Source organism: Ptychodera flava, chromosome 7, assembly GCF_041260155.1.
Source record: "Ptychodera flava strain L36383 chromosome 7, AS_Pfla_20210202, whole genome shotgun sequence".
In the NCBI taxonomy this organism is placed as follows: Eukaryota; Metazoa; Hemichordata; class Enteropneusta; family Ptychoderidae; genus Ptychodera; species Ptychodera flava.
In genome coordinates, this window is record NC_091934.1 from 24563461 (window position 1) to 24635549 (window position 72089).

The window sequence follows — 72089 nt, forward strand, 5'->3', positions numbered from 1 at the left end:
AAGGAATAAGTCACACACTTCAGATTTCGATAGCTTTGAATAAGGAATAAGTACTAAGGAACAAGTCATCGTTGATGACACAGTCCCCACTTGTTAATGGGTACTGGATTACAGGTCCTCAGAGAGATAGAGTCCTCTTCATTAGGTCGTTGATACATGTCTGAGTTATGGTTCAGGACATGAAAAAACCGTAACAAAATGGCCACAAGGCGGCCATATTGTATCGTACCACAAAACAAATCATGTGCATAGCTATGACATTGGTAAATGTCCTTGTACCAACTTTGAATATAATTGGTTGAGATATGCCTGAGTTATGGCTTTGTACATGAAAAAATCATAACGAAATGGCCGCACAGCAGCCATGTTTGATCGTGTCACAAAACAAATTAACGTGCATATGTTTGACATTGGTCAATCTCCTTGTACCAACTTTGAATAAATTCGCTTGATACATGTCTGAGTAACGGTTCCGGACATGAAAAAATCGTAACAAAATTGCCGCACGGCGGCCATATTGGATCGTATCACAAAACAAATTAACGTGCATATGTTTGACATTGGTCAATGTCCTTGTACCAACTTTGAATAAAATCGGTTGAGATATGCCTGAGTTATGGCTCTGTACATACAAAAAAATAGTAACAAAATGGCCACACAGCAGCCATATTGGATCGTGTCACAAAACAAATTAACTTGCATATGTTTGACATTGGTCAACGTCCTTGTACCAAGTTTGAATAAAATCGGTTGAGATATGCCTGAGTAATGGCTCTGTACATGAAAAAATTGAAACAAAATGGCCGTACGGCAGCCATATTGGATTGTATCACAAAACAAATTGACGTGCATATCTATGTCATTGGTCAATGTCCTTGTACCAACTTTGAATAAAATCGGTTGAAAAATGCCTGAGTAATGGCTCTGTACATGAAAAAATCGTAATAAAATGGCCGCACGGCAGCCATATTGGATTGTATCACAAAACAAATCGAGGTGCATCTGTATGACATATGAAGTAATCCTTGTACAAAGTTTGAATGAAATCGCTTTTGGCATCTCTTAGATATCTGCGTGAACGGACAGACCGACGCACGCACGCATTGACGGACGGACGGACGCACGCACGCACGGACATGACCAAACCTTTAAGTCCACCCGGACGGTGTCTGTTGGGACTAATAACTAACATACTTCACATTTTGAATAAGGAATAAGGAAAAAGGAATAAGTAACAAACTTCACGTTCGAATAAGGAATAAGGAAAAAGGAATAAGTAACAAACTTCGAATAAGGAATAAGGAAAAAGGAATAAGTAAAGAATAAGGAAAAAGGAATAAGTAACAAACTTCGAATAAGGAATAAGGAAAAAGGAATAAGTAACAAACTTCACGTTCGAATAAGGAATAAGGAAAAAGGAATAAGTAACAAACTTCACGTTCGAATAAGGAATAAGGAAAAAGGAATAAGTAACAAACTTCACGTTCGAATAAGGAATAAGGAAAAAGGAATAAGTAACAAACTTCACGGACCCTTCAAAACTGCCGATCACACTTGGTGGGTAATTTGTGACACAGCGTGACCCGTACTTTATTAATGATGTAATCTGGTCGATGATTGGCTGAATGCCGGAATACATTATCATAATGAGTCTCCAATTTTGGAGCTGACCCGGACTGAACATGGTTTACATGATCAATAGCTCTCTCCATGTATTGAACAATATATAATTCCACGAGCTATGTCGTTGTCGATGACATGTGAGATGCTGTCTCGTATGACAGGTTATTATCCGATATCGCCAATACTTTTTTGTGTCACATTAATGTAATTTGTGACGATGTCAGGCACGAGAAAAAGTTAAGGACAAATGACACTGATAAGACATAGGCGAACACAGGCAGCCGCAGTACTTTGTAATAACCGATTACCATATGTACACATACTGATAATTTTGAAATGATAGGAAAACCTTAAATATGAGGATATTACTTTCTTTGGGCCATGGTTCACATGAAAAAACTTCATTTATAAACTATGCAATGTTTCAACAGAAGTCTACATAACACGTAACGATAACTTCACGTGTCATTGCATGTCAAACGGAAAGACAACAGCACTCAATGGAATTGCACGGGAAAACTTGTTAAGGTACAATATGTATTTGGAATCGTTATCAATCCAAACTCCCCTCTACTTCAAAGCTCCATATTGAGTAGAGATTGGCCGCCATTTTGTTGGTCTACATTTTGAGTTGCTATGTCAACCAGTGGTCGCACTCATAGAATGGCATGGTAGCCATACGTGTTCCACAAAATTTCAAAACACATCTTCGATTTTCCCACAGAACAGGACACTTATTTGATAAATATAGGAGAAAATTAGATCACCCTTCTAAAATCTACAAAAACCGAGAAGAGGGGAAAATAATTTTAAAATACAGTAACAGCCATATCAAAGATGTGTACAGCAATGAGATTGCTTAAACACATCTGTATGCTGTTTTTGTCTGTATATACCACATCCATCCATATATAATTCCACGAGCTATGTCGTTGTCGATGACATGTGAGATGCTGTCTCGTATGACAGGTTATTATCCGATATCGCCAATACTTTTTTGTGTCACATTAATGTAATTTGTGACGATGTCAGGCACGAGAAAAAAGTTAAGGACAAATGACACTGATATGACACAGGCGAACAAAGGCAGCCGCAGTACTTTGTAATAACCGATTTACCATATGTACACATACTGATAATTTTGAAAATGATAGGAAACCTTAAATATGAGGTATTACTTTCTTTGGGCCATGGTTCACATGAAAAAACTTCATTTATAAACTATGCAATGTTTCAACAGAAGTCTACATAACACGTAACGATAACTTCACGTGTCATTGCACGTCAAACGGAAAGACAACAGCACTCAATGAATTTCACGGGAAAACTTTTATGGTACAATGTTTATTCAGAATCATTATCATTCCAAACTCCCCTCTATTTGAAAACTCCTTATTGAGTAGAGATCGGCCGCCATTTTGTTTGTCTACATTTTGAGTTGCTATACCAACCAGTAGTCGCACTAATAGAATGGCATGATAGCCATACGTGTTCTACAAAATTTCAAGACACATCTTCGATTTTCCCACAGAAAAGAACACTTATTGATAAATATAGGATAAAGTTAGATCACCCTTCAAATCTACAAATCCAGAAGAGGGAAAAAATTTTAAAATACAAGTAGTAAAGTAATAGTGTACCTTTGGGATTATCTTGTTTTTCCTACAAAACATCTTGTTTTTTCTACCAAACATCTTGTTTTTTTAAACACAGGGAACTCCCTCTTACGCACATGCGCGGGAGTTCCCGTCACTCAGCGCTAGCTATGAATTTGTTCAAGTGACCCTGACCTATATACGAACTCACGCGCAGCAGTGCATTAACCTGAACTCAGAAGGAAATTCCCTGCTGAGTCAGGTCCTGGACTTGCGCAATACACTAGCTATGACTCACTGGGTATTAGAACGGACCACTAGTGGACATGTAGAAACTTGTTCTGTCTGACCTAAACACACAACATGTATAGACACGTTCCGAAGGTGTACGGGAAATTCCGTGTGAGTCATCACCATCAAACTAGCCTATATAAAGGGACTTTTACCCGTGTTGTCAGTCAGTCGCGGAGTCCAGCTGATGTGAATTTTTTCCTACTGCATGACTGAGGTCTGAATTTCCGGTAGGTTTTTTGAACTCGGAGTTCCTATCGGTGCGAACTTGTTCACCCGATAGATAAAATTTTAGTAATTTCCTCCGAACTTAAAATATGTCGGAAGACCATTACTTCAAACAAAATGAGTCGTTTCAGATGAATGGTACTGATATCTAAAGTGTTCACTCTTTTATCTCTACGTACAAATGTAGTTCCTAAGTCGTTCTCTACTCTATTCCCACCAACAAAACATTCAATACTCATTTCATTGCGATCTTTATCAATACTTATAATAATATCACAAGTTGTTCTGTTATCTGTTTTCATAGCATAATATCCAACCAAATCGTCAAACTCGTCTCCCGTAGCTAACTTTACACATCTAATGAGAACTGTACCATGTTGAAGTATTTTCATATTGTCTGTCATCTGTTGATTACTGTCTGTAAAGTGAAATCAGCTGCCTCATCACCGACACTTTTAAGACCCAGTTTCTTTAAAGTTGTGTCCCAAAATAATCTAACTGGAACTCCGCTAGCTGTATACGAGCAATAATTCTCCCCCTCGTTTATCCACCTTCTTAGTGTATTATCTGAAGACATTATTGTATTAAGAGGACTAATTTTAAGGTGAATCGGTATACCAAGAAGTGCAATGTATGGATTCGTAGGAGTAAGCCAACTACGAAAATCTAACAACTTGTACTTGTTAACATTGCTATCGAAATAAATAACATTTGGAGTTCCTGGCAGTTCAGCAACAACACCACTAATTTCACTATCCAATATATCTAAGATGTTACGCGGTACATTATAAGGCATGAATTTCTGACTAGCCGAATTCCATGTCAGTGCAAAAGGAGTAGGATCATTCGAAGCCTTTGTGGCGTCAATTACGGTTTCATCAATGTCTGTAAGTTCAGAAAATTCTACAGCATGCTCGTGGGGTGGCGCCGCGGCATGGGCTAAAACGAAATATTTTTCGCGGTCCTTGTAACGAAGGACATAATCCTTATTATGATTAGCAGCTATCTTAGTATTATTGTTCACTTTAACATCACTTAAATCTTCAAGCTCAAGATTTTGTACACGAATTGCACCTAGACCGGAGTTACTTGGACCAGACATGATTAACCTATATACAGTGAAAAATAAAATAATACCTTGTAATAATATACAACATACAACGATGATCATTAAGATTGTAAGCAAAACAGGCTAAACATATCACAGTTTACTAAAGATAAGGCTGCTAGAGTGGGACTGTACAATTCATGGCATAACATAACGGGGACGAATAATGTATTAAAATACCAAGAAGGTGACCAACCGAAGAAGACTAAATCAATACGTCCAGGTAACTACAATATCGATACGTTAAACAAAGCAATCGGGTTGAAGCAGAAAATCAAATTTGAAAAACATCTGCCGACAGGCCACGTTCTTCTAACTTTGGCTAAAGATATTAAAGTCTATTTCAATGCCACAGGTAGCTTCGCCAACGTCGTCGGCTTTTCAGATAAACCTGAGGACAACCCCGTGATAAAAAGTACTATGAGTCCAGGTCGAGCAGATTTCTTAACAGTCACTGAATATATAGTTCATTCAGATGTTGTTGATTTTACTGGAAGTTATGTTGGCTTGGGCTCTGACGAATACATACAGGGAGTAATATCAGACTCTTTACAAACACTTCCCATTCAGGATACAAAAGAAATAGGTGAAAAGGTCACCTATAATTTTAAAACGGCTCAATTTCCATGCCATTGAGAAAAGGTCAGACTATATGAGTTCAATGCGTATTTGGATAACAGATCAGGATGGAAACATGATCAATTTCAATAACTGGCCAACTAGCTTTTGTATTGAATTGCTGTAGCCCTACCGGTGTAACATAAACCATCCCACGACCAATCCTCCAGCAATATAGATCATCTCATATTTTTTTTGCTCTTGACTTGGCTGATAATAATCTGAGAATTGAACTGCTTTGCTTTGCACCGCTTCTGCTTCTTCTAGGATTTCTGCATCTGTATCTCTTAATTCTGCCGCAGCATGTGCATCCTTTGCTTGATTTTCTCTTTCCCAGTCAGCCTGGAGTAATCTTTTTTCTGACCAGACGTTGCGATCATGTTCAAATTTTTCTAATGCTTTATCATGTCGGACTTTCTCTTCAATAAGAGCCTCACCATTCCCAGAAAGCTTTTGTCCGATAATATTTCCTCCTGTGAATGCCGTTGCATTTAATACAGCACCGAGAACTGTCATTCCTATGCTGAGGCCATAGCTAACTGTATATTATTACAAAGTATAAGGTTCTGCAGGAATAATATTTTTCTGTTCAAGGAGATCTTTGGTCGCAACCGCGGCAGCAGTCGCACCGCCTAATTTTGCCAATCGAGTCAAATTTGGTCGACTTGGATCGCCAACCTCCATTTTCAGAAATTTGCTGGAGATCATAAGATATCCCATCGCAAGTCCTGCGATTACAATACCATCGTACATTGTGTTTACAACTGTTTTAGTATCCATGATTGCTGACTAGTATATAAAATAGAAAAATAAAAAAAATATGGGAGTTGGAGAACAGGTTTAGTAGGACACTGTCGCAGGAATCGACCATCCTCTTCGGAAGTTATATGTTTGTCATTGGAAACATTAGTCATAATAAAATTATGTATTACTCCATCTCATGCAATGTAGAGGAGCTGGGTCCCCCTCCCCCTCTCCTGTCGGAACGGTTCCGGAGGGAGCTGCTACGTGCTCTGTTTTTTTCGCTTTCTGGGGAGGATCTTTCCGAATAGGACAATTATGCCGAGCACGCCCCCAATATAGCCCTAATGCAGTCAATGAAACTCCCACAATTCCTAAAACAAGATAACATTTATTATACCAGGTATCACACTGTTGTGGCGGTACCCTATCGGAACGGTCTCGAAAGGGACTCGCTACCGCATCGCTCCCCCCCTCCCTCTCCATTGCTTGGCGTTTCTTCTCCTTGTTTTGCCTGTTCCATTCCGCTACTCGCTTGCCCGCAGCAACTCTCCCTGGATGCTTCGTCGGTAACGTCACTTTCTCTATGTTGCGCTGTGGCGTAGGAGGTGTCGGTGGGAAGGTCGTCGTTTCCGTTTGCGGTGTGGGGGTCGTCGTCGTTTCCGTTTGCTGAGTCGGAATCGTTTGCGAAGTTGAATCCATTTATTTCAGGTACTATATTAAACCCGATTTTTTTAAAATTTAAATGTTTACCCGTAATTAAACCGGTGGAAATTAGAGCAATCACGGGCCCCCATGTGTAGGCTATCCGTCCTGATAATCGTTTTATTTCACTGTTTAGAATAAAATCCTTTTTAAGATCAGTGGCATAGTTATCTCGGTCATCGATTGGAACTACCTGACTTATTGCGCGGGCTCCTAGATCTATGAAACTTTGAGTGATGGTATCACTTATAAGAGAACTGTATTTCGCTTCATAGACTTTAAAGACTCGTGTTATGGATTCATCGTTCCACCTTTCCACTTCTCTAACTGTAAACTCCTTACCAAAAAATAACTTACTTTGACCACTTGCGATGACACAGAGTATTTTTTCACGTTTCGTCTCTATTATGGATCGAGCGTCCGATGCTGCGGTTGGCCCTTCGGAATGCGCTGTCGTATTTGCCGCTGCCGATGACTTTATTAAATTCTCCATTGTTTGCAGTATGTTATCTATTCTTAGTAAAAAATAAAAAATTCGTTTAAACCTGAATCCGAAATAAAGTATTAACATAGTCTGGAATGTTAGTACGATTCCGACAGGGATTCCGGGAAAATTCTCCTCCATTTAAATCTATATGTATATAGAAACACAAATAATGAGTACAGACCTATTCCCAGTTGCTTTTCAATTGAATAAGACGAGCGTACCGACAGTACAGCATGCTGATATTCCTACCAAACCGAATGGAGGAATAAAACCTATTCTCATGGACTTAGAAATATATGTAACGCCGACAGAAAAATTTACTTTTCATCCAAGGGATGTGTTCAAAGATAACGTAATCACTCATCGATCAGCGAAAGAAAGTAATGTCTGGCTGGGCAGCCCGCATATGAAATATTGGGACCAGCAACTGAATTTCGCTGTATGGTGCAGCACTACTGGTTGTGGTATATCATTCGCCCATCTCGTCGATAAGAAATTTCCTCCGCAAATACGATCATTCTGCCGTTTCCATGTATACTTTACAATACGTAGGATCCTTCACGAAATGGGCGTTGCACTTCCAGACGATACCCCCACCTTCAAAGCTGGCGACAATCCGTACAATCTCGTCCAATATGAACTTCTATGTACTGAATTTGGAAATATAAGTCCAACGAAGTCCGACTTTCGATATCGAAAAGGTCAGAACTCAGGTCTTGGTTATGGATATGAATATTACACTAATCGTGGGCCTGTTCGACAGCCAAAAGCGATATACAACGGTCATGACTTTTTCCTCTCCGCCGACGGAGGCGTTTTCTATACACATACAATTTTTGGAAAGAAAAAACATGTACTGTCCGACAAAGACCGACCACACTATTATTTCTTCCGAAATGATGGATCGGAGGGACAATATAATAGTTTCATTCCTCTGAAGGGAGACTCGGGTCTAACAAAGGCTGGCCTAGCCCGCCTCAATGAAAGCCTTGAAGCCTACGTATATTGCATACTCGGCGCACAAGCAAATATTCGCAGTACCATAGTGGGTGATACTGGCAGTGCAGAGCAAGTAAGAAAAGAATTCGGCGTTCTCCTCGAAGATGAAATTCGTAATACTGACAAAGTAATCAGTTATAGGCGATATCAAGACACAATAATGAATACTGGTGTCAAACTTGATATGGCAGTCTCACCCAATTTACTTCTCTTACCGTCTGAGATGGTCATTCTTTCGGGCCCGGCGATCTCAGGTTATAATAATGAATTGCAATACGCAACTGAATCTATGTCCTTCGGGGTGAATGGTGATATAAACACGGAAGTTCGAGAAAGTGCTATACATGAGATGGAAGGGTGGGGTCCGGATCCTGTGAAGTGGCAGGACGAGCCCGGAGAGTCACCTCACAATGACACGACTCGGGGACCCCCTCCCCTATCGGAACGGGCAGCATCTGCAACACTCACCGCAGACCCTATTCACGAATTCGGCAAAATTGGTTTGTTATCTTTAGCCATATTCATTACATTCATGTACAGTATATAGATCCGATCCGATGGCAATGTTCGCAACCCCACCATTCAACATGATTGTAACTGGACCAAAAATTCTGGCAAAACTGAATATGTAATGGATCTCCTCACCGGTCCGTACTTAAGGAAATTTGAATATGTAGTTTTCATTTGTCCGACATTCATGAACAATGAAACGTACAATAAAAGATTCATTTTCACAGATGACAACGTATTTGTGTTTCCGGTCGGACTCGATGCTGTGGTTGATACACTAGCCTACGTACGGAACGAATGGGCCGGTACAAACACTTTAATAGTACTTGACGACTGTGCCGCATCCAAAGATATAAAGAAGCGCAGTGACAATTAGTCAAAATTGCTTTCAGCTCAAGACACGACAGATTATCTGTCTGGGTTCTGACTCAACAATATACTAGTATTAGTAAACCATTCAGGGAAAAACATACAGATGTTAGTACTATTTTTCACACCGAGCGAGACAGACAACAAGACTATTATAAAAGAATATGGAATGAGGATGTCAAAACAGAAGGCAGATTCACTAATCAGTCGATTGCAAAATACACAATTCAGTAAACTAGTATTTCGTTTACAGCATCCGTACGGCATAAAATTTTTCGTATAATATAGCAATTATGGAAGCTGAAGGAAATCCCGAAGGTACTCTTAGAGAATTATATTACAACCCGAAAACTGGTTTTGGAGGTGTACAAAAATTATATGACGCAGCACATGCCAGCGGACTCCACGTTACTAAGAAAGAGGTGCAGGAGTGGTTAAAAACTCAGCTAACTTATAATCTACATAAACCGGTACCTCGTACTCGTGGCGCGTTCCGAAGGGGCCGGCGCGTTTTCGTAACATCGATAGACTCACAGTGGCAGGCTGACCTCGTGGAATTCCCTCCCCCGTTCGCAAAAGAGAACCGTAACATTCGATACATGCTAACAGTAATCGATGTACTCAGTAAATACGCATGGGCCAGGCCGATACAGTCAAAAACAGCTGATGATACGTTGCAGGCACTACAAGACGTGATTAAGAAATCCGGGAGAAGGCCCGACAAACTTCAGACAGATGAGGGGCGGGAATTTACTAATCGAAAAATGCAGGGGTGGTTGGAGGAGTCAGGCATTCATTGGTTTCACACCTACAGTGACAAAAAAGCTAGCGTTGTTGAACGTTTTAATCGGACTCTTAAGACGATGATGTGGAAATACTTTACATATAAACAGACACGTTCCTGGCTCCCCATTCTACCAGAACTTCTTGAGAATTACAATAACACCGTACACGGAAGTATCAAAATGAAACCCGTCGATGTAACAGAGGAGAACGATTGGCAGGCATTTTATACACTATTCGGTCCTGAGTTGGCAGCCGGGGGAGTTAACCCTGAATTCAAGCCGGGAGAACGGGTTCGAATTACAAAATACAAGACCACTTTCAAGAAAGGATATTTACCAAATTGGACAGAGGAGATTTTCGTGGTTTCAAAAGTTGTGTACGCAGCTGGCTTGGGAACGCCGCCAGTTTACAAAATAAAAGATCTGAATGGAGAGGAAATACTTGGCACTTTCTACTCCGATGAACTTCAGAGCGCTGCTGGCGCCGACGAGGTGTACAGAGTAGAACGAATTTTGAAGACGAAAAAAATTAGAGGAAAGAAATATTATCTGATAAAATGGCGCGGCTATCCAGAAAGTTTCAATAGTTGGGAGCCGGAGGAAAATGTTATTAGTACTACGTAAGTTCCTGTGCTGGTACTTGTCAAGTACTTACGTAAGTACTACGTAAGTACTAACGTAAGTATTTACGAAAGTTATTCAGTAAGTACCATGGACGAAGTCTTAATTTCTTGAAAGCCAAAAGTGTCAGTTTACCACCTCGCTTCCACCCCCCACCTGGCCAAGTATTTATCATGTACTGTCGTAAGTAATGTTCACTTACTGCATCTTGTCTGGCCGTATGTGGATGAGGTGGTACAGGGAGGGATCTGGAGCGTTCCGAAGGGGCACATATTAAGTTTGCAAGATCTTCAAAGCGACTTCTCATGTTGCCATTAGCCGTTCTTTTGAGTCCCCCTTTTTCAGCTTTATCTATAAGTTCTGGTTGAAGTATAATGTACACAACTGACATGAGCCATAGACAAGTAACTTCAAAGTCCACCCTTTTCATCATATCAAGTGCCTGTAAGTCAAACGGAGCATTATAAGCACACACTGTTTCACAAGCGTTAAGAAGTTTGTGTAGGTTCTTGAGTGAGACTCGAGGTTGTTCTAGTTGTTCTTGATTAGGTGGATAATAAGCTTTTTCAAGTTCCTCCTTGCTGAAACCGTCTATTAAAAATCCTTGGCTGCCGCCGCTCCATGCAATTCCAAAGTCAAAAGCTCGTGGATATTCTACTGGTCCGACTGTCTCGGTATCAATTGTTGGATTAAGTATATTCTTGAGAAGGAGGGGGGTAAGAGATTGATGAATTACCAAACATGGAAGCCTGTAGTCGTGGCAAATTTCTAAGAAAGTCTGTTTGAACTTGTTGTGAATCTCTTCTAGTTCTTTTAAGGCGGTTATTTCGTACGACCTGGCTCGAGTCAACACATTCCGCCTGCAATAATCCCAAGGCATATCTTTGAATATGATAATGAAACTATGTAAATGGTTAAATGTTATAGAAACAATCTTTTTTTCTTCCGCTGCCACGGAAACGCCCCGGATTCTAGAAAAAGTCAGATGTTGAATTATGGAAGAGTCACAAATAATGTAGCGTTCTGAAGGGAGGCCCTCCCACTCCCCCTCCCCCTCACCAGCCTGATATTGTAAACTAAGAGTATGTTCTATAAACTGTTTCTGAAAATCGGCAATCGAAACGTGGCGCCCATTATAAAAGTCGACAATGTTGCTGGAAAAACTAGTGTCAAATTCTGGTACGTGAGACGGATCCAAATTTAATGCATCGTAACTCTTACCGCTTCCAGTTGGTCCATTTATGAATATGTATGGCATTTTAGGATACTATATCATAGAAAAATTTTTTTTTAATTTTTTTTTATTAAGATATATACGATAATACAATGACAATCCTTTCTATTTCAACTGCAATAAAAATACTTGAAACCGGAGAAGGCGTTCGAATCAGTGACGGCAAACTCATATTTGAAGAATCTTTGGTAGATCCTTTCATATACGTAGACAGTGAGCTAGAAGTGGTTTTCCCCATCGGACCTAAGTACGGTTCTAAAGATCCTGCTACATGCGATGAAATGTGTGTCCGTTGGCAACCGAGTCTTCAAAAGTTTACTGATTTAATAATATTCCGTACCCTAGGTGAAAGTTTCGATGCAAGCACTGCTAAAAGTTATGCTGCAAGCCTGGCCGCTCACTCCAAGAATACTACTGGATTTTACAATCCATCTAAAGTGTATCAGAAACGAGGGAGCGAGGCACAGATAAAGTATTTTAAATTTCGGTTTAAAAGAGGGGACGATTTCGCTACATGTATTGATATGGTTCAAGAAATTGACTGTGCTTTTAAAACAGTGAGCCCATTGCCAGTCCGAGAAAATCCTGCTATTGTACCTCGTAATATCCGGAAAGGTAGTAAGATAGAATTCTTAGCATTTAAACCGCGCTTAAGTAAGCGTGCTCTTTCTTTCACTGTTGAGAGGTTATTTTGTGCTGCGCCTAATAAACCAGAAATTCAAGATGCGGAGAACTAGTCGACTTAGAAAGATTAGGTGAGATATATAAACAAATAAATGCTGACAAAAATATTATAGTGGATTTTGATGACCTATCATAGAATAATTATTTTTCATTTTAAAAATTTTTAGGATAGTATATATCATAAAGATTATTATGGCCCGTCGATTACATACAGCATTCAAGGGAGCAGTTTTACGAAAAGAATTTCCTGAAGTCAAGCGAGTCAAGGATATCGGGGAGCTGGTGGATTTGAAGGTATGGTCAAAGAAAGAAAGATGTACTCTGTTTATACCGAAATGGAAGTCAAATTATCGGATCCGAAAACTGGTAATACACAAAATCGTACATTGCCTGTTAAATTAAAAGATACATACACAAAAGATGTAAGAGGGGCGGATGTGAAACAACAATTAATAGATCGCTACGATCGTATGCTTGATACAATTGAAGCTGTTGAGGGTTCTGGCCTCGTTCTCGAGGAGATACTTAATTTTGAAGTAATTCTAGTAGAAGTTTTACTCGGGGCTGGCGCAGTCCAACTTCCCGGATGGTTAAAAAATAAGCATTGTGTTAGCGAACTTATTCTACCGGTGGGGGCCGAGAATTGTTTTCAGTATGCCGTCGTAGCAAGTATAAAGTTGAGCGATCCCGAGTTTCGCAAAAAGAAATGTGGTCAGGTAAGGAGAAAATGGAATACGTACGCCACATTTATGGCTGACTACTGTTGGGAAAGCATTCCCTTTCCCACGCCCGCCGATCTGACTGTATTCAGGCGCTTCGAGCAGCAAAATCCGAGCACGAAACTTCAAGTGTTTCAGATCCACGAGTCCGATCCCGCCCCGTCCGACATAACTGTGTTATATAGCGGAGCCGAGGGACCTGGCGGAGCGGATCGGGTAGCAAATATATTACTGATAGTTGGTGAAGAGGGCGGGGGTCACTTCGTGCCAATTACTTCGTTAAATCGCCTTCTTAATTCTCATACTAATCGAAAGAATGAGCGCAGACAGAAGTGTATTTGTATGGTTTGTAAAAGAGGTTTTAAGTCAACAGAAGAATTAGAAAAACATCAGGTATACTGTGGAACAGACGCCGCCCAGCCAGTTTTTCCTAAGGAAGTATGTCAATTCGAAGGACATCGGAAGAAGGTCCCCGCCCCCTACGTCGTCTATGCAGATACTGAGGCAATTATTGAGAAGGGGACCGGTCGACATATTCCAATTTGTCTTTCGTATGTTATGGTGGAACGGGGGTGGGCCCCTTCGGAACGGCGGCCAAAAGTTTATGGTAAAAGAACATTCACAGGTCTCTCCTGTGTTACAGAATTTCTAAAGGATATGAAAGAACGGGCCGAGTATTATTCGAAATCGTATTATTGGAAAATAATACCGATGAAAGATCCTTCTAATTACGACAATCCAGTCTGTATTGCATGTGGAGAGCCGGCAGGATACCGAGTAGTGAAGGAGGGGCGACTTTTTATTGCGAGGGATGTCGACCGTCGAGAACCATTCCTATCTACTTTCACAACCTCAAGGGATACGATGGTTCTTTTATTTTGAAAGAATTACATGAAATAGATGATGGTCCCGGACCAGAGCCTAAAATCATAGCTAAGACGAGCAATGGTGGAATTATGGGTCTCTCGAAAACATTTATTTTTAGTGCCTCAATTGTTGTTGATGGGAAGAGGGAGATAAAGAAACGTTTCTTTTCTATAAAGTTTATGGATAGTGCTCAGTTGATGATGGGGTCGCTCGCGAAGTTGGCAAAAACTGTGCCGGAGGATGGGTGGACGGTACCACTTTCGTACCCGGACATTCAAAGGGCGAAAGGTTTCTTCCCCTACGAATATTTAGACTCGGTTGACAGACTGGGAGAGGAGGAGCTCCCGGAGAGGGGGGAATTTTATAGCGAATTGACGGAAGAGGGGATTTCAGAGTCCGATTACGAACATGCTTTGCGAGTATGGGACGAAGTTGAATGTAAGACGATTCGTGATTATATGGAATTCTATTGTGAGACGGACGTTCTCCTTCTTGCAAATATATTCGAAAATTTCCGTGACACATGTTTAGAAGCATATAAGTTAGATCCGGCCCATTACATGTCGGCGCCCGGCTTGACATGGGATGCTATGTTACTTTACACAGGTAATAAATTTGGGCTCATTCAAGATGCTGAGCAGATGAATTTCGTACAACGGGGGATTCGAGGCGGTATCAGCCAGTGTAATATTCATTACTTACAGACAAATCATCCTGCTTACGTCGCCGAAGGGGCTGGTGAAGCTGGCGGGAATTACGATCCAGAGAAGCCGGTGACCGAAATAAAATATCTCGATGCAAACAATCTCTACGGCTGGGCAATGAGTCAGGCAATGCCTACGGGCGGACTTCATTGGATGACGATGGAAGAGTGGGAGGAATGGGAAGGCGGGGCCCGAGGCGGAGCCGGCGGAGCGGGTTCCGGAGGGTGGGGACCTGGTTCCACCTTTCCACCAAGTTTTCTAGAAGTAGACTTAGAATATCCGGTCGAATTACATGAAGAACACAGCGATTTGCCATTAGCGCCACATCACTATGAATTTCCGAGGCAGGGCACTCGACTGATTACAAGTGTGTTGGACAGAGAGAGATACGTCTTACACTACAAGTTGCTGGAATTCTATCTTCGGATGGGAATGAGATTGAAAAAGATTTATCGGGTGCTTGCTTTCGATGAGGCTCCATGTCTCGCGAAATATATCGACTTTAACACTAAAATGAGGGCAAACGGGAAGACAGATTTTGAAAAGAATTTCTATAAGCTGATGAATAATGCAATGTTCGGTAAGACAATAGAGGATGTTCGAAAGTACAGAGACTTTAAATTTGTTTCGGACTGGAACGGTACGGATAGTGGCCGTAAAAAGATTCAGAAGTATAATCCAAAGACGAAACATATAACTTTCATAACTTCCGAAGAGGATGGCGATTCCTGCGACAGTGCCCTACTGGAACTGAAAACGGATGAGCATAGATATGTAAAACCAGTTTTCATCGGCGCCGCAGTACTGGAACTTTCTAAGCTGCTTATGTATGAGACGCATTACAATTACTTTCGGGCCCAGTTCCCTGGAATACGATTAGCCTACATGGATACTGACAGTTTTGTTTACAGTGTACCTCTTCCTTCCAAAGACGTAACTTTCAATGATATAGTCCGAGAAGATGTGGAAAAGAATGGTAAGGAGTCGATCTACGATACTAGTGGGATGCCCGCCAACTTTCCGAAGATTAATAAAAAAGTGATAGGTAAATTTAAAGATGAGTTGAATGGTGTACCTATTCTTGATTTTGTCGGCATACGCTCGAAAGTGTATGCTTTTCGAACTCCAACTTCCGAGACGAAAAAAAATAAAGGGGTGAAAGATGTTTGTGTTAGAAAACATTTGAAATTTGAAGACTATTATGATCTGTTTAAAACTGGGAATAAGCCCGCTCTGGCACAATTTGTACAGTTTGTACGGAAAAAGGCTGGAGAAATCCGTAGTGAAAAGCGTAGTAAAATCATGATGGCGCCAAATGATATCAAGCGTGTGCAGTTATACGATCTGGACACGGGCGAATGGCTGGCAGAAACATGGCCGATAGGACTGACCTACGGTTACGGTTAAAATTGTAAAGAATCTAATTTACTATTCTTAACGTTGACCTGGGCATCACTGATAACATAAACGTGGGCAAATATATTATCATTGTGAGCGTCATCGCCACCCCACGAGGCATCTTTCTTCAGGATCTCAAGCTGTATTCCGTCCTTTGTGTTCATTACTCTAAGACCATTTCCATGAAATTCAATATCTTTAAAACTACGCAGATCGATAAACAAACAAAATTTATTCTTCAAATAATCGACTTCATCTATATCAATTTCACACCAATCTTTATCTTCAGCAAAATACCGTCGTGTTTCTTTCCAAAATTGTCTTGGTATCATCTTCTGAGCGTACACTTTATTTGCAATGCCTTCGATTGATACAGACACAGATTCAATGGATGGGTTAAAGAAAAGTTCACTGTTCAGTTCTGTCTGATTCTGATTTTTAGTGAAGAGTAATAAGATACCTCTAATGCTACGTCGTGGCACATTTATATTTTCATTGATAACCGTGTCCGATTCTTTGAATGGGATTGTTCTAAAATAATGTATATGCTCGTAGAGAAAACTTTTCCCACTGTTGTAATAACCAGCAGTATCTCTCGCGAGTACGGAATCAGAAATTGTTTCGTATTCCATTTGAATGTTTTTTAATTTATAATTGGCTGTAACAACCTGATTACTGACAAGTAATTGGGAGGCAGGTGCAAGCGTAATTTCCCATTCGATATGACTCCCTAACTCTTTTGGATATGCAACTCCATGACCTGTTATGAGGGGATGAGACAGACGAATAGCATATTTTGTTTTATATGTGTCGAAAAGTAACTTATCGCCCACGACGGCGGCATCTGCATCGGTCGCACCACTTCTCAATTTTCTTAGATTTTCATTCTGAATTCCATAAAGTGTCATGTTCGTTCTCTCCTTTTTATGTTTGAAGAGATCACGATAACATTCAATAAGGTTATATTTATTCAAATTGAAAAGTGCCTGACCCTCAAATTTGAGTTCCATACGCTCCACCAAATTTTTTGCAACATTTTGTACTACTCGGTTATATTCATCTCCCGTTACTTCGAGATCAAAAACCAGGTCGAAAGTATCTGGAACTAGTACTACTCCGCTTTCTAACTTCGGACATCGTATGATAAGTGTCTGGCCTGGATCTGCCTCACTTGGATTATGGGCAATCACATGATGAGTTCTTTCTGACTTCGTTCCATTCGGTATTCGGTTGGTGAAATTCGGTAATAATGATCTATCGTACCCCATTTTCGTGTAATGTATATAGTAGTTAAGAAAAAAAAAAAATTAATCACATCTTTACGTAAATATTTCCATCTGCCTGAAAGATAAATCGATTGCCTGTGTCGCGAATCAATCGAAGAACCCAATATTCTTGGAGATGTTGGACTTCCATTTCATCATTGTCAATCTCCTGAAAGACGTTTATGAATTCTAGTCGCTTAAAGAAGTTAGTCTTTTGACATTCTTTAATGAAAGCTAAAATGTTATGATAAAGATTATCATCTTTGAGTCGGACACCTGGATTTGCTCGAAGGATATGTCGATTTACCCGCCGAAGTTTGCACCATTCCAATTCGACAGAGAAACCAAACAGGTCTTTATTTTTAGAAAGAAACTTTGCAATATTCTTTTCACCAAACATGCGCGGCCATATATTAGTACATAATTTTATTTATAATGACTAATGTTAATCCAGTTAAAAATATCCATAGCTGTTCTCCAACAAATCCAACAACCGATCCCGCTGTTTTTAAAAGAAAACTGACAAGGGAGCCGATTAAACCTGGTATTGCAGCAGCACTTTTTGCGGCCAATGTTTTTAACCATTCGCCAAATTGCTTTACAATTTCTTTCGCTTTTGTATATACTTTGGGCGGACCTGAACCAGACCCGCCAGTTCCTGCTCCCGCTCCTCCTCCTCCTCCTCCTCTAGTCACAGCCAAGGCAATCGTTGATATTGTCATTCCAAGGGCAGTAAGTAATGCCGCTATTGTAATACCATTTCGTTTAAATAATTCTGTCAGCTTCAGCCTGAGTGACAATTCTGGATCAGAAATTACATCACGAAGAGACCTAGTCGTAGCCAGACTTTCACGTGCCCCACTGATCTTACCATGTTCATATTCAATTCGATCAACAATTTTAGCTTCTCTTGTTATGAGTTCAGCTAGTAGTTTCTCGGCTTTTTCTTTTCCTTGGGTGTGATCTTCAGGAATTTCCTTTAACTGTTTTTCAACTTCTCTTTTCTCTAGCCTTATTTTAACTTTTTCATTGTTAAGGTCGCTAATACGCATATTCGCAATCTTTAATTCATCATTAATAGCTCTATATTCTGGGTTTAGATTGTTCCATTGTTCGATTTTATTTTCAAAAGCTTGTATTTTATCTGCATTACCAGAAGCATCTTGTCGTAAGAATGTCAGTTCATCTTTGTATACACCCATGTCTTCTGGCGTCATCTTCTCAGCCGGTATTTTATCATTTTTCACATCTTCAGAATACAATGTACGACTCACATATTCGGGCTCTGCGCTAGAGCGACCTCCTAATACATCTCTCATAAATTCATGTCCTCCTTTTTCTCTCATTAATGTGGTGAGCTTATAAAATCCACCTCCTCTATCTTTAGACAGCTTGAGGTTTTTATAATACAGCTTTCCATCCTTAATCTCAGATTCCATAGCCAATACATTTAGTGCATCCGAATCAGTAATTTTATTCTCCTTTAAGAATTTATTAACCATTCTTAATTTTTCATTTGCTCTAAGTTCATTCAAGCGATCAACCTTCGGGCTAGCCAGGAAAGGATCGGCTTCTGCAAGAGCATTATCATCGTCTATAAAGAATGTTTCAGCAGTAGCGTCATCATCATCATTTAAATTTGCATCATCGAAATCCTGGAGTGGTATATCTTCTCCTCCTTCTGCCATATTGTATTTCTATATTACTACAATTATTTTTTATCATCCCTTACATATACAGTAAAAAAAATGCACATCTCAGTTGTTGAAAGCGTTGAACAATTGGCCGACTATATTGAAAGAACTAGCGCTGCATATCGTCGCAGTTATAAATTAATGGGTCGAATTGATATGGCTCTTAATGTGACTAAGGGAATTCTTGTAAGTTCAGCTGTAATAGCGGCAATTCCAACAGTTCCAGTTCTTTTAGCTTTAACTCCTATACCAGGTGTTATTATTGATGTAATACAAGGAAAAACTGGAGTATCAAAAAGAAGAGAGAAGTATAAACATTATTACGTTCAATATAAACAGCTGCTTACACAAATACAAGAAAAAGGTGCAACAACAGAAAACGGGTCAGAACTTATTCAGGACATATTTCATCAGGCGCTAGAAATTCAAAAACAAGAAGGATTTAGTCCACCTCTGGAAAGATACCTAAGACATTATGGATTAAATGGATATGAAATTTAGTTAACTTCGTGTTCAACATCAGCTAGACTCCGCGACTGACAACACGGGTAAAAGTCCCTTTATATAGGCTAGTTTGATGGTGATGACTCACACGGAATTTCCCTCACGTACACCTTCGGAACGTGTCTATACATGTTGTGTGTTTAGGTCAGACAGAACAAGTTTCTACATGTCCACTAGTGGTCCGTTCTAATACCCAGTGAGTCCCCAGCTAGTGTATTGCGCAAGTCCAGGACCTGACTCAGAAGGGAATTTCCCTTCTGAGTTCAGGACAATGCACTGCTGCGCGTGAGTTCGTATATAGGTCAGGGTCACTTGAACAAATTCATAGCTAGCGATGAGTGACCGGGAACTCCCGCGCATGTGCGTAAGAGGGAGTTCCCTGTGTTAAAAAAACAAGATGTTTTGTAGAAAAAACAAGATGTTTTGTAGGAAAAAACAAGATAATCCCAAAGGTACACTATTACTTTACTACTCTTTAATACATTAACAGCCATATCAAAGTTGTGTAGAGCAATGAGATTGCTTTAACACATCTGTATGCTGTTTTTGTCTGTAGCACCTACCCATGCAGTAGCTCAATACTATCGTGACATTAATACTATTTGGGGAAAAGAGTATGCTTGATACATCTTATTTGAAAATCACATTTTAGAACTGGTATGGCCGTACATCTAGGAAAATGTTTACAACATTTCTAACGGTAATTTCACCGACGGGCTTTTATGAACAAAGAGTTCCTCTTTTTCTTGTTTTCACAAACCGTTCTGATGAATAAAAACGCCGTATTTTCCGTGACAAAAAGAACACTCATTAATGCTAATTTTCCACGATAGAGCCAGGCATGTCAAAAGGTGTAATTGTGATACCACGGGGAAAAACATCAAATCCACACATGATTCTTATGATATCTTTATAATATTTGTGATATTTCTAATAAAGACATGTATTTTATATCACAGCCCCTCTATGTACTTGTATCAACGATCTCCTCTCCCTCTAATAAACACGCTAATTGCGACCTCTGGTCACTTTATAAACACTAATTAGTCCATAACATTATATGGCATCATGTGATATACTTATGACTTGTGCTTTCATGTTCTCAGTATATCGTGAAATGTTTACTAATTAATTTAATCCCATAATAAGGGCAATCCATATGTGATAAGGCTATTAAAAAATCTTTCAGTGCCAAATGTCATTTTAGTTATTACATCAATCAACCTTTATTGACAGGCAATGCTGTCTAGTGAATAAGTGGTGCAGGGATCTCATTCTGCGCTTCCACCTTAATGCAAATTCGCATTCAGTGTACAAATAAACTTTTCATTCCATGTAGCAGAAACTCCGTTTAGACTCAATGAAAGAGAGGCGGGTTGAGACAAGCAGTGTGGGCGTTCTTTGTATATGTTTACGAGCACAATATCTATGCTTGATAAAAAACCTAAAATTGAATTTTTGAATTGAATTGTTTATTCAACCAGATAAACGGACAATTACAAGAAAAATATTACAGTCACTGTGAAAGTATGACTTTATCTGGTTTGGACCATAGAAATAGTCCATAAGGACTAGTCGAGTCCATGGCCCACTATCAGCTCATAACTGTAAACGATGATGCCATAAAGGGCTCAAGTAAGACAAAAATACATATCGGAGATAAAGAGGAAATAAAATACATTAGATACATAAACAACTCAAGAAAACGATACATATTGTTATATGTTCATTAAGTAGTTTCTTAATTCTACTTTGAACCTTTGTCTACACGTTATTTGCTTAAATGAAGAAGGTAGAGAATTCCAATGTTTAATTGCTGCGTACTTAATGTTGTCTGTAAGCCTTGTTTTAGGAATACAATAATTGCTATGCTCTACTGATCGTGTAGAGTACCCATGGCGAGGAAATTCAAAGCAATTGTTGATAGTGATTGGAAAACCGTTATTTTGAAATCAAAAACAAAAAGGCAAGAACAGTAATTACTTAGTTTAAAAATATGAAGGATGTTTAGTTGACGAAAGAGGGAATTTGAGTGGGCATGAAAATCAGAAAAATAATCAAACGGACATTTTTTTTGGTAGGCGGTATATAGGTTCAAGGAAAGTAGTGTAAGTATTTCCCCATATTCTAAGGCAGTAAGTTAAGTGTGGTAGAATGAAGGCATTGTAGAGTTGAAGTAGGATAAACTTTGGAACGAAATGTCGAAGACGTGAGATAATTCCAACTTTGGCGGTTATTTTATTTATCACATTCTTAATGTGTGGTTTCCAGGAAAGGGAACTGTCGATTGTTACACCAAGATAACTAGCTGAAGAAACTTCCTCAATCTGTTGATTTCCAAGGTATAAATTACCGTGTAAAGTTACACGTTTTTGACGTGTTTTACAATCATGTAATTAGTTTTTTCTGCATTAACAGTTAATTTGTTCGCCATGCATCAGTCATTGACTTTATGAAATTCACTATTTATATGGTTGAGTTGTAGTGTTTGAGAGTCTAAGATTTAAAAACATTAGTGTCATCAGCAAAAAGTCTGAAATTAAAGTAGCTAGTAGAGTTATTGATGTCATTGATATATATCAAAATAAGAGTTGGCCCTAGAATGGAACCCTGTGGAACTCCACGTGTAATTTGACGTGGTTCTGACGCTTTTCCATCTATTACAACCGAATGCTTGCGATTTTCAAAGTAATTTCTAAACCAAAGTAGTGGGTGACCTCTTATTCCATAAAATTCGAGTTTTTGTAAAAGTATATCATGGTTGATAGTGTCAAATGCCTTTTAAGATCGACAAATATACCAACAGTTGTGCAACCATTATCCTTTTGATCTTTTAATTCTGCAATAATATCTGCCAGGGCAAGTTTGGTGCTATATTTCTTTCTAAAGCCATATTGATTTTGTGAGAGAATGTTATGTTTTTCGAGGAAGGAGATAAGCTGCTATTTACAAGTGTTTCAAAAATTTTGCTACAGATAGGTAAAACTGAAATCGGTCTAAGTTCCCAACATCAAAAGGAGATCCCTTTTTATAAAGAGCTGTAATTTTGGCAAATTTAAGTGCATCTGGAAAGTAGCCATGAGCTAAAGAAAGGTTGATAATATGTGCTAGGGGACTGGAAATATAATCAGCAGCATCCTTGATTAATAAAGGGTGAATATAATCATGACCGGTGGCCTTTTTGGATCTATGGAGCGTAATTCATTAACGACGTCACTTGCAACAACAGGATGAAAGAAAAAGGACCTATTGTGGTTTCTCCTACGATATGCTTAAAGTTGACATTGGCTGTATTTTGTGACGCCAAATTGGGACCAACATTTGTAAAATGATTACAGAAAACCTCAGCAATTTTTGTGCTGTCAGTCACTTCTTCATTATCAACCTTTAACTTATTTGGTGTTAAACTATTTCTAACGTTACTATTTAAGATTTCGTTTATAACTTTCCATGTTTTCCCAGAGTTACCATGAGCATTGTTGAACTTATCACAAAAGTACCGTTTCTTTGCATGTTTTAAGACTTTCGTCAAAATATTCATATAATTCCTATAATACTAATTTATATGAGTGTTCATCGGTGATTTTTTCCTCTTTGAATACAAAGAATATTTTTTCTTAATTGAAATTAAAATGTCCCTTGTCAACCATGGTTTATGTACGGTTGATTTACGGCAATTTCTTATCTTAACTGGAAGGTGCTTTGACGCTACACTGTAATATTTTCGTAGAACATGTCATAAGCCGTATTCGGGTCATGACACTCATAAATCGGTCGCCAGCTGGCACTCCCCAATTCATTCAAGAAAGATTCGCAATTGTACCGAGCAAAATCAAACTTAATGTGTAAACTGTCTAAAAACATGTCTTAAGTTATTTCTAATGGCAAAAGTTGACAAGTGATCAGTAATATCTGTGTTAATGAACCCACAATCTAAAAAGTGGTCTAGTAATGTTTGTGATCACATGATCTATTGTAGTACTTGAACAGTCATTGACATGAGTAGGAGTATTAATGATTTGTTCAAAGTTATACGACTTCAAAAGAGTTAAGTAAGATATGGCGGCATTGAAGTCGACATAACGTCAATATTGAAATCGCCAACTATAATACACTTTTTGTTTTTTAAAGACATAAGGTACAGGAAAATCTACCAAGCCCAGTAGAGTGGGGTAGAGTAACCGTGGTTACCCATGTGAGAACCTTTGAGTGTTCAAGAAGTACGAATCGAGTTGTTCACACGCTAATCGTGAAATCTCTGATCTCTTTCCTCGACTGTTGAAGCAATGCATACAGTTACGATATCACAAACCTTGTATTGCCCATAATCCCTTGCGGTTTCGGTCGCGCGAAAATTGCGTGCAAGTTGCAAGTCTTGCAAGTCTTGTGCTTCATTTGTTTCAATACGAAGAATTTGTCTGAAGTGGTGTTGCGAAATTGATACTCGCAGAGAAACTGGAAACTTTGTCACTAAAAACAAAGCGAAGTGTTGCGAATCTTTTGTTCTTGATCGTTGCGAATGAATGATTGGCATGCTTCGAGCGTGTCTGATGTCTGTAGTTAATTGCATGTTGTCACTGTTCAAACTGCGCCTCAAACCGTTGAAGTTCGTCATACATGCACTACCAGCAGTTAAAAGTAGACAGTCAAAACACTTCAGTCAACTTCGCTCGTGTCCGTAGAATCTGTTTTGCACTTCGAGGCTCACTATGTATTTGTAACGGAATTACAGACTAAATATAGCTGACTTGGAGTCCGGGCTAAGATCTAATCGATCAGCGACTGGAGGCGTAAGACTGAGAGACCCGCATTACTAAAACTCGCAGGACATCCCATTTATTGCGCCACGGTCCCTCTATCACCGTGATTAAATGCTGTGGCAAAAAATGAGCAACCATTGGCCAACAATGTGTCTAACTTGTTATCTTCTCAAATAAATTGTATGCATGACAAGAGACGAGCCAATTCTTATTCCATTTTGCAAAAACTTTCCTTGAATAGGTTTCTATCAGTGCACTAATCAGGAATTCAAAGGTTTTCATTGATTTTGCAAAAATTGAGTTGTACTTATGGTAAAACAAATGCACATGGGCAAGCTCACGCTCATCATTTGCATGACTATCTGCATAATTATCCATTCGTGACTGAAATACAGAACGACTTCTTGTCTGATGTGTCAGTAACAATTTATCTAAGCGATGCTTTGTAATGTGAATTTATCGAAACAAAACTCGGTTTATGAATACTTACTTTAGACACAGTCCCTCCCCTGAGTTTATACTCAATACTAATGCCCGCGCTTGCGCAATGGTATAGCTTCCATCAGTGTTTTTGGTAGCGTGACCATTGCATGGAAAAACTATACGTTTACACGATCATACCATATCGTATTAAAACTATGTACGTCTGACCATGGACATCTGTTTACCTACATTGTCTTAAAAGCGTGACTACTAGTTCAAAATCAGCATTCTGGTGACTTTGACTATTACAATTGTTTGTGGGATATGATAAATGGAAGTGGTCTGTGAAATTTAAAGACCTACTTAAAGGAACAGGCCTGGTTCCTTGGGCGCACAATAAGCAACGTCACTTGCCTGGTCGTTGGCTTATCAGAGAAAAATAAATTATCTGTTACACCTGGAGATTCCTATTACCACCTTTGCCTGAATATTAAGGAAGTGTGGGTTCGCAGAATTCGAACCTAACTCTGAATCAGAGTTGATGGAGTGACCGTATCTGCACAGTCTTCACTGTGCTCTATCAAAAAGTCTGGCTGACAGACCTTTCTCGATCAATCGAGAATCATGCCCGAAAACGTACTTTAAATGTTGAAACAGACATATTACGAACTTCGGAAGGGAGGAAGAAACGAAAATCTTGACTGGGTTTGGGAGAGAATTTTCTCAGGTACTATATTTGTTCAATCTAGCCCAACGACAGCTGAGACAGCATGGACATAAACCGCACATGTGACATGGTCATAGGCACGCACACTAGAGACATAAAAATAGGGGGAAAGTTGGGTAAGCCTAATTTAAGATTCACGATTCAAGATTTACGATTAATGATTCACGTTCTGCAGCTTAAGCTAGAAACAGCTGTCATCTTTACTCAAATATAGTTCATCGATTCATATGCGATTCATATGCGACTGCGATTCTCGTTTATTTGCACGATCATCGTGTAAATAAGCGGAAAATGCTTCTTATAGACACGATCATCGTGTCAATAAGTAAGAAAAACTGCGTATTTGCACGATCATCGTGCAAATAATTTGAAAATGCGTCTTATAGACACGATCATCGTGTCAATAAGAGATTGGACACAAATTACCGGGGGATGGGCCGGTGTTTTTCAAACACCGCTGCATCAAAAAAAGTGACCCTTCAAAAGTTCATGCACAAAAAATTGTGACCCCCCCCCCTTATCCGTGCATGAAAATAAATGATTCTCCCCTGTTACTGAATACCCCACAAATCCGCAATGTGTTCAAGATCCCCTTCTGACTTGCTATACTTTTGAAATCCCCCTCAAAAAAGGAAGGCAAAATGTGGCTGATATAACCCTTTGTCCAAAAAAATGTCAAATCATATGTGTCTGATAATTCATGTAAGTGTACTTTGCTTGAAGTGGCAGGTAAAAAGTGCATGCGTGCACAAAAAAAGGTAATTTTAGATTCCATCGATAATGTTGATTCACTATTGACTATAAGAAAACTATGAACGTGTATTTTCCAATATAAAACTAGCAATATCTGTTCATCTATAGATGTTCAATAACTGATATAAATAATTGATTAGCTTGAGTTGTTTACAAGTGCAATGTGAACAACATATTTGATTTTTGGAATTTCACTCAAAATGTTGATCCGTACATGGAAGTCTATGACAAATTGTAACAAAATTCTTTCACAATGAATAATATGCACTTTTTGTGCATATATGGACCCTGAATAACTTACATAATTGTACTTGATTAGAAGAGGGTGGTAACACGTGCATCTGTGTACAAGAACTTTGTTTTGGAATTTCGCATAAAAAAGTCCATCCATTATACATTGTAGTCTATGACGAAACTAAGAATAATTGTTTGAAAATACAAAACTTGGCAAATCTTACTATTTATGTACACTCGATTATTGGTATAAATGTTCATGATTAGACTAGAGTGGTATCAATCAATGGTTGTTCAAGAAATTTCATTTGGCATATCACTGAAATGTTGATTCACTATACATGGCAGTCTATGATGAAAGTATGAATATTTTTTTCCAATACAAAACTAGGTAAATCTGTGCATATATGTACACCTAATTATTGGTATTAATGTCCATGATTAGACTAGAGTGGTTTCAAGTCTACGGTTGTGCAAAAAAACGGATTTTGGAATTTCACTGAAATGTCGATTCACTATGCATAGCAGTCTATTGATGAAGCTATGAATTTTTTTCCCAATACAAAACTAGGTAAATCTGTGCATTTATGTACACTTAATTATTAGTATTAATGTTAATCATGAGACTAGATTGGTTTCAAGTCTATGGTTATGCAAGAAATTTCACTGCATAAAAACCCTACAATACTTACTGTATTAACTGTATCACCCCTGTTTGTAACAATAAACCCTATTTGTAATAAAATTAATTTTCAAAAAAAACTTTGCCGTATATGTTGAAATATTAAAAAAATATGCATATTTATATGTTTGAGAGCAATTTTCTTTTTTTTACCTTGTCAAAACTCATTTTTCCGAAACTGCTTTTGTTACAAATTGGGTTGATTGTTACAAATAGGGGTGATATGTAAACCCTATTTGTAACAATCAACCCTATTTGTAACAAAACCTAAATTTCAAAGAAACTTGGCCATATTTGATGAAATCTTGATGAAATATACATATTAGTATGTTTGGGGCAATTTTCACTGTTTTCCTTGTTGAAACTCATTTTTCCGAAAATGCTCGTGAGATTAAATGTCGTTGTGCAGATTGCCTAGTATAAGAGGCCTACTCGTAAGATATAATCGATTTGTGCAGATATATGCCAAAGGTTTGTTTAGGGACAATTTTCACCATTTTCGGTCAAAAATGTTAAAAATCTTGTTTTTGACCGAAATCATACTAAACCTATATGGGGTCAACTTTTGTTACAAATTGGGTTGATTATTACAAATTGGGTTGGACGTGTCAACCCTATTTGTAACAACCAACCCTATTTGTAACAAAAGTTAACCAACTTGAAACAAAGCCTAATTTTCAAAACACTTGGCCGTATTTGATGAAATCTTGATGAAATATACATATTAGTATGTTTTTGGGGCATTTTTATTTTGCCCTTGTCGAAACTCATTTTTTCCGAAACTGCTCGTTAGATTAACTTTCGTTTTGCAGGTTGCCTAGTATAAGAGGCCTACTCATAAGATATAATCGATTTGTGCAGATACATGCCAAGGGTTTGTTTCAGGGCAATTTTTACCATTTTCGGTCAAAAATGTTAAAAATCTTGTTTTCTGACCGAAATCATATTAAACCTATATGGGGTTAACTTTTGTTACAAATTGGGTTGATTGTTACAAATAGGGTTGACGTGTCAACCCTATTTGTAACAATCAACCCTATTTGTAACAATCAACCCTATTGTAACAAAGTTTAACCATTTTGTAACAAAACCTAATTTTCAAAAACACTTTGCCGTAATTGATGAAATCTCGACGAAATATACATATTAGTATGTTTTGAGGCAATTTTTATTTTTCCTTGTCGAAACTCATCTTTTCCGAAAATGCTCGTTAGATTAATTTTCGTTGTGCAGGTTGCCTAGTATAAGAGGCCTACTCGTAAGATATAATCGACTTGTGCAGATAGGTTTTTTCGGGGTAATTTTCACCGATTTTGGTCAAAAATGTTAAAAATCTTGTTTTCTGACCGAAATCGTACTAAACCTATATGGGGTTAACTTTTGTTACAAATTGGGTTGATTGTTACAAATAGGGTTGACGTGTCAACCCTATTTGTAACAACCAACCCTATTTGTAACAAAAGTTAACCAACTTGAAACAAAACCTAATTTTCTAAAAAGTTGGCCGAATTTGATGAAATCTTGATGAAATATACATATTGGTATGTTTTGGGGCAATTTTATTTTTTCCTTGTCGAAACTCATTTTTTCCGAAAAATGCTCGTTACATTAACTTTCGTTGTGCAGATTGTCTAGTATAAGAGGCCTACTCATAAGATATAATCGATTTGTGCAGAAACATGCCAAGGGTTTGTTTCAGGGCAATTTTTACCATTTTCGGTCAAAAATGTTAAAAATCTTGTTTTCTGACCGCAATCATATTAGACCTATATGGGGTTAACTTTTGTTACAAATTGGGTTGATTGTTACAAATAGGGTTGACGTGTCAACCTATTTGTAACAATCAACCCTATTTGTAACAATCAACCCTATTTGTAACAAAGTTTAACCATTTGTAACAAACCTAATTTTCAAAAAAACTTGGCTGTAATTGATGAAATCTCGATGAAATATACATATTAGTATGTTTGAGGCAATTTATATTTTTTCCTTGTCGAAACTCATTTTTTCCGAAAATGCTCGTTAGATTAACTTTCGTTGTGCAGGTTGCCTAGTATAAGAGGCTTACTCGTAAGATATAATCGAGTTGTGCAGATAGGTTTGTTTCGGGGTAATTTTCACCAATTTCGGTCAAAAATGTTAACAATCTTGTTTTCTGACCGAAATCATACTAAACCTATATGGGGTTAACTTTTGTTACAAATTGGGTTGATTGTTACAAATAGGGTTGACGTGTCAACCCTATTTGTAACAACCAACCCTATTTGTAACAAAAGTTAACCAACTTGAAACAAAACCTAATTTTCTAAAAAGTTGGCCGAATTTGATGAAATCTTGATGAAATATACATATGGTATGTTTTGGGGCAATTTTATTTTTTCCTTGTCGAAACTCATTTTTCCGAAAATGCTCGTTACATTAACTTTCGTTGTGCAGATTGTCTAGTATAAGAGGCTACTCATAAGATATAATCGATTTGTGCAGATACATGCCAAGGGTTTGTTTTCAGGGCAATTTTTACCATTTTCGGTCAAAAATGTTAAAAATCTTGTTTCTGACCGAAATCATATTAGACCTATATGGGGTTAACTTTTGTTACAAATTGGGTTGATTGTTACAAATAGGGTTGACGTGTCAACCCTATTTGTAACAATCAACCCTATTTGTAACAATCAACCCTATTTGTAACAAAGTTTAACCAACTTGTAACAAAACCTAATTTTCAAAAAAACTTGGCCGTAATTGATGAAATCTCGATGAAATATACATATTAGTATGTTTTGGGGCAATTTTTATTTTTTCCTTGTCGAAACTCATTTTTCCGAAAATGCTCGTTAGATTAACTTTCGTTGTGCAGGTTGCCTAGTATAAGAGGCCTACTCGTAAGATATAATCGAGTTGTGCAGATAGGTTTGTTTCGGGGTAATTTTCACCGATTTTGGTCAAAAATGTTAAAAATCTTGTTTTCTGACCGAAATCATACTAAGCCTATATGGGGTTAACTTTTGTTACAAATTGGGTTGATTGTTACAAATAGGGTTGACGTGTCAACCCTATTTGTAACAATCAACCCTATTTGTAACACAATTTAACCAACTTGAAACAAAACCTAATTTTCTAAAAAGTTGGCCGAATTTGATATAATGTTGATGAAATATACATATTAGAGGCTTACTCGTAAGAGGCTTACTCGTAAGATATAATCGAGTTGTGCAGATACATACCAAAGTGTTGTTTTGGGGCAATTTTCACCAATTTCGGTCAAAAAATGTTAAAAATCGTGTTTTCTGACCGAAATCATACTAAAACCTATATGGAGTTACCTTCTTTGTTACAAATTGGGTTGATTCTTACAAATAGGGTTGACGTGTCAACCCTATTTGTAACAATCAACCCTATTTGTAACAATCAACCCTATTTGTAACAAAGTTTAACCAATTTGTAACAAAACCTGAATTTCAAAAAAAACCTTGGCCATATTTGATGAAATCTTGATGAAATATGCGTATTTAGGTTTACATTTGGGGAAATATGTCGTTTTTCAATAAAATTTTTTCTAAAATTGCGAGGTGGTTTATAGAAATTTGGTGTACAGGTTTCCGGAGATATAATTCCTTCAAGACGTATTGAATTGTGCTGATCTATGCACGACTCTTTTTTTGCAATTTCGCCATTTTTGCTAAGAAAAACAGGTCAAAAATCTTCTTCTTAGAAACTACTCATCCAATTGCTTTGAAATTTTGTATGAAGGTTCCTTGTGGTGACGTTTTACCTAATTTTCAGATAATTCATCACAGATACGGCCTTAGCATTTGTTTGGATTCATTTGAACCCTCAATGCCGCTGCTTTAATTTATACACTTGTTTTTATTGTAGGCTCTTGTTGGTTGTTTAGGCAAAAGGGTTTTTAATCCTTCCCACTTTTCAAGTTCTTCCAAATATTTTGACGGGCTTTCTTTTTTATCCTTTGTTTTGATATGTGTTTAGCCTAAATGTTGTTGTGAAGATCAAGTCATTTTATGTTGTGAATGTTTGTTGTTTGTTTTTTCTATTTACGTTTTTGAGTATGGTTTCTGTTTGGTTTATGTTGCCGTTCATTCTCTGCCTATTAATTTGCTTGTGAAGAAATCTACTTTTTTCTTGAAATCGATTGGGTATTGCATGTAGGCGAGTATCTAAGAATTTCGCCTTTGATGGGTCCCTCAAAGCACCGTCCCTCCACAAAACGGTCAAGAAACGCTTTTGTTCAAAGGTGCTAATCACCTACACAGTTGCAACAGTCCGCGTTGCGGTGGACGCAGGAAGCGAATGACGTCATAGGCAAGTTAGCGTCTGTTTCAGTGGCGTCTTGTGACACGGTCCCGCTCCGGTATCCTACGATTTTTAGTCAATCAAGCTACTTTATTTCATCTTTCTGCACTGTTTCGCATGTATTTGAAGACTGGTGAGAAGATGAGTAAAACAGTTTCTTAAAGATCTAGGTCACTATCGAGAAATCTTGGATGATATTTTATGGCTGAGTTCAGCCATGAGGTGATCTTGACCGACGCCATGCATTTCGGAAACACTGTGAATTTTACTCCCCGTTTGTTTTTTCACCTTTCATCAAAAGAGTAAGTCATGCACCTCCTAACAAGGCAAAGACTTCGAAAAAATAGGGAATCGTGTTGTGTTGTTATTTTGAAACCTAATTCGACAAGAAAACTAGTCTTTTTTGCCGCGTTTATATTTTCAACAAAAAACAAAATGGCGTCGCTTGGGATCGACGAGTCGTATCTGCATTACATGGGAAAATCCTAAAATGTCTTCCTTAACTCCCTTTTGATATCGATTTAACATGATAATTCCTCAGTTCCAAACTTTGAGAGTTCGATTTGAAATTTTTAATCGTTTTCAACAAAATTCAATGCACGAAATCAAGGAACTCTTACGATGACCTTGTTTTTGCAAGGTGCTCCCGTCGACCGTGCGTCGACCCATTGAGAGTTGGCGTTATGGTAATAGTGCAACGTTTTTCCCCCTTTTTTCTCCTTTATCGATCGTTCAGAGGTGTCAAGTGCGTCCCTACCGATCGTTCAGTCTTCTCAAAAGTAGGCAATCAGGTTCATGACGGAATCTGTTCTTTCTTAAAGACACAAGTTACTGCCGAACCCAATGTTTTGATTTTGTCGACCTTTCGAATTCTCAGACCGCCAAATTTAGAGAATCTAGAAACCCTACAAGTGTCGCGACATTTTGGTGACATGACCTCCCCAAACCTGGGTGCCAAACTCTCTGCCATGGATTTTCCTGATTGAGGATCAAGTGAGATACAAATCATGTCGTGTATGGGTTTTCGTATGTTACCCACGAGAGACCGTGGTCAGCCCATCGATGGGTATTTATATACAAACTGATTGTATCGGTTGCTACACTGTGGACATTGGAAGACCACGCAAGGCTTGGGTTTCGCAGCAGTACGTGTCGACGCAGGATTTTTATCTTCCAAAATGAAGTCCCAATCAACATGGGAGTCGTCAAAATTGACGAAATCGTCTCCGAACTTGTACATAGTTCACGCTGCGTGACTCCACGGCAGGCAGATGTAAACAAACTTTGGCCTTTAGACGCATGCGCACACAATAATCAGAATGCATTCTGGGAGAATTAAGTTTCTGCTACGATAATTTTATGCACGTAACTGTTAACACCTCCCGCCGCACGCGTGATAATCCGGGATATCCCCATCAGTAAAATCAACAGAAAGCCCAATCGAAACCCGGACTATAACAAAAGAACCTGGTGGCGTTTTTTGACCGTTTTGTGGAGGGACCGTGCTCAAAGGTTGTTTTTGGGTGATCCTCTGAGCAGGCATTGGAACGTTCCGGTTGGTTTTGCATTTGTTTTAATATCAAGAATGATTTCTGTGTGTTGCTTTGAGCACTGAAATATTTCAACGTCGGAAAATGTTGGTTTTTTTAGGTATTTCTCAACTGTAAATTTAAATGTTGAATGCATTTCTTTTTTATTCTAGGGCTCCAGTCAGTTTGTTTCGTGTTTCGATAAAGATGTAAATGTCATCTCTAAATCCTTTTCAAAGTGAATCACATTCTGGTTTTCGGAGATGATTTCCAATTCCAGTCTATGAAATGCGATAAGATTTTATTCCAATGATATTTTAAAAAGTACTAAACCGAATTTGATGAAACCTTGTATGTCGAGTGGTCAGGGCGTTACTTAGACCTGATTCCTTTTACAGTGTGTGACATGCTTAATTACGGGTAATTTGCATAATTATGATTTAATGAATCTGGTTATATTTTCAGAATGTCTGCATCAAAGTCGCTTGAGATATTGCACGTATTATGGTCAAAGTAATTTTTCTCGTACATTTCATGTAGTAGATTTTTGATACTCTGATTGTGTCTTGCGTGTCATCTTTAGAGTTAGTGTAATATTAGGTGTTTTGAAATTGTCTTTCAAGTTGTATGTATGTATTCAGTCAGTTAAGAAGTTTTTAAATGCTCTAGGTCTATGTCAAATGAACCGTTCAGTACGATCTTAAATGGGTTAAATTTGCGACGGAGTTAGCAGCGAGACGTGTGTTTAAATACAATTATTTTATTATTATTATTATATATTATTATTATTATTATTATTGTTGTTGTTGTTGTTGTTGTTGTGTTGTTGTTATCATCATCATCATCATCATCATCATCATCATCATCATCATTTTTTGTGCCTTCCGAAATAAATAACTCAATTTAAGGGCGTAAAACTATTTTATCATATACCAAAATTCACGTGCCTGTGTAAAGCTATGGGAGAAAGTGCCCTCAGGTCCGTGCATTTTTTTTACGTATCACGCCCCGGCCCGGTGCCCAAATATAGGCGATTGCGTGCATTTCTGAACTACTCGGTTGTTTGGGTGACCGATACTATAAGGTCAAACATCAGATCGAAGGTATCTGGAACATAAACGACTCCACTCTCTAACTTTGGACACCGTATGTGTAGTGTCTCACTTATCTGTGCCTGGTTTGGATTATGAGTAACTACATGATGGGTCCTTTCTGCCTTAATTCCTTATGGTTTCGGCTGCTGAAGCTTGACAAAATTATCGATTTACGGCATTGCCATTGCTGTACGGCATTATTATTGGAGTAATACAGAGAAAAATACGACTGAAGGAGGAAAAATATCGAACTCCAGGGCGACGTGATTGAAAGTTTATTTAAAATTTAAAGTTCGATGATGATTTAAGTTACTATATGAAGCATTTTTTACAGAGGCCGACCAAAGTCTCGATGGCCTGCAGATGGATAGGATAGGCAAAAGAAAAAAGTTGTCCTGTTCCGATAACCCGACCTACCCTATTTTTTAGCCTGCGACCCTAAACTTTTTAGCGCAACGTAAACACGGAAGTAACAAAAAGACAGAAAACCCCCGTAAATCACGTGTTCGTCACCTGATATTTGATTTTTGCTTGGGACGTCGACGTCTTTTATGTATTTAGTCCTTTAATATGTATGATACGCTTTTTCTGGAAATGTTGTGGTAAGTATTAGATCGCCCTGAACCCCTGAAAAGTGCATATTTAAAAAAAAATATTGGGAAAAAACCCCAGCCGACCTACCTGCCCTATTTTGAAACCATGTTATTGGAAGAGCAAAATTTATTTTTTTAGTTTTAAGTGTTACAAAAAGCGTTAACTTTTGATACAAATAGGGTTAGTATGACTTCTGTCAGAAAAGAAGATTTGTTTTGCATTTTTGACCAAAATTAGTGACTGATGCCCCCACCAAATTTTGGCATGTATCTGAAAAACATGATTACCTCTTAGATGGAGGCCTTTTATCCCTAGAAACCTGCACGCCGACATTTTATCTAATGAGTAGTTTAAGAAAAAATGAGTTTCGACAAGGAAAACAAAGAAATTTGCCCCCGAACATACTCATATGTATATTTCATCAAGATTTCATCAAATACGGCCAAGTTTTTTTGAAATTTAGGTTTTGTTACAAAGTGGTTAAACTTTGTTACAAATAGGGTTGATTGTTACAAATAGGGGTGATTGTTACAAATAGGGTTAACACGTCAACCCTATTTGTAACAATCAACCGAATTTGTAACAAAAGGTAACTCCATATAGGTTTACTATGATTTCGGTCAGAAAACAAGATTTTTAACATTTTTGACCGAAAATGGTAAAAATTGCCCTGAAACAAACCCTTGGCATGTATCTGCACAAATCGATTATATCTTATGAGTAGGCCTCTTATACTAGGCAACCTGCACAACGAAAATTAATGTAACGAGCATTTCGGAAAAAATAAGTTTCGACATGGAAAAAAAAATTGCCCCAAATCATACCAATATGTATATTTCATCGAGATTTCATCAAATACGGCCAAGTTTTTAAGAAAATTAGATTTTGTTTCAAGTTGGTTAAATTTGTTACAAATAGGGTTGATTGTTACAAATAGGGTTAACACGTCAACCCTATTTGTAACAATCAACCCAATTTGTAACAAAAGTAACCCAATATAGGTTTAGTATGATTTCGGTCAGAAAACAAGATTTTTAACATTTGTGACCGAAAATGGTAAAAATTGCCCTGAAACAAACCTATCTGCACAAATTGATTATATCTTATGAGTAGGCCTCTTATACAAGGCAACCTGCACAACGAAAGTTAATCTAACGAGCATTTTCGGAAACAATAAGTTTCGACAAGGAAAAAAATAAAAATTGCCCCAAAACATACTAATATGTATATTTCATCAAGATTTCATCAAATACGGCAGGTTTTTTAGAAAATTAGGTTTTGTTTCAAGTTGGTTAAATTTTGTTACAAATAGGGTTGATTGTTACAAATAGGGTTGACACGTCAACCCTATTTGTAAACATCACCCAATTTGTAACAAAAGTTAACCCAATATAGGTTTAGTATGATTTCGGTCAGAAAACAAGATTTTTAACATTTTTGACCGAAAATGGTGAAAATTGCCCCGAAACAAACCTTTGGCATGTATCTGCACGACTTGATTATATCTTACGAGTAGGGCTCTTATCCCTAGGAACCTGCACAACGACATTTAATCTCTCGAGCATTTTCTGAAAAATGAATTTAAACAAGGAAAACAAAGAAAATGCCCCCGAACATACTAATATGTATATTTCATCAAGATTTCATCAAATATGGCCAAGTTTCTTTGAAATTTAGGTTTTGTTACAAATAGGGTTGATTGTTACAAATAGGGTTGACATGTCACCCCTATTTGTAACAATCAACCCAATTTGTAACAAAAGCAGTTTCGGAAAAATGAGTTTTGACAAGGAAAAAAAGAGAAAATTGCCCTCAAACATACAAATATGCATATTTTATTAATATTTCAACATATACGGCAAAGTTGTTTGAAAATTAAATTTTGTTACAAATAGGGTTGTTTGTTACAAATAGGGGTGATACATTAACATGGATTATTGCCTGTATTTTAGCTGAAGAGTGCATATACAGATGAATACAGTCAAGAATCCATTTTTTGTATTCAGCAAGCCTGTATTCATGTGGATTCATGTGAATTCACGTGTATTATACTATAATACAGGTAACTCATTAGTGTGAATTTTATCTGAATTATCGGGTTTTCATGCAGTGTTTGATTTTGGAATTTTATCGAAATGTTGATTCACTATACATTGTAGGCTATAAGGAAACTACAAATAATTCACAGGTTATCTGATCCTAAATTGTTATTCATAAGTTGTTTGAACAGAAGCTTCCAGTTGTTATTGATGACATATTGCACTATTCTGAATAGTTTGTATTCTGTCAGTGTCCTCAAAAAATAAAAAATGCACATACAGCGACATGAACATTTCACACCGACCTATCCCCAATGTATTGCCAATGGGAGAATGATATCAAATAAGGGATCTCCCAAATTGTTATTGAAAGAATCATTATAGAGGACATTTATGCACAATAGAGGAGCTGGATAAGTAGAAATCATGACAACTTAAATCAATGTGGCTGCTTGGATCATTAATAAATACATTGTTTATTATACCCCTGAACTTGCGCTCGAAGGGCGCGCCGAAAATGGAAGTGGCAGAAAATGAAAGTGCCATGAGGTATTTTTCTTTTGTCAGTATTCCATATTCTTCAATACGTGCGCATGCAATTTCAGCTTTGATGCATAAAAAAGGTGACCGTCCCCATAGGCATACACAAAATTTTATGACCTTTAAAATGCTTGCGCGAAAAATGACGACCGACCCCCATAAAACAGCGCCCCCCTGTAATTTGTGTCCAGTCCCTAAGTAAAAAGGACACGCTTATAGACACGACCACTGTGTGGATATGTAAGAAAAAACGTTATCCACACGATCATCGTGTCGGTATAAAGCATTTTTTTTCGTCAATAGACACGATCATCGTGTCGATAGGCGCTACCCAATGTAAGGCACTACTGGGCAACCTAACATGGAGATCACGGACAAGAACAGTGAAATTGAACCCATGTCGGCATCCATGATGTATTATCCTGTTGTCGCCGATACAACAACATGCAAAAGGAGACCAGCGCCATGGTGAAGCCGTGAGCCGTGATGATGATGCACGGTTACCAAAAAAATCCAGTCCACAACAACACGTAGGCTACTAAGAACAGTGGGAGATTAAATATTCATGGTTACGTTTTGATCTATAGTATAAATATATAAATTTTGAACACTGCTAGTGCCTGGATTAGCTGCAATAACTCTAACCTTCGGGTTGCCCTATGTGTTTTCACGGTCGCATGTATACCCTTTAGTCGCTGTTACGTTTCAGCATGTTTGAAACACAGCTAGGTCGTTTAAGTTTTTCGTCGAGCTGTTTTCATTAAAATAACGTTATATATACGTCGTACAATCCGAATTGGTAGTGTAAATTTATTGAACGGCTTATTGTATTTTGTAGTAATTTTTTTCATCAATCATGCGCGGAAGTGAAATTACGCATACAAATACAGCCATTAGGCAATTTTAGTAGACTAATGCGTATGCCGTACGCGAGGAGAAAAAGTTACCGCGAACACTGTGTAGTCAATTTTAAAGTTAAAATCCGAGATGGCCGCTAGAAAAAAGATCTAAATATTATTGATGTGGATTCTGACACATAAGAGAGGGTCACTGTGTGTTGTTGTTCATGAAAATCGATGGAGGCACAGTTTTTATGCAAACACATGAAGTATTCATAAACACACGAATTGCAGGCCACCACTTCATGAATATAGAAGGTGCCATTGAAGTCCTAATGGTGATTTGTCAGTGTACATGAATTGATAATAAAGTAAATTTGAGTGAAAATGCTTGTTTAACAATACGTCAATCGTGAATCGTTAATTATGCTTACTCGGGAAAGTCTAGTAAATAAATTACAGCCCCTAATGCATGACAGCAGATTTTTATCTTTTTAAAGCAATCGTAATTTAGAATCTTCAACTGTTTGTAGCTTCAGGGGTGGGTATGGCATAGGGGTTGGGAACGGAAACCACACCGCGGACCATTGAAACAAACGGTGATAGGAATTTCACATTCGGTAAGTGTTTTATCACCGACAAATACTTTAAAGTTTGAATTCTTTGCCTCAAATATGCACCATCCAATGAGAAAATGATTCGAGAATATCCATGTCAAGTTTGTTTGTGAAATTCTGATTTGCCGTGAAGAAAGTCAGTCTTTGGTAGAGAACGGCACCACATTCGTGAGGGTCTACAGCTTGCTGCATGGCTGTACGATATGTACAAGTTGCGCCCGCTTAGCCATTGACATTTCCGAACTTTCCAAACGACGAAATCACAGCCGAGCAATGAAAATATGCCCGTATGATTGCTAGCTTCAGGACATGTGAAGTATTCGTACAGTCATTTTACTATGTAGGAGAATCATTTGCCTTACTGCCAACCCTACTGCAGTTCATTTCAAACCATATATCTAACCATTATCAAGAACTCGTTTACCTTTAACAGATATTCCGAATTTTCAACGACCATGCCTAGCCTGGTATATCATGATACAGACTGGCAGAGTTGTATCAAAGCAAGAACATTGATGTCACTTTCTGCAATATAAAGAGCAAAAAGGATACCGTGCATACCTTGTCTACATGGATTAACTATAGTATTCTATTACCTGCAGAAAGGGTCATCGATAGTGGTCAACGTTGCAACAGATTTCAACAAAAACTTAATCTTTGTAATAAATAGTTATTTTATTTGAATGGCCTTTCATAGTATCTCCTGATAAACTAAAATTTGTTTTGAGTTTTAGACTGAAAAATTTGGACCAATAATATCCGTTGTATAACCGAATGTTTATATGTGTTTTCTCTCCACAGCTCCATATAGAGTAATGAATGAAAGCACCGGCGTTATCCATCTTCCACCATACGTAGACTATCCAGCATTACATTACATATTGGAATGGGAAGTCGTGGTAGAAATGGGGTACGTCATCCACCTGGAATTCGATTACTTTGCAGTCGGTGAATTACGTTGGCATCAGAACAAACAAAGACAGCAATGTACAGACAGCTTGCAGGTATGGTGTGTATGGTGTGTGCGTTTACATTACACTCATAACAAAAGAAATGTCCGATGACAATACTCTGATTGTCAGAGTTGACGACTAGGTCACGGAATTATGGATTACCAGGTACATAAGCTGAGACTTACACTCCATGAAAACATTTCGAAGCGATAAGAGATGTACCCTCCGTGTTGAACAAACACTGATAAGCTTTGATTGTTGTAACTCAAGTGTATCAATCCGTCAAAAAATTTAATTATTAGAAGTCGTCATATATATTTCAACAAATGGCAGTAATATAGACTTTTGGTCAGTCCAAGTCACGAGCGCTATATTGGAAACAAAGGTCCCTGAAAAATTGTTTTCTTTGGGCATAGACTATGGTCAATGCCATCTTCCGAAGCCAAGGAATCTAATTTTACAGTATCCTTCAGGCCAGAAAATAATAGGTTTCTTACTCATCCTAGGTCTATGATGAAGATAATATGGCGACACACTTTATCGTTTTACGTCTTATTTTTGTTTACTTTTTAAGATAATAAAATCCGCTTTGAACCACCGTACAAAAACTAGGAATATGCATGTATCGGTAATATCAACACAACGCATTTAGCAGCTAGACTTAGGGGACAAATACACATTCAGGACTACACAGTACATATATACATGTATGACCCTTCGAATGTCAAAATTTTAAATCGTGATCATAGTATTTTTCAAGCGAACACCAACAACGGTTTTCCGAGCAAGGATTTATGGCGTGTATTAGAAACATAACATTTTGGTTTGTGGCTAAAGGATCGTAGTACATTTTTGTCGATCATATGTTTACCGCTTTCGGCTGGACGTCTGACACGGAGAGACTAAGGTTGTTCTCGATTATGATTTTAATCAAGGAAAACATCGTGTCATATGTGTATTTCATCTCTCTCTCTCTCTCTCTCTCTCTCTCTCTCTCTCTCTCTCTCTCTCTCTCTCTCTCATATGGCCTAACACCAACAGATCATACAATCCTAATTACTTTTTGAGACATGTCAGCTGTTTTTGAGAGCTGCAGCGTCATCTGATGTCATCCGTTATCTTCTCTAATGATTCATGATAGAATTTGAATGTACTTAGGCATTATAAATCTACGTACGTGTTACTCTAATTAGAGAATAAAGCAGAATATTTCGTTATTCCAAACTTACAGTCCCGTCTCAAATTGTGGTTCATCTGTCAGACTGAAAGTCATTTCTCCTTGCTCGACTTGGCAGATTTCGGAAGGAACGCCTGTTGTCGATCATTTATGTGGAGACAATAGCATCAACAACTTACCAGCTGCAATTCAGTCTTCTGGCAACGTCATGAAGTTAAAGTACCATACTACATTGAGGCGAAGTCCAGATAACTTTATCGCAAGGTATTACGTTCAGGGTATGTCTTAAAGGAACATAGTTTCATCACCAATAAGTCTTTTCGTGATATCCTTTCATCACCGGCAAGAGTAGATAAATTGCACGGCCATAGGTTGGTTTGCAAGGCAATAAAACTCTGTTAAAACTCTACCCGAACGTAAATCAACTTAAATGTTATATCTTGTGGATATGATATATATCATGGAATCAACGACTTTTTATTCATACAATACGAGTGCGTGTGTAATCATAGAATGCGACAACAGAACACAGTACTACTTCCATCACGTATCAAGAGCCATACTTCTTAGCGATATTACATAGCAAGTTAACCCAATTCAAAAGTAGTAAACATAATATGTTAAGTATGATCAGTACTTTCTGCCATACAGTAAACTGCTTTCTTTACATATTTTGTTTCTTTATACACTGATCAGTACATTGGTTTGTGTTGGCAATACGGGAACTAGACATACAGTCAAAATTGTGGAGTTTCCAACACTGTCAGGCGTCAATTATTATCTTGGTTGTACTATTCGTCGATAACAAAGAAATAAACTCTGCGAAAGTTGAAACATTGTCACGATTAGTCACGACACACCACAAATCCAACTTGCTGTTCAGAATTTGTCGTTTTTCACGCTTCGTTTATGCGGATCTAGCGTTGTTGCGTTGACATCTTCGGACCTCCTTCTGAACAACGTTTAAAGCTCGCAAAGTTATTTTTGTGATCGACTGATATCACCGCCTAAACGATTATTACACCTGAAAGTGTTGACAACATCTCAATTCAGACTGATGTTAAATTCAAGTATTGCTAACGGTGCAACGCAAAAATTGTATCAGATGGAGTGTCTTGATCTGTATCTGATTCAATTAATTCAGACGTACGTTGCCATTGTTTATAAAAAAATGTCAAAAACTAGAGGGCAATAAATGTATACACACGCACTGTTGTTTTATATTTTCTACAATTTAGGCCTTCGTTCATCTTTGAGACAATTCAGTTATGGAAACTGTTTTACATCGACCACATCGTCACTTGTAAAAATTGTCAATAATTCGATAAGCTTGAAAACCTCCTTAAATGTTATAATCTCCATAAAAGTAACATCAACCATAATTGTAGTAAAATACACCCATGTAATATCGCCTATACAACGAACAAAAATCAATCAGAAAATTAAACACCAGACATAATTGTCATAAATAGTAACCATAAATGTAATAAAAATCACGGTGCCGATAAACGTTACAATAATACCTGTCAACCATAAATGAAGAATTAGCCCCTAAATATCTATCTATGTAATACTGAAAGTAACTTCCCACATTTTTCAAATCTTAATTCTTTGCGTTTAGTGTGTTTTGTGTATTTTGAAAATGTATATTTCGTTCCACTGTTTTGTGTATAGAGCCGATTGTCCATGGCGAGACACAGCCGTAATCTTTGTGTTAGTGCAGTCTCTCATCTAGAGTGGAGAGCCTGTATAACACTACAATTCTTTAATGCTGTGTTTCCCAAATTGCCATACTTTCTCCATCAGTCGCCTCAAATCATCTTCACTGGATAAATTGTGTGGAATAGTTGATAGATTTTTGAATTCCCATGTTGTCCCACTGAAGTTGTTCCTCACTGGGGATGCTAATTTTGTTCTACTGTGTTCAATGTAGTGTTCGTATCATGTTTACCACATTGAAATATAGATATACGTTCTTGCCAACATGCGTTGTGTTGTAAGTTTTGTTATAAGGTTGTATATTTCTCTGTTCTTTGCTCTGAGTTGTCTGTTTGAAACTTTGTGTGGAATCACTGGTTCACAAACTGTCTTGAAACTGCTCTTCCACTTCCTTTATCCAACTTACTATTAATGGTTGACTGTTTTATTACCGTTGTGGTTGATTTTATTCACAACTGTGGTTAATATAGCATTTATTGAGATTATTACATTTATGGAGGTTGCAAGCCTTACCTTATATGAACCTAAAAGGCCCAAGTATTTACTTTTATATAATCTAGGTAGTATGTCGTTTTCAATCTGCCAGTGATTTAGTAAGTACTACGGGACGGGTTTCCATTTCATTCAAAGAAGGGATAATAAAAAACACATACTTCCATAACTAGAGCAAATTATTCTTTTGCATGAAAACTGAACACGTTTGTAACTTCTATATTCCTTTGGAGGTATGAATAGATACGAAAATCTTCACTCTGGATATTTTCCTCATTTTTTCAGCATTGCATGCCTTGTCTACATTTGTCGACAAATGAAATTGCTGTCACAGACCAAAACATTGTGTTGAAAAGCTGTGTTCTAGCTATTTTATCAGGCTTTATGGAAGGAACATGAACCTTATTAAAACACTGATAAAAATGTTGTTAGATATGCCAAACACCTTACCTTGTGGTAAAACACCGTGACCTCATTTGGTTTTTAGCACAAATTGGCCACTAACTTTCCAGGTCATAATATTTGTTTTCCTTTACTCGACATGAATATGAAGGCAGTGGAATAATCACAACATTGTGAATCTGCGGTCTTTGAATTTTGCAAAATTGATTAAAATGTAGTAGATGATATGCAATGTTGACCTTGACATCACTGATTTGGGTTGAAACCACGAAATTCGTATCGCAACACATCTTTGAGATAATTTCTTAAATTCTAAATGCCTCAGTCGCGAGCTAATCAAGAGTTTTACAAGCAAATTTCGTAAGATAAACTATTTTACGAATGTGTAGATGGTCTTTCCATTACATAAGGTGATTATTATCAGGAGACTACGTACTCGCAAGCAATAATTTACATCGTTACATGCACGAGCCAAGTCTTTCATGCTACTAAAAATACCGGGATAAATACTCGGCCATTCTACGTTACGATAATCGCGTCTATTTCATCAATTTTGGGGCGTCAGTCCTTTTTGCGACGATCTTCAATGTGCTCGTCAATGTGAATAAATATCATGACGATGTTTATCAAACAATTAAAAAGTGTGTGTGACGAGACAATGCCGGAAAATTGTTAATGAGCATTAGGGTCTTACAAAATACATCCACTTGGCAAACTTTTAGTCTCTGCGTTTTGTTTTGGGGTTCGAATTCGAATATATCCCCACCGCAGCCTGAAATTTCGACCTACGGGATTTTTTCATGCGGTAGACTTGGTTTCCATTGCAATGACAGAGTAACTAATGTGTCCAGGCATCCAAACGCCATTTGATGACATCAATATTTTCATACACTATGATAATAATAGTACGAAGAATGAAAACACAAGAGTGTTACTCTTGATCCTACTATTTGTACAAGATGGAGGTATAATGATATTCAAATATGCAGACTACATTTATGAGTATTGTTTCGGTATTAAAATTCTATGCTAATGACCCTTAAGCAATGTAGAATATTCATCTACCTCGGATCTTGCATTGTATATGATCCTATGGAACCAAATGAATAATTCGCGGAAACAACGAACTCGGAGTTGGTTGCATAATTGTCGGTTCCGAAAGCAATACAGCAAGGGTCGATCGCGACGTTACAGTGTTTGCGCCGTTGAGATTCAATCGATTTTTGTCCTCGAAAAGTAGCCTAACTTCTTCTGAGGTAAATGTCCAGACCCATTCTATCTCTGAAATCGTATATAACTTTGCGGAAGGTACTGTAGACAGAGAGATCATTGGCATTCTGCATCAGCTACTGTGTACACGAACGTGAGCGCCGTATTTCCTCGCGCAAGCGACGGACAAGTAGAAATGATTGACAAGTCGCCCACGGCGTATTGATATTATTTATAAAGTAGTTTAAAATTTAAACGCGGAATCGTTATGGAAAACTTCTCGTATTCTGCAAATTATAACGAATACTTGCCTTGTGCATGTGATAGATGTATTATTCGCCTGATATTTTTCTTCGATCAACTCGGAAAATACTCATGGTGTAATAACCGTGGCACCACTCGTCTTCCACTCATGGTGAAACGGTCATTACGTCACTCACATTTTTTTTTCCGCTCAACGAAAAATAATACACTTTTAATAAAATGCACTGCTTTATTGTACAACATCAAGCATTGAAGTGTGTTTCCTCAAAAACAAGACAAATAACAAAACAAACAAAACAAAAAAGAAACATAACAGTCACGGTAAGAATGGAAGTTTTATAAAAAATGATTGAGATGTAAATATTGCCAGCAGCATCAGCATTAAAACTTAAAGTCAATCGAGTACGACCGACCTGTTTGGTGCATGCAAAAATGACATTATACTGCGCTGTAGTGATTTCCCAGATCCAATCTCATTATACATCGTTAATTCAAATTAACTGTTATAGACGTCATTCTCATTTGCGATGAATAGAGCTTCATAATCTCTGTAGCAATTACAGTTCGGTATTCGAAGCCAAATTAAACAACATAAATCTTATCTTAGAGCAGTGCTTTATGGAAACAACGAATCTTCAATGAACGATGTACATTGAACTAAGTTTAGGAAGCAACGTGATAAGTTAACTCGACCAAAAACGGGTGTGCGAAATTTATTCTGAGGAGCAAAATGCTGTAAAGAAACTGCCACTCTTTTCTTGTTGTGAATTCAATGTCGCGACATCGAAGGAGCAAAGCATAATTGAATCGCAATTGAATGTTCAAGTAAATACAGGTGTATTAATTGTCACACTTCACCGAATATCCATCCCTACACGAAAAGCGAGAAAAAAATTAAATTAGGCACCAGATGTTAGTTAACTCAATAACGCAGCAATCGAGGAGCACAAGCAATATAGCGTTTATTTCTCAACTTGATAGACTAAGTTTATGATTTCACTTCCATTCTTATGCAAGCCACAAAGCCAACTAGCAATCATTTCGGAAAATCTTCAAAGGTACCAATGGGCTAGATTTCTTTTCAATTAAATCAGTCTTTCATCGGAAACAGAGAAAACCTATCGAGAGAAGTCAGCATTTGATTGCACTTGATAAGTTCCTGTGTGTAGTATATCTCTTTCTAAAACTCTCTACTCCAGAGGTAGGAATGAAATAGGTGTGGGGAATAGAAACCACTCTGTTGACAACTGAAAACCAACGGTGGACCTGAAAAATCCCGCTGTTCACAACTGAATCCCATTGGAAACCATGGAAAACCACACGGTAAACCACATAAAAGTGCTCATTGGCAACCCGAGGGCTTCTTTTTCAGGTGGCGACGTCAGAACGCAGAAACTCCGCTCTCGGTAAGTGATTTATCATCGATAAACTACTTTTCAGAAGAAAATAAATATTTCAAATATGCCCCACCCAATGGCAAAATGTTTCGAGGATACTCAGGTCAAGTTTCGTTTACTAACTCCGTTTTACTATGTCAATTCCAATTCTTGTGCAGAATAGCGACACATTTTCCATGGAGCAATTCACAGTCACTTGCTAGCTGAACAACTGTCTATTGTGACAATTACAGTGCACTGTTATATGACATTGACATTTCCAAACTTCCTAAATGGCGAAAGCACGGCCGAGTAATACTATACACATTTTATTAATTAACTGGTGTTAACGTCTAGATTCTTATATAACACAATATTTATGCGTGAAAACGTTAAAAGTGCACTGTCAGCAAGGTCACTCAACAAACGTTTGAGGAGTGATCATGGTTGTTAAATAGGTGATTGAATTGACGTCTGGACTTAACTTTGTTCATGAACAGTAAAAATGTTCCCAATAAGACGATTTAAATTGCTGTGGCTATGAATACGAGACAGTTCAACATATTTTATGGAGTTGAAAAAGAAACTGACATATTTACAGTGAGCAAACATAATTCTTCAAAAGCTACAACCGCTGTCCCTGGTTGGATTTGAAAACTTGAAGACACACTTGAAAGGGACAAAGTCACCCATTTTGACTTTATTTTGATTATTTCAGTTTTTTTGGTGAAATATTATTTGTATTCTTCTGCTTATTGAAATGGGCTCAATCACCGGTTGCCACAGCTCAAATCACACCTTGTATATGGACTTAATGCATGATTTCTTCATAATTTAATTTTTGGTATACACCAAAACGTTTTATAGGAGATTCACATGTATAACCATGCACTGGGTTAGAGTTAAACTGTAACAAGTGGTGACTAAGCATTTTAGTTAGCAGAACAACATCAATAAGTTTCAAAATAAACTAAAATAACTGAAATTATGTCAAGAAGAGCAACTTTGTCCCTTTAATTGACCAGATATAAACTGAATGTGCTCACGTGTTTTACAACAGGTTCATTAATAGTAGTACGCTTCACAGAACATAAGATATATTATCACTAAATGAAGCAGGTTTTTTTCAACATCGCACAGTACTCTCATATTTTAATCTCTAATTACATAACTTTTTTAATATGCAAATGAGCTGTTAATTAACTTGACACTGCTCAATGCTTCATGGGACAATTAGATATTCATCAGATCAACATTTGCATCACGTTTTATTTAATTTAATGCAGTAATTTTAGAGTTATGTCACTAATTACAAAGTTCATTAAATATGCAAATAATCCCTATATTAACTTGACACTGTTCAATGATTCATAGCACAATTAAATATTTATCAAATCAATATCTGTAGCACGTTTCACAAAATTTGGTGCCGTAATTTCAGAGTTATATACCTAATTACAAAGTTTATTAAATATGCAAATGAACCCTTAATTAACTTTACACTACTAAATGCTTTACAACAGAGTTAGATATCTGTCAGATCAGTATATGCAGCATTTTTCATCAAATTTGATGCAGTTATTTCGGAGTTATATGACTACTTATAAAAACTTCATGAAATATGCAATGAGCTAATTATTAACTTGACACTGTTCAATGCTTCTCAGTACAATTGGATATTTATCGGATCAACATCTGTAGTAAGTTTAATCAAATTTACTGCTGTAATTTTGGAGTAATAACATTAATTTTAAAGTTCATTAAATATGCAAATAAACCATTAATTAACTTCACACAAGTAAATGCTTACACCACAATTAGATATCTGTCGGATCAGTATCTGCAGCAGATTTCATAACATTGGGTGCAATTATTTTTGGAGAAATATCATTAATTACATAACTTCATAGAATATGCAAATGACCTATTTGTTAACTTGACACTGCCAAATGCTTCTCAGTACAATTAGATATTTATCAAAACAATATCTGTACCCAATTTCAAAGACTTGGGTGCCGTAATTTCAGAGTTATATACCTAATTACAAAGTTTATTAAATATGCAAATGAGCCCTTAATTAACTTTACACTACTTAATGCTTTACATCACAGTTAGATATCTGTCAGATCGGTGTATGCAGCAATTTTCATCACATTTGTTGCAGTTATTTCGGAGTATATGACTACTTATAAAACTTCACGAAATATGCAAATGAGCTAATTATTAACTTGACACTGTTCAATGCTTCTCAGTACAATTGGATATTTATCGGATCAACATCTGTAGCAAGTTTAATCAAATTTACTGCTGTAATTTTGGAGTAATAACATTAATTTTAAAGTTCATTAAATATGCAAATAAACCATTAATTAACTTCACACAAGTAAATGCTCTACACCACAATTAGATATCTGTCGGATCAGTATCTGCAGCAGATTTCATAACATTGGGTGCAATTATTTTTGGAGAAATATCATTAATTACATAACTTCATAGAGTATGCAAATGACCTATTTGTTAACTTGACACTGCCAAATGCTTCTCAGTACAATTAGATATTTATCAAAACAATATCTTTACCCAATTTCAAAGACTTGGGTGCCGTAATTTCAGAGTTATATACCTAATTACAAAGTTTATTAAATATGCAAATGAACCCTTAATTAACTTTACACTACTAAATGCTTTACAACACAGTTAGATATCTGTCAGATCGCTATATGCAGCAATTTTCATCACATTTGTTGCAGTTATTTCGGAGTTATATGACTACTTATAAAACTTCATGAAATATGCAAATTAGCTAATTATTAACTTGACACTATTCAATGCTTCTCAGTACAATTGGATATTTATCGGATCAACATCTGTAGTAAGTTTAATCAAATTTACTGCTGTAATTTCACACAAGTAAATGCTCTACACCACAATTAGATATCTGTCGGATCAGTATCTGCAGCAGATTTCATAACATTTGGTGCAGTTATTTTGGAGTAATATCATTAATTACAAAACTTCATAAAATATGCAAATGACCTATTTGTTAACTTGACACTGCTAAATGCTTCTCAGTACAATTAGATATTTATCAAAACAATATCTGTACCCAATTTCAAAGACTTGGGTGCCGTAATTTCAGAGTATATATACCTAGTTACAAAGTTCATTAAATATGCAAATGAACCCTTAATTAATTTTACACTACCGAATGCTTTACACTACAGTTAGATATCAGTCAGATCAGTATATTCAGCAGATTTCGTCACATTTGGTGAAGTTATATCGAAGTTAATTGACTAATTACAAAACTTCATAAAATATGCAAATGACCTATTTATTACCTTGACAGTGTCCAATGCTTCTGAGTTTAATTAGATATATATCAGATCAATATTCGTTGCAAGTATCATCAAGTTTGGTGCAGGAATTTCAGAGTTATCTCACTACTAACAAAAGTTCATTAGATATGCAAATGAGAAGGCAATTGACATCACACTCACAGTATCATCATAATGTTCTAAAATTGTCATCTGTGAAAAGTTTCATGAAATTTTGTTCAGTATTTCTTGATATATGTCTACACTGTCATTACCGTCTTCATGGGGAAACCATTGTACGGAAAAAAACGATATTGCATAACTTCATTAATATGCAAGCCACACTAACCAAAATCTAATCAGTTCTTGCAAGTAGCATATGGTACCTGTGTACCAAATCTGACTTGAATCCGTTCAGGCGTTTTTGAGACAGACAGACACACACACACACTAACACACACACACACACACGGACAGACAGACAGACATCGCTATGACAATAGCCCACGTGTTTACACACGTGAGCTAAAAATGATAGCAGAAATGGCTGTCATTGTAAACATGGTGAAAGAGTATTCCAAACAATAAGGATGGTGTTTTATCATAATAACCAAGTCATATATCTGTGCCTTTCTGGGACAGTGTGCATTTTCTATAGACTGTTAATGTCACTGATATATATATATTTTTTGGTGCCTTTCAGGTATGTTGAAGGACAGTTGATCAACCAATACTTGTCGAAGTGAAATTATAATGTCCTTCAAAACGAGATATACCGTACCTTAACTATCATCACTTTATCATTGCCAACACCACACACACATTTATACATATACCGAAATACAGTCAGTCAGCAGTGGCTGTTTTATTGCAGAAAAAGAAGCTTTTCTTGCATTTTACATCACATTTCCCTTAATTACTGTATACAAATCAGCCTCATGTAATAAGCAAGTACTTTCTATAGCCTGCATAGTCTGAAGCATGGCATTTTTAGAATAACATCTAAATATGCCACAAAAATTAATGATGACATAGGGGTAACAACAAACAGCTATCTATCAGAAGGAATGTGAAGTACCCCAAAACATTTCTGTCCCTGAAAAGTCGACGGCCAGTGGAAATGGATGATTCTGCATGACTCGCATGCAAATGGGGAGAAAGACACTATGTTGTTAAACAAAGCATAGTAAGGGACCACGTCAATAGTTCAATGTCTGATAAAAATCTTAATTCTTTAAGTTTTGGGGAGTAGTATAATAAAGGTGTACAACTGGGATACTTACCCGAAAAAGCTACACCTCCCTCCCAGAACACTACACGTTGCTCCAATATGTGTCAACCGAAAAAGCTACACCTCCCTCCCCAGAACTACTCGTTGCTCCAATATGCGGTAACCATGGAGCCGGAACGGGCTTTGTTATTGATATGGTTAACAGATGGTTATCTAAAAATAATCCAGTGGGCAGAACATGTCACTACATGTCAGCACAGTAACCACAGATGCTGGTAGTGATCCGTGACATGTAGAAACTCGTTCTGTCTGACCTATTTATAAACACACAACATGTATAAACATGTACGGGAAATTCCGTGTGAGTCATCACCATCAAACTAGCCTATATAAAGGGACTTTTACCCGTGTTGTCAGTCAGTCGCGGAGTCTAGCTGATGTTGAACACGAAGTTAACTAAATTTCATATCCATTTAATCCATAATGTCGTAGGTATCGTTCCAGCGGTGGACTAAATCCTTCTTGTTTTTGAATTTCTAGTGCCTGCTTGAAAATGTCCTGAATAAGTTCTGACCCCGGGGCCTCTGTTGTTGCACCTTTTTCTTGTATTTGTGTAAGCAGCTGTTTATATTGAACGTAATAATGTTTATACTTCTCTCGTCTCTTTGCTACACCCGTTTTCCCTTGTATTACATCAATAACGACACCAGGTATAGGAGTTAAGGCTAACAGTACCGGAACTGTTGGAATTGCTGCTATTACAGCAGAACTTACAAGAATTCCCTTAGTAATATTGAGAGCCATATCAATTCGACCCATTAATTTGTAACTTCGTCGATATGCAGCGCTAGTTCTTTCGATATAGTCGGCCAATTGTTCAACGCTTTCAACAACTGAGATGTGCATTTTTTACTGTATATGTAAGGGATGATAAAAAATAATTGTAGTAATATAGAAATACAATATGGCAGAAGGAGGAGAAGATATACCACTCCAGGATTTCGATGATGCAAATTTGAATGATGACGTTACTGCTGAAACATTCTTTATGGACGATGATAATACCCTTGCAGAAGCTGATCCTTTCCTGGCTAGCCCGAAGGTTGATCGCTTGAATGAACTTAGAGTAGATAAAAAATTAAGTATGATTAGGCAATTCTTAAAGGAGAATAAGATTACTGATCCGGATGCGCTAAATGTATTGGCTACGGAATCTGAGATTAGGGATGGAAAGCTGTATTATAAAAACCTCAAGATGTCTAAAGATAGAGGAGGTGGATTTTATAAGCTCACCACACTAATGAGAGAAAAAGGAGGACATGAATTTATGAGAGATGTACTCGGAGGTCGCTCTAGCGCAGAGCCCGAATATGTGAGTCGTACATTGTATTCTGAAGATGTGAAAAATGATAAAATACCGGCTGAGAAGATGACGCCAGAAGACATGGGTATATACAAAGATGAACTGACATTCTTACGACAAGATGCATCTGGTAATGCAGACAAAATACAAGCTTTTGAAAATAAAATCGAACAATGGAACAATCTTAACCCAGAATATAGAGCTATTAATGATGAATTAAAGATTGCGAATATGCGTATTAGCGACCTTAACAATGAAAAAGTTAAAATAAGGCTAGAGAAAAGAGAAGTTGAAAAACAGTTAAAGGAAATTCCTGTAGAACACACCCGAGCAAAAGAAAAAGCCGAGAAACTACTAGCTGAACTCATAACAAGAGAAGCTAAAATTGTTGAACGAATTGAATACGAAAATGGAAAGATTAGCGGGGCACGTGAAAGTCTGGCTACGACTACTAGGTCTCTTCGTTGATGTAATCTCTTCGTGATGTAATTTCCGATCCAGAATTGTCACTCAGGCTGAAGCTGACAGAGTTATTTAAACGAAATGGTATTACAATCGCTGCAATACTGACTGCCCTTGGAATGGCAATATCAACAATTGCCCTGGCTGTAACTAAAGTAGGAGGAGGAGGAGGGGGAGCAGGAACTGGAGCAAACACAGGTGGTTCAGGTCCGCCCAAAGTATATACAAAAGCGAAAGAAATTGTAAAGCAATTTGGCGAATGGTTAAAAACATTGGCCGCAAAAAGTGCTGCTGCAATACCAGGTTTAATCGGCTCCCTTGTCAGTTTTCTATTAAAAACAGCAGGATCGGTGGTCGGATTTGTTGGAGAACAGCTATGGATATTTTTAACTGGATTAACATTAGTCATTATAAATAAAATTATGTATTAATATATCACCCCCTACGGAATCGACATGTTTGGTGAAAAGAATATTGCAAAGTTTCTTTCTAAAAATAAAGACCTGTTTGGTTTCTCTGTCGAATTGGAATGGTGCAAACTTCGACGAGTAAATCGACATATACTTCGAGCAAATCCAGGTGTCCGACTCAAAGATGATAATCTTTATCATAACATTAGCTTTCGTGAAGGAATGTCAAAAGACTAACTTCTTTAAGCGACTAGAATTCATAAACGTCTTTCAGGAGATTGACAATGATGAAATGGAAGTCCAACATTTACAAGAATATTGGGTCCTTCGATTGATTCGCGACACAGGCAATCGATTTATCTTTCAGGCAGACGGAAATATTTACGTAAAGATGTGATTTGAATTTTTCTTCTAAGTCATTATATACACGAAGTGAAACTTAAGATGTGATTAATTTTCTTTTCAACTGTAATTTCTTTTTTTCTTCTACTATATACATTACACAAAAATGGGGTACGATAGAACATTATTACCGACTTTCACCAACCGAATACCGCAGGGAACGAAGTCAGAAAGAACTCATCATGTGGTTGCTCATAATCCAACTGTGGCAGATCCAGGCCAGACACTTATCATACGATGTCCGAAGTTAGAAAGCGGAGTAGTACTAGTTCCAGATACTTTCGACCTGGTTTTTGATCTCGAAGTAACGGGACATGAAGATAACCGATTAGTACAAAATGTTGCAAAAAATTTGGTGGAGCGTATGGTTCTCACATTTGAGGGTCAGACACTTTTCAATTTGAATAAATATAACCTTATTGAATGTTATCGCGATCTCTTCAAACATAAAAAGGAGAGAACGAACATGACACTGTACGGAATTCAGAACGAAAATCTGAGAAAAATGAGAAGTGGCGCGAAAGATGCAAACAGAGCCGTTTATGACGATCATTTACTTTCCAACGCATATGGAACAAAATATGCTATTCGTCTCACTCATCCCCTCATAACAGGCCATGGAGTTGCATATCCAAAAGCGTTAGGTAGTCATATCGAATGGGAAATTACGCTTGCACCTGCCTCCCAATTACTTGTCAGTAATAATGTTGTTACAGCCAATTATAAATTAAAAAACATTCAAATGGAATACGAAACAATTTCTGATTCCGTACTCGCGAGAGATACTGCTGGTTATTACAACAGTGGGAAAAGTTTTCTCTACGAGCATATACATTATTCTAGAATGATCCCATTCAAACAATCAACCACGGTTATCAATGAAAATATAAATGTGCCACGACGTAGCATTAGAGGTATCGCTATACTCTTCACTAAAAATCAGAATCAGTCAGAACTGAACAGTGAACTTTTCTTTAACCCATCCATTGAATCTGTGTCTGTATCAATCGAAGGCATTGCAAATAAAGTGTACGCTCAGAAGATGATACCAAGACAATTTTGGAAAGAAACACGACGGTATTTTGCTGAAGATAAAGATTGGTGTGAAATTGATATAGATGAGGTCGATTATTTGAAGAATAAATTCTGTCTGTTTATCGATCTGCGTAGTTTTAAAGATATTGAGTTTCATGGAAATGGTCTTAGAGTAATGAACACAAAGGACGGAATTCAACTTGAAATTCTGAAGAAAGACACCGCAGATGTTATGATTGGCGACGAGCTTCAAGATGATAATATATTTGCCCACGTTTATGTTATTAGCGATGCCCAGGTCACTGTTGAAAATAGTAGATTAAAGTCTTTACAATTTTAAACCGTAACGTAGGTCATTCCTATCGGCCGTGTTTCTGCCAACCATTCGCCCGTGTCCGGATTGTATAACTGCACACGTTTGATATCATTTGGCGCCATCATAATTTTACTACGCTTTTCACTACGGATTTCTCCAGCCTTTTTCCGTACAAACTGTACAAATTGTGCCCGCTCGGGCTCCTTCCCAGTTTCAAACAGATCTTTATAATCTTCAAAGTTCAAATGTTTTCTAACACAAACATCTTTCACCCCTTTATTTTTTTTCGTCTCGGAAACTGGAGTTCGAAAAGCATACACTTTCGAGCGTATGCCAACAAAATCAAGAATAGGTTCACCATTCAACTCATCTTTAAATTTACCTATCACTTTTTTATTAATCTTCGGAAAGTTGGGCCCACTCATCCCACTAGTATCATATATAGACTTCTCACCATTCTTTTCAACATCTTCTCGGACTATATCATTGAAAGTTACGTCCGGATCCGGGATCGGTACACTGTAAACAAAACTGTCAGTATCCATGTAGGCTAATCGTATTCCAGGGAACTGCTTTCGAAAGTAATTGTAATGCGTCTCATACATTAGCAGCTTAGAAAGTTCCAGTACTGCGGCGCCGATGAAAACTGGTTTTACATATCTATGCTCATCCGTTTTCAGTTCCAGTAGGGCACTGTCGCAGGAATCGCCACCTCTTCGGAAGTTATGAAAGTTATATGTTTCGTCTTTGGATTATACTTCTGAATCTTTTTACGACCACTATCCGTACCGTTCCAGTCCGAAACAAATTTAAAGTCTCTGTACTTTCGAACATCTTCTATTGTCTTACCGAACATTGCATTATTCATCAGCTTATAGAAATTCTTTTCGAAATCTGTCCCCCCCTTTGCCCTCATTTTAGTGTTAAAGTCGATATATTTCGCGAGACATGGAGCTTCATCGAAAGCAAGCACCCGATAAATCTTTTTCAATCTCATTCCCATCCGAAGATAGAATTCCAGCAACTTGTAGTGTAAGACGTATCTCTCTCTGTCCAACACACTTGTAATCAGTCGAGTGCCCTGCCTCGGAAATTCATAGTGATGTGGCGCTAATGGCAAATCGCTGTGTTCTTCATGTAATTCAGCCGGATATTCTAAGTCTACTTCTAGAAAACTTGGTGGAAAGGTGGCGCCGGGTCCCCACCCTCCGGAACCCGCTCCGCCGGCTCCGCCCCCTTCTTCCCATTCCTCCCACTCTTCCATCGTCATCCAATGAAGTCCGCCAGTTGGCATTTTTTGACTCATTGCCCAGCCGTAAAGATTATTAGCATCGAGATATTTTATTTCGGTCACCGGCTTCTCTGGATCCCAGTTCCCACCAGCGGCCCCAGCTCCGCCAGGCTCATCTGTTGCATAAGCAGGATGATTTGTCTGTAAGTAATGAATATTACACTGGCTGATACCGCCTCGAATCCCCCTCTGTACGAAATTCATCTGCTCAGCATCTTGAATGAGCCCAAATTTATTACCCGTGTAAAGTAACATAGCATCCCATGTCAAGCCGGGCGCTGACATGTAATGGGCCGGATCTAACTTGTACGCTTCTAAACATGTGTCACGGAAATTTTCGAATATATTTGCAAGAAGTAGAACGTCAGTCTCACAATAGAATTCCATATAATCACGAATCGTCTTACATTCAACTTCGTCCCATACTCGCAAAGCATGTTCGTAATCAGACTCAGAAATCCCCTCTTCCGTTAATTCGCTATAAAATTCCCCCCTCTCCGGGAGCTCCTCCTCTCCCAGTCTGTCAACCGAGTCTAAATATTCGTACGGGAAGAAACCTTTCGCCCTTTGAATGTCCGGGTACGAAAGTGGGGCCGCCGTCCACCCATCCTCCGGCACAGTTTTTGCCAACTTCGCCAATGACCCCATCATCAACTGAGCACTGTCCATAAACTTTATAGAAAAGAAACGTTTCTTTATCTCCCTCTTCCCATCAACAACAATTGAGGCACTAAAAATAAATGTTTTCGAGAGACCCATAATTCCTCCATTGCTCGTCTTAGCTATGATTTTAGGCTCTGGTCCGGTACCCCCATCATCTATTTCATGTAATTCTTTCAAAATAAAAGAACCATCGTATCCCTTGAGGTTGTGAAAGTAGATAGGAATGGTTCTCGACGGGCGACATCCCTCGCAATAAAAAGTCGCCTCATCCTTCACTACTCGATATCCAGCGGGCTCTCCACATGCAATACAGACTGGATCACATCCGTCACGCTGGTAATTAGATCTATCTTTCATCGGTATTATTTTCCAATAATACGATTTCGAATAATACTCGGCCCGTTCTTTCATATCCTTTAGAAATTCTGTAACACAGGAGAGACCTGTGAATGTTCTTTTACCATAAACAGTGGGTGGCCGCCGTTCCGAAGGGACCCCCCACCCCCGTTCCACCATAACATACGAAAGACAAATTGGAATATGTCGACCGGTCCCCTTCTCAATAATTGCCTCAGTATCTGCATAGACGACGTAGGGGGCGGGGACCTTCTTCCGATGTCCTTCGAATTGACATACTTCCTTAGGAAAAACTGGCTGGGCGGCGTCTGTTCCACAGTATACCTGATGTTTTTCTAATTCTTCTGTTGACTTAAAACCTCTTTTACAAACCGGGCAAATACACTTCTGTCTGCGCTCATTCTTTCGATTAGTATGAGAATTAAGAAGACGATTTAACGAAGTAATTGGCACGAAGTGACCCCGGGTTCTTCCCTCCCCACCAACTATCAGTAATATATTTGCTACCCGATCCGCTCCCAGAACGGGTCCCGCTCCGCTATATAACACAGTTATGTCGGACGGGGCGTGATCGGACTCGTGGATCTGAAACACTTGAAGTTGGACTCCCGGATTTTGCTGCTCGAAGCGCCTGAATACAGTCAGATCGGCGGGCGTGGGAAATGGAATGCTCTCCCAACAGTAGTCGGCCATAAATTTGTCATACGTCTTCCAGTTTCTCCTTACCTGACCACATTTCTTTTCACGAAACTCGGGGTCGGCCAACTTTAAACTTGCTACGATGGCGTATTGAAAACAGTTCTCGCTGCCCGAAGGTAGCACCAGATCGCTAACACAATGCTTATTTTTTAACCATCTGGGAAGTTGGACTGCGCCAGCCCCGAGTAAAACTTCTACTAGAATTACTTCAAAATTAAGTATCTCCTCGAGAACGAGGCCAGAACCCTCAACATTTTCAATTGTATCAAGCATACGATCGTAGCGATCTATTAATTGTTGCCCCACATCCGCCCCTCTTACATCTTTTGTGTATGTATCTTTTAATTTAACAGGCAATATACGAATTTGTGTATTACCAGTTTTCGGATCCGATAATTTGACTTCCATTTCAGTATAAACAGAGTACATCTTTCCCCCTTTGACCATACCTTCAATATCCACCAGCTCCCCGATATCCTTGACTCGCTTGACTTCAGGAAATTCTTTTCGTAAAACTGCTCCCTTGAATGCTGTATGTAATCGACGGGCCATAATAATCTTTATGATATATACTATCCTAAAAATTTTTAAAATGAAAAAATAATTATTCTATGATAGCTCATCAAAATCCACTATAATATTTTTGTCAGCATTTATTTGTTTATATATCTCACCTAATCTTTCTAAGTCGACTAGTTCTTCCGCATCTTGAATTTCTGGTTTATTAGGCGCAGCACAAAATAACCTCTCAACAGTGAAAGAAAGAGCACGCTTACTTAAGCGTGGTTTAAATGCTAAGAATTCTATCTTACTACCTTTCGGATATTACGAGGTACAATAGCAGGATTTTCTCGGACTGGCAATGGGCTCACTGTTTTAAAAGCACAGTCAATTTCTTGAACCATATCAATACATGTATCGAAATCATGAGGCCTCTTTTAAACCGAAATTTAAATACTTTATCTGTGCCTCGCTCCCTCGTTTCTGATACACTTTAGATGGATTGTAAAATCCAGTAGTATTCTGGAGTGAGCGGCCAGGCTTGCAGCATAACTTTTAGCAGTGCTTGCATCGAAACTTTCACCTAGGGTACGGAATATTATTAAATCGGTAAACTTTTGAAGACTCGGTTGCCAACGGACACACATTTCATCGCATGTAGCAGGATCTTTAGAACCGTACTTAGGTCCGATGGGGAAAACTACTTCTAGCTCACTGTCTACGTATATGAAAGGATCTACCAAAGATTCACCAAATATGAGTTTGCCGTCACTGATTTGAATATTCTCTTCTCCGGTTTCAAGTATTTTTATTGCAGTTGAAATAGAAAGGATTGTCATTGTCTTATCGTATATATCTTAATAAAAATAATTTAAAAAATTTTTTTTTCTATGATATAGTATCCCAAAATGTCATACATATTCATAAATGGACCAACTGGAAGTGGTAAGAGTTACGATGCAATAAATTTGGCGGAGACTCACGTACCAGAATTTGACACTAGTTTTTCCAGCAACATTGCCGACTTTTATAATGGGCGCCACGTTTCGATTGCTGATTTTCAGAACCAGTTTATAGAACATACGCTTAGTTTACAATGTCAGGCCTCCTCCCTTCGGAACGCTACATTATTTGTGACTCTTCCATAATTCAACATCTAACTTTTTCTAGAATACGGGCGTGGCAGCGGAAGAAAAAAAGATTGTTTCTAGAGCATTTGACCATTTACATAGTTTCATTATCATATTCAAAGATATGCCCTGGGATTATTGCAGGCGGAATGTGTTGACTCGAGCCAGGTCGTACGAAATAGGCGCCTTAGAAGAACTAGAAGAGATTCACAATAAGTTCAAACAGACTTTCTTAGAAATTTGCCACGACTACAGGCTTCCATGTTTGGTAATTCGGAACGCTCTTACGCCCCTCGTTCTCAATAATATACTTAATCCAACAATTGATACCGAGACAGTCGGACCAGTAGAATATCCACGAGCTTTTGACTTTGGAATTGCATGGAGCGGCGGCAGCCAGGGATTTTTAATAGACGGTTTCAGCAAGGAGGAACTTGAAAAAGCGTACTTCCCACCTGGACAAGAACAACTAGAACAACCTCGAGTCTCACTCAAGAACCTACACAAACTTCTTAATGCTTGTGAATCTGTGCACGCTTATAATGCTCCGTTTGACTTACAGGCACTTGATATGATGAAGCCCTACGGTTCCGAAAGGGACTTTAAAGTTACTTGTCTATGGCTCATGTCAGTTGTGTACATTATACTTCAACCAGAACTTATCGATAAAGCTGAACAAGGGGGACTCGAAAGAACGGACTATGGCAACATGAGAAGTCGCTTTGAAGATCTTGCAAACTTAATATGTTCAGGAACCGAGTTACCACCTCATCCACATACTGCCGAAAAAGATGCAGTAAGTGAACATTACTTACGACAGTACATGATAAATACTTGGCCAGGTGGTTGGAAGAATAATGGTAAGCTGTCACTTTCAGCTTTCAAGAAATTAAGACTTTTTCCATGGTACTTACTGAATAACTTTCGTAAATACTTACGTTAGTACTTGACAAGTACCAGCACAGGAACTTACGAAGTACTTCGTAAGTACTTGACAAGTACCAGCACAGGAACTTACGAAGTACTCCTTCGGAACGTTACGTAGTTCTAATAACATTTTCCTCTGGCTCCCAACTATTGAAACTTTCTGGATAGCCGCGCCATTTTATCAGATAATATTTCTTTCCTCTAATTTTTTTCGTCTTCAAAATTCGTTCTACTCTGTACAGCTCGTCGGCTCCCCGTTCCGAAAGGGCGCTCTGAAGTTCATCGGAGTAGAAAGTGCCAAGTATTTCCTCTCCATTCAGATCTTTTATTTTGTAAACTGGTGGCGTTCCCAGTCCAGCCGCATACACCACTTTTGAAACTACGAAAATCTCCTCTGTCCAATTTGGTAAATATCCTTTCTTAAAAGTGGTCTTGTATTTTGTAATTCGAACCCGTTCTCCCGGCTTGAATTCAGGGTTAACTCCCCCGGCTGCCAACTCAGGACCGAATAGTGTATAAAATGCCTGCCAATCGTTCTCCTCTGTTACGTCCCTGGGTTTCATTTTGATACTTCCGTGAACGGTGTTATTGTAATTCTCAAGAAGTTCTGGTAGAATGGGGAGCCAGGAACGTGTCTGTTTATATGTAAAGTATTTCCACATCATCGTCTTAAGAGTTCGATTAAAACGTTCAACAACGCTAGCTTTTTTATCACTGTAGGTGTGAAACCAGTGAATTCCCACCTCCTGGAGCCACCCCTGCATTTTTCGATTAGTAAATTCCCGCCCCTCATCTGTCTGAAGTTTGTCGGGCCTTCTCCCGGATTTCTTAATCACGTCTTGTAGCGCCTGTAACGTATCATCTGCCGTTTTTGACTTTATCGGCCTGGCCCATGCATATTTGCTTAGCACATCGATTACTGTTAGCATGTATCGAATGTTACGATTCTCTTTTGCGAACGGGGGAGGGAATTCCACGAGATCCGCTTGCCATTGAGAGTCTATCGATGTTACGAAAACAGGCCGGCCCCTCCGGAACGCGCCACGAGTACGAGGTACCGGTTTATGTAGATTATAAGTTAGCTGAGTTTTTAACCAGTCCTGCACCTCTTTCTTAGTGACGTGGAGTCCGCTGGCGCGTGCTGCGTCATATAATTTTTGTACACCTCCAAAACCAGTTTTCGGGTTGTAATATAATTCTCTAAGAGTACCTTCAGCTTCCATAATTGCTATATTATACGAATAATTTTATGCCGTACGGATGCTGAAAATTAAATACTAGTTTACTGAATTGTATCCTTTTCAATTGCTTGATTAGGCCCACGGCTTCCCGTTCTGTCATCTCCATTCCATGTTCTTTTATAATAGTTTTGTTGTCTATCTTGTTCGGTGTGTAAAATAGTACTAACATCTGTATGTTTTCCCTGAATGGTTTACTAATACTAGTATATTGCTGAGTCAGAACCCAGACAGATAGTCCGTAGTGTCTTGCGCTGAAACCAAGTTGGACTAAACATCACTGCGCTTCTTCATATCTTTGGACCAGGCGCAGTCGTCGAGTACTATTAAAGTGTTCGTGCCGGCCCACTCGTCCGTACGTAGGCTAGTGTATCATTCACAGCATCGGGTCCGACCGGAAACACGAATACGTTGTCATCGGTGAAAATGAATCTTCTATTATACGTTTTATTAATCATGAATGTTGGGCAAATGAATATCACATATTCGAATTTCCTTAAGTACGGACCAGTGAGGAGATCCAACATAAATTCTGTTTTGCCAGAATCTGTCGGTCCAGTTATAATCATGTTGAATGGCGGGGTTAGCGTATATTGACATTTCCTCTGGATCTATATACTGTAAATTAATGAATCTCTTCTAGTTCTTTTAAGTTACTGGTTCGAGTTAGATGAAACCCAGTCACATCGACAGCATCTGAATGAACTATATATTAGTGACTTTATTCCAGTACCTACAATAGTAATGAATATTGCTAAAGATAACAAACCAATTTTGCCGAATTCGTGAATAGGGTCTGCAGATGCTGCCCGTTCCGGGGGGAGGGGAGGAGGATCCCCCCGACTCGTATCAGTCGCTCCCCTTCGGAACGCTTCGGGCTCATCCTGCCACTTCACAGGATCCCCCTCCTCCCCTCCTTCCATCTCATGTATAGCACTTTCTCGAACTTCCGTGTTTATATCACCATTCACCCCGAAGGACATAGATTCTGTTGCGTATTGCAATTCATTATTATAACCCGAGATTAAAGGGCCCGAAAGAATGACCATCTCAGACGGTAAGAGAAGTAAATTTGGTGAGACTGCCATATCAAGTTTGACACCAGTATTCATTATTGTGTCTTGATATCGCCTATAACTAATTACTTTGTCTGTATTGCGAATTTCATCTTCGAGGAGAACACCGAATTCTTTTCGGACTTGCTCTGCACTGCCAGTATCGCCCACTATGGTACTGCGAATATTTGCTTGTGCGCCGAGTATGCAATATACGTAGGCTTCAAGGCTTTCATTGAGGCGGGCTAGGCCAGCCTTTGTTAGACCCGAGTCTCCCTTCAGAGGAATGAAACTATTGTATTGTCCCTCCGATCCATCATTTCGGAGAAATAGTAGTGCGGTCGGTCTTTGTCGGACAGTATATGTTTTTTCTTTCCAAAAATGGTATGTGTATAGAAAACGCCTCCGTCGGCGGAGAGGAAAAAGTCATGACCATTTTGTATATCGCTTTTGGCTGTCGAACAGGCCCACGATTAGTGTAATATTCATATCCATAACCAAGACCTTTATTTTGACCTTTTCGATAACGAAAGTCGGACTTCGTTGGACTTATATTTCCAAATTCTGTACATAGAAGTTCATATTGGACGAGATTGTACGGATTGTCGCCAGCTTTGAAGGTGGGGGTATCGTCTGGAAGTGCAACGCCCATTTCGTGAAGGATCCGACGTATTGTAAAATATACATGGAAACGGCAGAATGATCGTATTTGCGGAGGAAATTTCTTATCAAAGAGATGGGCGAATGATATACCACAACCAGTAGTGCTGCACCATACAGCGAAATTCAGTTGCTGGTCCCAGTATTTCATTTTGGGCTGCCCAGCCAGACATTACTTCTTTAGCTGATCGATGAGTGATTACGTTATCTTTGAACACATCCCTTGGATGAAAAGTAAATTTATCTGTCGGCGTTACATATATTTCTAAGTCCATGAGAATAGGTTTTATTCCCCCAATCGGTTTGGAAGGAATGTCAGCATGCTGTACTGTCGGTATGCTCGTCTTATTCAATTGAAAAGCAACTGGGAATAGGTCTGTACTCATTATTTGTGTTTCTATATACATATAGATTTAAATGGAGGAGAATTTTCCCGGAATCCCTGTCGGTACGTTAGGGGTACTAACATTCCAGACTATGTTAATACTTTATTTCGGATTCAGGTTTAAACGAATTTTTTATTTTTTACTAAGAATAGATAACATACTGCAAACAATGGAGAATTTAATAAAGTCATCGGCAGCGGCAAATATGGCAGCGCATTCCGAAGGGGCTTTGGAACTACCTTCGGACGCTCGATCCATAATAGAGACGAAACGTGAAAAAATACTCTGTGTCATCGCAAGTGGTCAAAGTAAGTTATTTTTTGGTAAGGAGATTACAGTTGTTGACGTAGAAAAATGGAAAGATGAAACGGTGGATAAAGCCTTCAAAATGTACGAAGCGAAATACAGTTCTCTTATAAGTGATACCATCACTCAAAGTTTCATAGATCTAGGAGCCCGCGCAATCAGTCAGGTAGTTCCAATCGATGATCGAGATAACTATGCCACTGATCTTAAAAAGGATTTTATTCTAAACAGTGAAATAAAACGATTATCAGGGCGGATAGGGTACACGTGGGGGCCCCTGATTGCTCTAATTTCCACCGGTTTAATTACGGGTAAACATTTAAATTTTAAAAAAATTGGGTTTAATATAGTACCTGAAATAAATGGATTCAACTTCGCAAACGGTTCCGACTCAGCAAACGGAAACGACTCCGTCAGGGACGATCCTACCACCAACACCGTCACCTCCGACACAGCGCAACATAGAGAAAGTGGTGTTACCGCCGAAGCATCCAGGGAGAGTTGCTGCAGGGAAGCGAGTAGCAGAATGGAACAGGCAAAACAGGGAGAAGAAACGCCAAGCAATGATTAATGATAGCGATGCGGTAGCGGCAAACTGTATAAGCCCCTTTCAGGACGTACCACAACAGTGTGATAATAAATGGTATAATAAATGTTATCTTGTTTTAGGAATTGTGGGAGTTTCATTGACTGCATTAGGACTATATTGGGGGCGTGCTCGGCATACCCCCTGTCCCCTCCGGAAAGATGAACCGCTTCAGAAAGCGAAAAAAACAGAGCCCGTAGCGGCTCCCTCCAGAACAGTTCCGAGGGGAGGGGAGGGGGAGGGGGAGGTTTCCAGCTCCTCTACATTGTATGAGATGGATTAACTCCCCATATTTTATTTTTATTTTTCTATTTTATATACTAGTCAGCAATCATGGATACTAAAACAGTTGTAAACACAATGTACGATGGTATTGTAATCGCAGGACTTACGATGGGATATCTAATGATCTCCAGCAAATTTCTGAAAATGGATATGGGCGATCCAAGTCGACCAAATTTGACTCGCTTGGCAAAATTAGGCGGTGCGACTGCTGCCGCAGTTGCGACCAAAGATCTCCTTGAACAGAAAAATATTATTCCTGCAGAACCTTATAATTTGTAATATATACATACAACGTACAACGATGATCATTTGGATTGTAAGCAAAACAGGTGGACCAGTTACTGTTAATTTTAACCCTAGCATTGGGATGGCACAGTTTACGAAGATACGACTGCTAGAGTGCGGACTATATAATTCATGGCATAACGTGACGAGGGCGAATAATGTACTAAAATATCAGGAAGGAAACGACCCAAAAAATAAGACGACAAAATCAATACGTCCGGGTAACTACAATATCGATACGTTAAACAAAGCAATCGGGTTGAAAGAGAAAATTAATTTTGAAAAAAATCTACCGACAGGCCATGTTTATCTAACACTGGCTGAAGATGTTAAAGTCTATTTCAATGCCACAGGTAGCTTCGCCAACGTAGTCGGTTTTTCAGATAAACCTGAGGACAACCCAGTTATAAAAAGTACTATTAGTCCAGGTCGAGCAGATTTCTTAACAGTCACTAAATATATAGTTCATTCAGATGTCGTTGATGTTACTGAAAATTATGTTTCATTTGGCTCTGGTGAATACATACAGGGAAAATTATCGGACTGTTTACAAATACTTCCCGTTCGGGATACAAAAGAAATAAGTGAAAAGGTTACTTACGATTTTAAAAACGGAGCAATTTCTATGCCATTGAGAAAAGGGGGAGATTGGATGAATTCAATTCGTATCTGGATAACTGATCAGGATGGAAACATGATCGATTTCAATAACTGGCCAATTAGCTTTTGTATTGAATTATTGTAGCTAAACCATCCTACCGGTGTAACATAAACCATCCCACGACCAATCCTCCAGCAATATATATCATTTCATATTTCTTTTGCTCAGGACTGGGTTGATAATAATCTGAGAATTGAACTGGCCCTTCGGAACGACCTGATGCATAGTTGGCTTGCGCCGCTGCTTCTTCAAGGATTTCTGCATCTGTATCTCTTAACTCAGCTGCAGCATGTGCGTCCTTTGCTTGATTTTCTCTTTCCCAGTCAGCCTGGAGTAATCTTTTTTCTGACCAGACGTTGCGATCATGTTCAAATTTTTCTAATGCTTTATCATGTCGGACCTTCTCTTCAATAAGAGCCTCACCATTCCCAGAAAGCTTTTGTCCGATAATATTTCCTCCTGTGAATGCCGTTGCATTTAATACAGCACCGAGAACTGTCATTCCTATAGCTGAAGCCATGGTGTGTATATTACAAGTTATTATTTCAATTTTCACTGTATATAGCATAATTATGTCTGATCCAAGTGGCTTCGGTCTAGGTACAATTCGTATGCAAAATCTTGAGCTTGAAGATCTGAGTGATGTTAAAGTTAACAATAATACTAAGATGGCTGCTAATCATAATAAGGATTACGTCCTTCGTTACAAGGACCGCGAAAATATTTCGTTTTAGCACATGCCGCGGTGCCACCCTCCCACGAGCATGCTGTAGAATTTTCTGAACTTACAGACATTGATGAAACCGTAATTGACGCCTACAAAGGCTTCAAACGATCCAACTCCTTTTGCTCTGACGTGGGATTCGGTTAGTCAGAAATTCAGACCTTATAACGTACCACGTAACATCTTAGATATATTGGGTAGTGAAATTGCGGGTGGAGTTACTGAACTGCCAGGAACTCCAAATGTTATTTATTTCGATAGCAATGTTAACAAGTACAAGTTGTTAGATTTTCGTAGTTGGCTTACTCCTACGAATCCATACATTGCACTTCTTGGTATACCGATTCACCTTAAAATTAGTCCTCTTAATACAATAATGAAGGCAGATAATACACTAAGAAGGTGGATAAACGAGGGGGAGAATTATTGCTCGTATACAGCTAGCGGAGTTCCAGTTAGATTATTTTGGGACACAACTTTAAAGAAACTGGGTCTTAAAAGTGTCGGTGATGAGGCAGCTGTTCTCACTTACAGACTGTAAATCAACAGATGACTGATAATATGAAAATACTTCAACATGGTACAGTTCTCATTAGATGTGTAAAGTTAGCTACTGGAGATGAATTTGACGATTTGGTTGGATATTATGCTATGAAAACAGATAACAGAACAACTTGTGATATTATCATAAGTATTGATAAAGATCGCAATGAAATGAGTATTGAATGTTTTGTTGGTGGAAATAGAGTAGAGAACGACTTAGGAACTACATTTGTACGTAGAGATAAAAGAGTGAACACTTTAGATATCAGTACCATTCATCTGAAACGTCTCATTTTGTTTGAAGTAATGGTCTTCCGACATATTTTAAGTTCAGAGGAAATTACTAAAATTTTATCTATCGGGTGAACAAGTTCGCACCGATAGGAACTCCGAGTTCAGAAAAAAACCTACCGGAAATTCACATACTCACATCAGCTAGACTCCGCGACTGACTGACAACACGGGTAAAAGTCCCTTTATATAGGCTAGTTTGATGGTGATGACTCACACGGAATTTCCCGTACATGTTTATACATGTTGTGTGTTTATAAATAGGTCAGACAGAACGAGTTTCTACATGTCACGGATCACTACCAGCATCTGTGGTTACTGTGCTGACATGTAGTGACATGTTCTGCCCACTGGATTATTTTTAGATAACCATCTGTTAACCATATCAATAACAAAGCCCGTTCCGGCTCCACGGTTACCGCATATTGGAGCAACGAGTAGTTCTGGGGAGGGAGGTGTAGCTTTTTCGGTTGACACATATTGGAGCAACGTGTAGTGTTCTGGGAGGGAGGTGTAGCTTTTTCGGGTAAGTATCCCAGTTGTACACCTTTATTATACTACTTTGGGGAGTTGAACCCAAAGTTTTCCATTGGACAAAATCAATATAAGAGTTTGAGTTAGTCGAGAATTCTTTAAATTACATATTTTGTTTCATTAGCAGTAAAAAACAATTATATAGTCCAGTCATTTTAGGCCAAAAAGGGGGTAACCCACCACAAATTGCAACAGAATTTATTTTTTCACCATTTCTCTCAGAAAAACCATAGAAAAACATATGAAAAGTCTTCCGAAATCCGAGGAGTGGAAAACCGCCTAATTTGCATAAATCCAAAATGGCCGCCCTGGTATTATAGTTTCAATGCTTTTGGCCACTTACTGCCCAATATCGGTCCGATTTTAATAAGTTTTTTTTTTTTATTTCCATATACCTTGTACATTCCCTTCATATTTTAGACATTTTACAATAATTCCATCGTTATTACTTACAAAACAGGGACTTGAGTCCGAATTTTACTGTAAACAATAGTATTCTCACACACTATGTCTTGTAATCAATACTTGTTTTATTTTACACGATACAAATGTCTGTAATGTGAAATAAATAAATAAATAAATAGATAAATGGATAGATAAATAGATAGATAAATAGATAGATAAATAAATAAATAAATAAATAAATAAATAAATAAATAAATAAATAAATAAATAAATAAGAAAGAAAGAAAGAAAGACAAGAAAGACAAAATTATTCATCAGTTGTTGTTCGTCTTTGCTAGTAAAGGGAAAGCAACTCCACTTCATATTTGGGTTGTTTGCGTTTTGTGTGTGATATTGTGTATAATATAAGTGTATATCATGTTTGGCTGTTTTGTGTAAAATGTTGCTCAGCCATGGCGAGACGTACCCGTAATCTACGTGTCTTGTGTTTATCCGCACTGGAGCGGAGAGATTGCTGTGACACTACGATACTTTGGCGCTACGTTTCGAAAACAGAGTTTTCTTGGGTACACACTTGGAGATAGGTTCGGATTAGAGAGAGACAGAATGGCCGGGGAGAGCTTTGTATTGTGTCTTAGTATGACCAAGTTCAAAGATGAAAAAAGGAAACACATAAACAAGAATCATAGAATGACAAAAATAACGAACAGTCACAATTGAACAAAATTGAGTTCTGCATCAAACAACTCAGATTCATTAAGAACCTATCAACACACAAACTCACCAACATTGAAATCAACGTATTTAGCAAAGGCTTAAAATTCATTCCCACAGCAAATCGTCCTAACAGAATCCACCTGTTAGGGACATAAAATATACATTCCGAAAATGAGACTCCGATACATCATGAGACACAGACCATACAACCCAGTCAAAATGAACTCGAAATGGATCCCACATACAACCGAGAACACAAAACTAGAAAATTATTTGGAAGCAACAAAATTGGCTATTGTTAACACACCTATTCGAAACCCAAAAAAAACAACATGACACGTGCAGAACAAATAGTGTTCAAAACGCTATCAAAAAAGGAAAATAACCATCAAACCGTTTGATAAAGGACGGGGGACAGCAATTTTAAACACTGATGATTACATAAGGGAATGTAAACTTAACGATCAACAATACTACACAAAATTGGCAACATATGACACAAAAAATACAATAGAAGACATACTGGTACACGATCTCATAACAGAAATGTACAATGAAAAACAAATTTACCATCACAGATATGAATATTTGAATCCAGTCGATAGAAAAATAAGAACGCCACTTTGGTACCTTCTACCGAAAATACACAAAGTGCCGCCACCAGGAGCTATGTTCGTAGTACGGCCAATCATAAGTGGATGCTCCAGTCCAACATTTCACATATCAGAATTCATTGACCATTTTCTCAAACAAATCGTCAAGAAAGAACCAACATACATCAAAGACAACAGACTTTATACGGAAAATTGAGACAATTAAAGTTCCGGCCAAAGGGACACTAGTAACACTGGATGTAATTTCCATGTACACGAATACACCACATGATGAGGTAATTGAATCAATCGGCAGAGCATTAAATCAGGAAAGATCATCAAACAGTTACACAATCAAGCAACCACCAACGAAACACATGATAGCTCTGCTAAAAATAATCTTAAAAAAACAACACATTCGAATTCAACGATGAATTCTACTGGTAAATATAGGGATGCTCGATGGGGTCCCCGTCTTCTCCAGAAATAGCAGATATTACATTTCATGAGACAGAAACGAGAATAATACAGAAACACAAACAACAAATATCGACCTGGCTGAGGTTAAGGGACGATGTTTCTCTGATTTTCATCGGAACACAACACGAACTCAATGAATTCATATCAAACATCAACAAAATGCATCCTACTTTCAATTTTTCGTTTGAAGCTCCTCTCAAGAAATCACATATTTAGACCTATCTACAAAGGTCGTCGATACAACAAAGAGAATATTCTCGACATCAACACACACACAAAGCCAACAGATACATTTCAATTCTTACAAAGAAACTTATGCCATCTAGCAGCAACATTCAAAGGTCTGATCAAAGGTGAATCATTACGATACATCAGAACATGTAAGAACGAAATCGATTTTACACAAAAAGTCACACAATTTAGTGAAAAATTACAAGACCGACAATACAAATGAATGAAATAGAAAGCATTATCAAAGAGACAGATCATAAAAGCAGAAAAAGACTGCTTGAACAACAAAAAGAAAGAAATAACGCCACCAACAATACCAACATATAGCCTGTTCATAGAAACGACAAAAATCAAGCAAGCCCTGACAGAAAACTGGAGTGAACTTGAAAAAGACCAAAGACTAAAAAACTGTTCCGAAACCAACCTATAATCGCATATATTTATTAGAAGGAACAGAAATATAGGTGACACACTTATAAGCGCCAGACTTCACAAAAACTACAATAGCTCAAACTCAGGGTCACACGAACCTACACAAACACAACGAGATCAAACTGTAGACATTCAGCTTCCCTACTTGTGAACAACAAACGTAAGTGGAACAAATATTAGCAAATTAAAAAATCTAACAATCAATCAATTGTGCTCACCAATCAAAAATGAATTTAAGTGGCTGATGAAGAAAACTCTGTTTTCGAAACGTAGCGCCAAAGGATCGTAGTGTCACAGCAATCTCTCGGCAGTGCACAGCAATCTCTCCGCTCCAGTGCAGATTAACACAAGACACGTAGATTACGCATACTTCTCGCCATGGCTAACCAACATTTTACATAAAACAGCCAAACATGACATACACTTATATTATACACAATATCATTCACAAAACGCAAACAACCCAAATATGAACGATGTGTGGAGTTGCTTTCCCTTTACTACCAATACTATTTAATCCCCATGTGATCTGTACACCTTCTAGGGGACTTTAAAGCCCCTCCACCTTTGCTCGGCTCTCCCGCGCTGGCACACTTTGTCAATTCAGGCGCGGCTGTTTATGTACAATTTGGGTAAAATAAACAGCATTTGGGAAATGGTAATTTTACAATTACCAGCTAGTATTGAACCTCATGTTGAGTTTCACAACTATGGTGACAACCAGTGTACCCTGGTAACACAATATCAACACACTAGATATAACTAGACTTCAAACCAGGTTGACTGTGTTTGATATGAATAAACCGCCAACTTTTTATAGGACGAATGTTCTAAAAAATGCGTAAGTTCAGCCGGTGGCTTTTAATGTGAAATAGGGAATAGGTTATTGGCAAATTAACAGCCAAAAACAAAATGGATACATATTCTGTATTAGTTATACTGAGATTGCTTTCAATATATTTCACACCATATATGTTAGCATCTTGCAAAATTAGACCAGTATTGATTGGAAGGTGAAGTGTGTTTGTGTACCATTGTTTTACCCTGAAATTCAGACTTGTGTGCCTATTTTATTAATAACTACAATTGG